Source organism: Canis lupus, chromosome 24 (genome assembly GCF_011100685.1).
Source record: "Canis lupus familiaris isolate Mischka breed German Shepherd chromosome 24, alternate assembly UU_Cfam_GSD_1.0, whole genome shotgun sequence".
Taxonomy (NCBI): Eukaryota; Metazoa; Chordata; class Mammalia; order Carnivora; family Canidae; genus Canis; species Canis lupus.
In genome coordinates, this window is record NC_049245.1 from 10,859,028 (window position 1) to 10,931,116 (window position 72,089).

General features: G+C 42.5%; 1 long non-coding RNA gene across 2 annotated transcripts; it reads right to left on the reverse strand.

Moving 5' to 3' along the window:
• Window positions 1–12,250: 12,250 nt before the first annotated feature.
• On the reverse strand, window positions 12,251–43,917 carry LOC106557670. 2 transcript variants are annotated; one of them, XR_005377357.1, is made up of 7 exons: window positions 43,802–43,917; window positions 17,054–17,342; window positions 16,191–16,278; window positions 15,901–15,951; window positions 15,397–15,565; window positions 14,787–14,962; window positions 12,251–12,866 (listed from the first exon to the last, which is right to left on the reverse strand). It is a non-coding gene; the product is annotated as an uncharacterized LOC106557670 (long non-coding RNA). The 2 variants fall into 2 exon arrangements; XR_005377356.1 differs by having other exon boundaries at window positions 16,975–17,342.
• Window positions 43,918–72,089: the final 28,172 nt, after the last annotated feature.

Genomic DNA, 72,089 nt, shown 5'->3' on the forward strand with positions numbered 1-72,089 from the left:
GGGTTGCAGAAGGAAAGTAGAAAAGTAAAATGTTTGAAAGAACATTCAGTGCATTTTCCTTGAAATGTCCAAATCCAAAAAGGCTCCACAGAGATCTGTGAAAACCTTAGCAGGAGATCTCTTGTTTTGTAGAGGAAAAGGTTCTGGAATAGTTGATATGTGGCATCATTGGGAAATAGGAAGTCATGATAGTGCTGCCTCTGTCCCAAAAAAATCAAAATTGTAACAACCCTAAAAGGTCAGACCTTGGCTTTATTTTTCAGTTGGCAGAGATAATCAAGCTGTAAGGGTAAAAAGTCAGTGATATCTGGCTGCCATCATTTACTTTCAACTGACCCAGAGAAAGACCACAGTACTGCCCGCTTACCTTGGGAATGTACCTGGATTTGGTTTTGAATGTGAAGAGTTCTCAAAAAAGGTCCTGGGTCAGAGGTCTGGGAAATGTGAACCCCATTTGTTCAAAGTTAATAGTCAAGCATTTCTCTTAGTCAATTTCCCTTTCAAATTCTGTTTCTAGGAGCAAAATTCCTAGTTAATACCGTATCATAATAATTTACCTATATTTTCCACTCACCCTCCAATTTCTAAATTCTTTGAAGGTAGCAGGTGTGTCTGACTCATTTCTTTGCCCCTAGCCTATAGCATAGCACCTGAAACCAGAGAGGGGTGAATTAACCCTTCCTGATTGTGGTTCCACTGGGTCAAGACAGTATCCACATATTAGGTTATCTCTAATGAAAGCAACTGAGAAGGAGTAAGGATAAGAAAATGGAAACTCATTAATAACCATCATCTTTTGAGTGTCTGCAACGTGCGAGCGAATTTTCATGTATCCACCCATGCAGTTTTGACCACTCAGTGAAGCAGAAGTGATACTGCCATGCTATGGCTATGGAAGCTGAGTCTTGGGGATAGAACTCATCTGGGATGATGCAGGTAGGAAATAGAAGACCTGGAATTTGTCAACAGAACTCTCGGATTCCAGGCTCTTATTCTATTTGCTCTGCTGTCCTCACCTCTTGTTCCATGAGATGTAAGTAGGGAAACCAGTAGAAAAACACTTCAGGTATGTCCTTTGGTACTTAACAGTTTGGAGTTTAAGATTTTATTTATCTGAGACAGAGAGAGCATGAGAGAGCATGAGCAGGGAAGGGGGGAAAGGTAGAGGGAGGAGGGCAGAAGGAGAAGGTGGAGGGGGACAGAGGAAGAGTAGGGGAAAGTCAGGGAAGGCAGAGGGAGAAGGAGAAGCAGAGTTTCTGCTGAGCAGAGAGCCCAACACAGAACTCCATTCCAGGATCCCAGGATCGTGACCTGAGCCAAAGGCAGGCAGACACTTAACCAACTGAGCCACCCAGGTGACCCCGGTGCTTAACAGTTTTAATGACATGCCTATAATTAACAGCAAAGTAAGTCAACAGTGTGGAGCAATTGTCCCTTCCTTAAACGGAACCTGTGTATCCGAGCCTCTCAGCCTTTATTCAACCCACATATATCAAGTACCTTTTTTGAACCAGACACCATACCAGAAACTGCAGAAACCACTACACCAAATACTCATTTCCCACTTTCAGAAATTCCCAATTATCAGAGAAATAATCATAGGCAAATGATAAGCACCGAATGCCATTTTTAAGTACAATAAAGTACAACAGAAGAGTCTGGCTTTCAGAACAACTGGGCTGCCCATATAAAACCGGAAAGTGGCACACACTATGAACCCTCCAATTTCTCAAGTAATAGTAACAGGTGGTCAGGAAGCTCTGGGCAAGCCAGCAGGAGTCATCTCAGCTCACCTGCATTCCCAGCCAGCACATTTTCTGGCTCACCCTTACAACAGTCATGCAGGCAAAGCCCTCTGAGAAGGCAGCAACTTCTGCTCTTGGTCATTTTTAATTCTCTAAATCTTTGTGCACATTTACTTCTCTTGATGGAAGATCTGATTGAATCCGGTAGCCCCATGGTGCTCACAGATGGCAAATTCCTGCAATCTATGAATCTTCAAGTATTCCCCTAGTGTCGGCCAGACACACAAAGGGGTTAAATTAGGAACAGACCACTCATTGTAAAAGCTAATTATATTTCTTCCTCAGGAACAAGAGGGGGGCAGTGGTGTGCTGGAGCCAGCTCAGGGCAGCCTGGGAGAGCCGAACTGTGAAATTTTCAGTAAATCTGTGAGCCGGTTGTTAAACACAGCCATTATAAAAAATTTAATTATATAAACTCAAAGTTAAATAAATAATAACAACAAATACAAAAATAACAAATACTTAAAGCTTATCACTGTCTAATTCTTTTACTGTCATCATGTGCTTGAGGCTATTTGCAGCCATTATATCCAAATGGTGGGAATACTTCCCAGTTCGGTGCTCCTTGACTTCAGGTTGGTAATTTGAAATTGACCATGGTGAGAGAATTTATGCCATGATATTCAGGAAACACTACAAATCAGGCCTTTTTTAACCCAGAGAGTCAGTTTTTAAACATTTACCAGCACAGCATTGGGGAAGAGGGTTTTCTCCCAGAGAACTGCCTTTGCAAGCAGTATAACTTTAACCACATGCCCAAAGCAAACACAGGCACAGACACAGCTGTGAAAAAAGGGCAGCAGGGAAGACAGATGCAGACAAGACAAGGTGAGGGTGACAATAATGCCAGTAGCATAGGGTATAACTCTATACCCTACAAAGGGCGAAGGGCAACCTTCTCAACCATGCTGCCCAGGCTGGCCTCTGGTCCCCTCTAAGAGGGAGGGACTCAGTCCCTGGAGCTTTCCCAGATTTCCAACAACGTACAACCCAGGACAGGCTGGCAGCAGCCCCTCAATACTTGCTACTTGTAAAGAAGTCCTGATGATTGCTGAGACAGAAATAAACCAGACTGTCCATGAACCAGAAATAATCCGGACACAGAATCAGGAAGAGCAAAATCTCTGTCATCTCAGGGACAGGAGAACCACTGTGAGAACTCAGAAAGGTGAGGTGGGTGCTGCTGAGCATGAGGTGAACTAGAACTTTTAGGATTCCGTGTTTTTATTCAGTTGACAATGAGGAACCACTTTAGGTTTTAGGTCTTCAAGGGAACAGTTCCTCGTGCAGCTAGATCTTTCTGCGAAGATGAAAACATTCTAACCATCCGCATGGCCCCGTACAGCAGCCACCTCATAGGCTGTCGAGTACTTGAAATTTGACCAATATAACTCAGGTCCCGAATTCTAAATTGTGCTTAATTTCAATTACTATATAAATTTACATTTACATGACCATGTGTGGCTAGTGGCTATTGTATTGGACAATGCAGCTCTAAGTGCTTTGAAGCTTGGAAACAGCATTCAGTCAGGGTGAATGCAAGTAATAAAGTTCAGATGCTAATTAACAGAACAAAGTGTAGTTTCTTGGTGTGGCTAAGCTTATTATATTCGGCTCATTCACTACACATCCATGATTATGGATTCCCAAAGGGTCCACTTTGAATACTAAATTTCTGTCAGACTTCTGAAAAATCCAGTCTCATCCACATAAGCATGCCACCTCAATCAGCATCCCAGGAAATGGCCAGGCACTGGGGCGAACTCATCTCTGCTGGCCCTTGTCTCTACTCTCGTCACCCATTCTGAGTCCATCTTGACCAAGGCAGGCGGAAAATCCCATCCTCAGACTTATCAAATCACAGAGTCCTCCAGGTACTTACTGAGTTGTGGCCTCCATCTGATCCCTGCCATATTTGCACTCACTGTGGGGCCAAGTGTTACCCTTGTCTTCACATCTCTGCGGGTTTGAACCATAAAGTACACGGCCTGTACTTTATGGCCGTGATAATGTCCTCTATCAAACTCTACAAACATAACCCCCTGGAGAACTGCAGCAGCGTGTATGGCCCCCTCACCAGACCAAACTCCTTAGGTTCTCAGGCCACCCAAATACTATTTATGTTTAGTAAGCCCATTTTCTCAAGGTCAAATTAAACTTTAAGTCATCCTTCTGAAGCCCCCTGAGATGCCTCCTTGGCCAATGTGACAGAATTGGCTCCAGAGAGAGAATCCTCTACTTATTTTGGGGGGACTTTCATGCTAATTTCCAAAATAACTCAGGCAGTTTTTGAAGCTAAATGGAGTTTTATTTCTCGCTCCCTTTTTTAAAGATTTATTTTATTTTAGAAAGAGAGAGCAAAAGGAGGGGGAAAAGAGAGGATGGGTGAAAGAATCCCAAGCAGACTCCATGCTGAGTACTGAGCCGAATGTGGGGCTCGAACTCATGACCCCAAGATCACGACCTGAGCCAAAACCAAGAGTCAGCGGCTCAACCAACAGAGCCATCCAGGGATACCAGAGCTTTATTTCTAATAAGGCATAATAGCTTGGGATCCCAGAATAACAAAGGCTATATTTATTTTTACTTTGGTTATTAAATGAGAGTTTATGATTTTGATTGGTTTGGAACTTTTTTTAAGAGCTGGTATTTTCCCGATTCTTGTTTTTTTCTCTGTAGTCACATTTACAAAGGTATAAATTACACACAATAAAATAAACCTTTTTGGCATACAATTCTATGACTATTGACAAACTCATACAATCCTGTAACTACCACCACAATCAAAATATAGAACAGTTCCATCACAACAAAAAATTCCTCCATGTCCCTTGTAGTCAATCCCTCCATCTACCCCCAAGGAACCACTGATGTGTTTTTCATCCTTATGGTTCTGCCTTTCCCAGAACGCCATATAAATGGAATCAGACAGTAGCTAGCCTTTTTGGTCTCACGTCTTTCACCTAGAATGATGCATTCAACAGTAGAATCTTCTACTTCACTTTTTCACAATCTAGCTATCAGCTATAGGGCCCTGTGACAAGTGCTGTACTAAGGTGCATCCAGAAAGCAACAGAGACACCAACATTGCCAAGAGCTCACAGAAGTCTTCTCAGATAAAGAAATATTGGACTGAGGTCAAAAAAGAAGCCAGAAGGGGGAGGGCAGGGGGAGTAGGAGGAAGGTGGTCAAGAGGTACAAATGTTCAGTATAAATAAGCACTGGGGTTATAACATACAACAGGATGATTATAGCTAACACCACTGTCAGATACGTAATTAATTTGCAAAGAGTAAATCTTAAGGGTTTTCATTACATGGAGGATTTCCCCCCTCTTCTTTTCTTTCTTTTCATTGTATCCTTATGAGAAGATGTATATTAAATGAACCTATGGAGGTAATCAGTTCACAATATACATAAATCAAACCATGATTGTACACCTTAAGCTTACAGAATGATGTATGGCAGCTATTTCTCAATAAAAACTGTGAAGAAGAAGAAGAAGAAGAAGAAGAAGAAGAAGAAGAAGAAGAAGAAGAAGAAGAAGAAGAAGAAGCATGAGGAAGAGGAGGAGGGAGGAGGAGATGGGAGGGAGGAGCAAGCTCCTCTTCTCTCCTTCTCCTCCGCCTCCTCCTCCTCCTCCTCATCCTCCTCTCTACCCTCCTCCTCCTCCTCATCCTCCTCCGCCTCTGTCTCTTCGTATTTCTTCGTGAAACATGATAAGTGGATGGCAAGCATCAACTGCTAAGGTAAGGAAAGAACCTGACAGAGGAACCAAGGCGCAAAGATGAGGAGACATGGGGAACCTGGCTGGCTTAGTTGGTTAAGTGTCTGCCTTCAACTCCAGTAATGATCTCAAGGTCCTGGGATCGAGCCCCACATAAGGCTCCCTGCTTAGTGGGGGGTCTTCTTCTCCCTCTCCCTTTGCTCACTCTCTTTCCCCTACTCATGCTCTCTCTCTCTCTCTCTCTCTAATGAATAAAAAAATTAAAAAACACAAAAACAAAAAAAAAAGATGATACATTAGAATAAGCTTCCTTCCTAAAAAGAATTGCTGCTAATTACAAAGGGCCCTATACTTTGGTCTAGACACCAAGGCGTCTACTGCCACTGCCAGAAATATGCAGCTCCAAGACTCAAGTAATATGCCTGCTTCTAACTAGCAAGGATTTCAGCTTCATCCCCACATATGTGTCTCCATTTGCTCCAACAATGATGAAGAGGTAGAGATCTTTCAAGCTGGAAATACCACTGAAAAAACACATTCTACATCAAACTTCAGCCTGGACTGAGGATGTGCAGAGGGGCAAGGGACTGGGCAGGGGTTTTGAATCCCACCTTTAAGCTTTTCTTTGACAGGAGAAAATCATTTATCACTAATGGAATTGTACATCCATTATCTCTCCCATAGGAATGTAAACAGGACAAAATTGGGGAAAAAATAATCTTCTGAGTTTTGGTCAAATGTTTCTAGATTTGGGGGCAACAGATCAACTAACTCTGGCCAACCAACTGCTTTATCTTGGACATATCTCTTGACTTTCCTATCTTCCTTTTCTTCTTTTGTGTTATCAAAAAGAAAAAGAAAAAGAAAAAGAAAGGAAGAGAATGAGGTTGGATCAGACCATTTCAGAAATTCTTTCCAAGTCTTCTATTTTATGATTTTGGAAGTTGACGTCAAAACCATTGCACTTAGGGAAACTTGCAGCACACTTAGAAATGTGGCTGGAATAAAGGCTCCATTCATGGCACCAGGATTCAGTGAACACAATGAGGCTTTTTGTTGGGGGGTGGGTGGAAGGGGAGAGAGAGAATCTGGGAGGTCTGGTGTTCACTCTCTCCACCACAGATCCCCAGTGAGTCACTAAAATTGTGGCAGTAATGGTGAGAGTAAAAGGAGAAGAGAGAACCCCCACCAACTCTAGTAATCTCCAACCTCTATGGGGTCCATCGGAAGCAGTTCTACAGGTCACTGTACCAGGCCAGATTCTTAGCCTTTGCTACAAGTCAAATTCAGACACTTCCACCCATTCCTTGTCAATTCAAATATTGTTCTAGTCTGTTTACCTGAGGACTATTGAAAACACGATTATAAATGAAGCTGGAATCAAGTGTCTAGGGCTTTGGAAGTCACAGAGCTGTTCCCTAGTGCAAGAACATTCCTCAGTTCTCCATTTTTACCATCACTCTTCTGCTGAATCCCCTCACTCTCTTATCTCTACTTTGTCTATAGCCACCCCACTGCCAGAAGCAAGTCCAGGCACACCCCTGTCCCCTGGGCCCTCACACCCAGCCCCCTCTGCATCTACGTGGGACTCTGATGCATCAGGGGACTCCAGGATGGTGGAGGCTGTGGTCCTAGCATGAGCCGCAGGTTCCTGGAATGGCAGGGCCAGAGGGGACCCCAAGGAAATTGAGTCCACAGGTATTCAAACCTTTCTACTAAGTAGAGCAAAGCTTCTTCTCAAGTAAACCTTGCAAGGAAATCCAAAATGGAAAAGTGACAAAATCTAAAGAAATGAGGCACAGAAGTGAAGGTGGGAATCTTAACACGTTAAGTCCCTCAGCCTCAATGTCTGCTCGTGCATACACACACACACGCACACACACACAGTCCGGGAAATATAATTTAAAAAATAAATCCTCGGGATCCCTGGGTGGCGAAGCAGTTTGGCGCCTGCCTTTGGCCCAGGGCGTGATCCTGGACACCCGGGATCGAATCCCATGTCGGGCTCCTGGTGCATGGAGCCTGCTTCTCCCTCTGCCTATGTCTCTGCCTCTCTCTCTCTCTCTGTGTGTGACTATCATAAAAAAAAATAAAAAAATAAAAAATAAAAAAATAATAAAAAATAAATCCTCTCCCAATCCAGAAATCCTCTCCACAAAGTCAGTAGAAAAAGAAAAGAGTTCTACTACTGGATAAGATTGAAACCAGAATGTGATACGCGTCACAGGCCATCCACTAAGAGACTCAAAGACGAAAGAAATCGCACCACCCGTTTGCGTTTGGGAAGCCACGCAGGGACAACCAGGTCACGGGCACGCTTTCAAGATTAGCAATAACGAGTCCTCAGGTGAGAGGACTGGACAGCATGATCCGTCACGCAGAGTTCATCCTAACTTTGCTTGCTAATTGGGGCGACTCTTCATGTTAGCTAATTGACTTTATCCAGAGGAACAAAATACCAACTCCCGCCTCAATGACAGGGGATAATTTTACAACTTGAAAGGAGGTGCCCACAAAGTTAGGCTCCTGCCTCCCACAGAGACTGGGGGGTAGGGGTGCTGTCCACATTTCAAGGAGATGGCCCCCAGGTCCTTAAGAAACACTCCTGAGTCATAAAACTGACAAAAGGCTTATTTGATTTCTGAAGGTAAATGTTGTGACAGGAAGAGAAGAGGAATCTCTTCCTTTATTTTCAACAGGGGGAATTAAGCCTCTTATTCTTAATTCGAATTTGTCCTTACACTGTACTTACCACGCACGCACACACAGCCCTTATTTGAATCATCCATAATCCTGAACTGAACTGTCTGACTCCTGCTGTTCTGAGACAACTCGAAGTCGTTCTGGGTGAGGACTTTATCAGCAGTGATGTCAGGGTCAAGGCCATATTGCAAACCCAGCTCATCTATCCCCTAGGCGCTCAGCAGCATTAAGAGTTAGAGCAATGACCCCCACCCTGACTACACACCGGAACAACCTGACGCTTGGGCCTCACCCCAGATCAACTAAATCTGAATCTTGGAAGATGGGCCTTCACTACCAGTATGATTTAAAGAGGAAACTGGTGCTTCTCATTTGCATCCAGGGTTGAGAAACACTTAGTTACAGACTTGATGAGACACCAGCCCTCAGTCCTGGCTTCCCATTAGAATCCCAGGAGGGCTTAAAAATCCTGATGCTCAGGGTACACCCTAGACCTAATATATAAGGATCTCTGGGGCTGGAATCAAGTATAAATTTCTTAAATCTTCCTGGGTGTGTCCAGGATGCAGCTGAAGCCCAAAACCACTAAGATGAGAGCTCCCCTCTACAGAGCAGCCAATTCAAAGCCGAGTTCTGGAGCTATGGTCTCACTGGCAAGGACCTCACCCATCATTTATATGCGGCTAGCTGTAGCACCAGTTTGAATCACATTTAGTGCAATGCATGTCATATGTTAAACAGAAATAGTGGCCAGTATTATTATGCGTACATGTAATATTTAAATAAAAATGTTAAACGGTGTTTCAACAAATTTTTGCTCTGGGTATAGTTTACTCCCTTCTGCATGACTCTGTTGGCTTTGTAAGTGTCATTTCTGTCTGTTATTCCTTCTTTTTTTAAAGATTTTATTTATTCATGAGACACACAGAGAGAGGCAGAGACACAGGCAGAGGGAGAAGCAGGCTCCATGCAGGGAGCCCGACGTGGGACTGCCATCCCGGGTCTCCAGGATCACACCCTGGGCTGAAGACGGCGCTAAACCGCTGAGCCACCCGGGCTGCCCAAAATTGTCAGTCTCAGCAGACTCAAGCTTTAGCATACATTGGAATCTCCTGGAAGGCTTATTACAACAAAGATTGCTGGACCCACCCGTAGAGTTTCTGGGTTAGCAAGCCTGGGATAAGGCCTGAGATTCTGTTTTTCTAATGAGTTCGTAGGTGATGCTCAGACTGTTGGTCTAAAGACCACACTTGAAGAACCACTGCTCTATCCCATTCCTTTCTGTCAGGCGAGCTAGAAAAGAACATTCTAGTGTCTGACCCTCGTTCCTTCTGCACATCCAATACCACCCCAGCTTGGGAAGGGTTTGGGGAAGCCTTGAGAAAATGCTTCACAAGACTCCACTTTGGGCAGTTTTCAAAAGAAAATAGTATCTATGTAAACAGACTCCGTGGTTTGGAAAGAGGTCCCGGCCCGTTCAGCACCCCATCTGAAAAAGCTCTTTGTACTCAGCACAGGGAGAGAAGGTTGTCGGTGGGCGCTGGTGTCAGACGGAGTTCTTGTTCTCCTTCTGCTATTCTTCATCTCCACCCTCATCTGTTTCTCCCACACCCTGAGCTGACTCCCTTTCTTGCCTCAGGAAACTGTTCTTCTCGAAGTAGAGAAGAATGGAGCACTTGAGAAATGTAAATTTATGGACAAGTCTGCAAGGCTGTGGTGCAGCTAGAATATGGTAAATAAATAAGAGCTGTTCCAAAAATACCAACGAATTTGAATTGGCGTTAGGAATAAGAGCTTCTCTTTTACCAGAAGTGAAGGGCAGTGGAAAAACAATAAACAACCCAGTCAAAGGAAAGTTCGCTTTAAAAAAGAAACGAAGGGAAGATGAAGGCGAATGGGGGAGACCCAAGAAAATTGGAAGACGTGGAGCAAAGAAAAAGTATGAAAAACATAAAGAGAAAGTAGTTCTGATTTAAACCAAATGTAGGTAAGATGCCCCCGTTCGTTTTAAGCACAACATCCTTGCCAAGACTTCTGACAGCTCAATACTAAGTCTTTTTATGAGGCCTCAGAACCTCAGCTCCTGCCTTTCAGGAACCAATTGAGGGTTCATCATAAAGTTGCTGGATTGAGCAAATAAAAACACAGGGTATCCAGTTAAATGTGAATTTCAGGTATTTCAAATATCATATAGTGCATACTAACACTAAAAAGGGTTTCATTGTTTATCTGAAATTAGAATTTAACCAGGTGTCCTGTATTTTATCTGGCAACCTATATCATCACCCCACTCTGAATCTACCTTTTCTATATAAACTCAGGCCCTGAGCTCTGCCCTTATTCCTTATTTTCCATAAGAGGAGCCAACCACGTGGAGTCTTTACTACAGTTCTGGGAAGACAGAAGTCTCTAATATCACAGAAGCACATATAATTTAACATTCAGTGTGGGGACTAGTTCTCCTCCGAAGCCCCTCAGCCATTTCACAGTTGAGGTTCTGCTTGCATTGGCCTCTTCCTCTGCCTTAACTCATTTCTTACTCCTCTGGCACCCAAACTCCAGTTCTCCTCCCATCCCGAGGATCTCTAAGATCCTCAAGGATCTCCGTCCCTTGACTCTTCTCCAGATCTCACTTTGCACCCCTCAAATGGTATATCACAGTATCATCTAGGAGCTTTAAAAATATACAGATGCCTGGACTTATGCCTAAAGATTCTAATTTCATTGTTTAGGGTGGGACTGGGCATTGGTATCTTTAAAGGCCCCCATGGGGGCACCTGGGTGGCTCAGTCAGTTAAGCATCTGCCTTCAGCTCAGATCATGATTCCAGGGTCCTGGGATCCAGTACTGCTCGGGCTCCCTACTCAGTGGGAAGTCTGCTTCTCCCTCTCCTTCTGTCCCTCCCCTCCCTTCATGCTCTCTTTCTCTCTCACTCTCTCTTCCCCAAATAAATAAATAAAATCTTTTTAAAAATAATTAAAATAAAGGCCCCTGTGGAATTCTCATGTATAGCCACAGTTCTGTAGGGACCTAGGGTAGGCTGCCCCAAGATGGGCCACTTTGGCATAAAGATTACTTCTAATTAAAAGTAATCCATACCCAGCAGGAAAAGCTGTTTGTCTCCCCCTCAGCTGCCTAAATTTACCTTGAAAAGGAGAGCCTGTACCTGGAAGAAAGCTATCAACAGAGTCTCAAAAACAAAAAACAAAACACAAAACAAAACAAAACACAAAAAACAGAGTGTCCCCTTTACCTAAGACATTTATCTGCATAATAAGGCAACCTTGTTTTTCAAAACGTCTCCTCTCACCTCTCTGCTAATGGCCTTCCTCCCCTTTGTATCCACAGACTCCTTCCCCTCTGCTTAGCTCACATAAGCTTCATGTGCCTCATTGCCTTTGAAATTTCCATGTCTGTGTGGATTCCCTGCATGTACACCTATTAAATATTTCTCCTGTTAATCTGCCTCTGCAAATCTGTCGATTTGCTTCTAAGTCCAGCTAGAAGGACCATAGAGCAGAGGAAGATCTTCCTTTTTGACAGTTGAGAAATACTCATTTAGATCAGTGCTTCTCAAAGATTAATTTGCACAAGAATCAAGGAGGATCACTTCAAAAAGTAGGTTCTGGTTCTGGACACTGGGAGTTCAGGCTGGAGGTTTTGTGTTTTCAATAAGCCTCCAGGCGAGGCTAATAGTGCTGGGGAGAGGACATTTTCAGCAACAAAATCCTAGAATCAAGTGCCAGGTGTTAAGACCTTCCTTTGAAGTGATGGGCCATCATTGACATAACGGAGCAGATTCAGTGTGGCAGAAGGCCAGCTACCCAGGATAGATGGTTGGATATTCATAAAAGCATGAAGACAGAATAGTGTTTTCTTGACCTCTTTAGTTTCCTCAGCGTTTAGGACTTGTACTTAGCTAAAATATTGAGATTGAAGCACTTTGTTAATAAAATAAGACCCACTATCTCTTTATTTGTTCCAGAGCACTTTATTATAGCTATGGCTTGATTGCTTCATTTCCTTTGCAAATCAGGAAAGGGAGTTATGTGTCCCCATTTGATGGATATAAACACTGAGGCCCCAAAATGGTAATAGATCTGGGGTCTTTATTAAAGTAGTCTACGAATAAATGTTTTACAATACTAATGTTTCTAATAAGTCCAGATATAGGCTCTAATTTAGAACATTATTAATTAGGAACCAGTGCTTCTCAAATGCTAATGTGCATACAAATCCTTGGAGTCTTGATAAAATGCAGACTGATTCCTCAGGTTTGGGTACAGACAAGCTCCTGGGTGATGTGGTGACGTCTCTCCACGGACCACACTTCAGGCGTCAAGGAACTCAATCTCATCTCTGTGGATTCCGCTTGCTCAGCTCTGGCATTCTTCTCATCATTTTCATGTGTTACTAAGCACTTAGCAAATGTAGTGAGTGTCAGATGGGCTGACAGTTCATTTATCTCCGTTAAAAAATTGAAAACAGTGCTTTGGAAAAACATGGGTTCTTTACCTATCGTACCCTAAGTCCTAGATTATAAAAAACAAATGTAAGTAATGAGTAGTCTTGACATTTCAGCTTTCATTATTTCATCTCACATGCTTATCTTGGGACCTTATCGGCAACACCTGTATGCAAAGGAAAAGATTTACAAAATCAATATTGAGTCATATCTTTTATTATCTTCACTACCATGTGGAAAACTCACAATACTTTGCAAAAATAACCTATTCATGTTTTGTTGGCGATGGTAGTGTGGTGGGGTTTTTCTGTTATTGTTACTTCTATTCACTCTCACTTTTATAATGAATACTTCTTGGTGTGTGTCTGAAATAAATAACTACCTCTCCAAAGATGAATCCCAAGCTAAGAATGCAAGCAATTTATGATGTCAAAAATGAGAGCAGTGTTTGTTTGGAAAGATCACCCACTTAACAGTGTCCTTAAAATCATCCTCTTAGAGTTCCCCAGAGGGCTGATAGAAGAGTTTTCAAAGGTCTTCAAAACTCTCTTTTTGCTCTTGGTTTGAGGGACAAGGAGAAAAGAAGGAGAAACATCACCCCTTCTACACACAGACACACATACTCAAAGTCACTTGCACTCACCATTGCCTGAACATGATCCTATTCTTTGTTTTCAGAAAGTTACCACATTTTTCAGTAATAACAAAGAGAATAATGGCACTCCCTTTACCCTCACACAAACCATCACTTAAGTTTTTGCGATAGATTTATTGCATTGGTATCTCCAGTTCTCCACTCTTCTCTATGGCTTTGGTAGTGACCTCCCATGCTGACTCTGGACTTGGCTGAATGCTTGTTTTCACCAATTGGAGAGTAGCAAATTTGATCCAAGTAGAAGCTTGTACGAGCATGTTATCTGCCTCCCCTCTTGCTTCTCTGAGGACCTGTGCTAGCTAACCTGTTGGAGGCTTAGGAGAGATACATGGAAGAGAGTGGCATTGTCTAAGTTTAGGCAGACCTACCCCAGCCATTCTCCAGCTTACAACAAATGCATGAGAGAGGCCATTGAGGTCAGTTGGACCCAGCCTGTGACAACAGAATAGCCTGGCCAACTCCTAGACTCAGGAGAAGTAAGGCACGGTTGTTGTTGCTGTTTTTAAACCACTGTTTTTGGGTGACTTGTTCCTAAATGTGAAATGTGAAATGTTTGGCATCATCCTTGGAGAATGGCAGAGTCATATTCTTTTGGAGTTGGGAAAGTCTTCAGACCCCTTCCGATCAAGGATTTATAAACTTAAATACCAATAGACATAAGGAAGGACATTTTAAAAGTAAAGCTATCCAAAAAATAAATAAATAAAATTAATTAAAAAGTGAGGCTATCCACCCATAAGACAACAAAGTAGTCTTTGACAGACACATCGAAAGCATACAATATGATCTAAAAGTATTCATATAACAAAAGTCTTTAAAATGCCGTGTGATCCAAATAAAACCCCTCAGTTAACTAAATACAGCCCATGGGGCCCCAGCATCTGAAGTCTGATTTCTAGTTTGGTCTCTAAATGAAGTGATGTAATAGTGTTGGCTGGGTTCCTACATGTGGTTGAAGATCAATCCAGGACTTATTCCAGGCCTCTTACCAGCATATCTATGAGGTAGTTATTTTATTTTATTTTATTTTATTTTATTTTATTTTATTTTATTTTATTTTTTATTTTATTTTATTTTATTATTATTTTTCTTTTCTTTTCTTTCTTTTTTTGAGGTAGTGATTTTATTACCATTTTACTGCTGAAGTCGATGAGGCTCACAGTTTCAGTAACTACTCCAAGGTCACATTGCTAGTTAGTAGACCATCTAGGATTCAAACTCGGCCCTGTCTCTGCTTGTAGGTTCCTAATGTCCTAGACCAGAGGTCAGCAAGCTATGGCCCAAAGGCCAAATCCAACCCAGCCACCTGTTTTTGCAAATAAAGTTTTATTGGAACACAGACCCACTCATTTTTCTATGGCTGCTTTGACACCACAATGGCAGAGTTGAATAATTGTGACAGAGGCCAACAAAGCTGAAAATATTTACTACCTGGCCTTTTGAGGAAAAAGTTTGCCAAATCCCCAGCCTGAAGGCTTCCTTCTCCTGCTAGAACCACAAGGTCTCCAGGAGAGGCAGAGTCTCCTGTGTGTCATTGGTGGAACCTCTCATTCAGGCTCACCACAACTCCAGGTACGTGACCCGCTCAAGGTCTGAAGCTGACAAAGCTGGAAAGATGAGAAGATGTAAAAGAGCATTTTGACCTAACATTAGCCTAGAGTTCCGTAATACTAAAGTTTGTAGCGTAAAGAAGCCCATTCCCTAGCAGCCAACTAGCAGCAGCCCAGAGAGCACCTGCCAGTTCCTGGGCTCCCAGCCTTTCCTTTTTGCCTTTCATTCAAACGTGGGAAGAAACCATCAGCAGGGCTCCTAAAAGTTTTCAGAGTCTTTAATCAAACAAAAGATGAGAAAAACCTGTCAGTTCTCCCAAATAGCTAAGCTCCATCTTTTATTAGAAAAGGAGACAAAATATTGTGATTTGAGCTTCTGTGGGAGCAAAGGGAAGGGAAACCGCTTTTAAATAAAATGGTGAACATTTTATTTAAATGTGCGACAGCCCTGTTCTGCAATGAGACAGAGCAAAGTCACGTGCACTGCTCACCGAGACAGAAACAGGGGTAGCCTTTAGTTCTATTTTCATCTGTGCCCTGGAGAAGCTGGAAGACTGTTTACCAGTCCATCTCTACCCAAGCTGGCAAATTCCCATAAACATGCGGTTTCCATTTTTTCATTTGAGGGCAGACATCAATCAGGGTAGAAAAAAATTCACTCTGGAAAAAAAGAAAAATTGGTCCAAATCCTGTGAGCCAATCTCCTCTTTTCTCTTCCCATTTTTTATTCCCTCTGGATCCCACACTGCCTGAGGCTTGGTCAAGCCAGGAGTCTAACATTTGACTGGCTCGAGAATTAGCTGGGTAGCAGTCGAAAGCTCTGTTTTCCTAAACCCCATCCCATACCCGCTGACTCAGAGCTTGCAAAGGATGAAATGTGAGGCTTTGTATTTTGCAAACGTCCTTCAGGCTGTCCTACGCCCTGGCCTGGCTATAGAATCTGTCTTCTCAAAATGATTCCCTCAAGCCCATGAATGACTTTAATGCAAACCCACCTGCTCTTGTCTCCTCTAAATAGAAACTGATGCAATGAGAGGCAGGTTCTCCTATGAACAAATAAATAGAAACGATATGAGGTTCTATCTAATGTAAATATTCAATTGTCATTATTCATGACTTGTTAACTGTTAGACTTTAGAAAATCATTTAATCTCGCTGGGTTTTATCCCTCAGCTGTTAATTGGCTTAGGTGGCTCAAAAATTCTCTGACTATATATCTCTCTTATACCCCCAGTCAGGGAATAAGCTCTGGACTATTTATTTTCATTTATATTCAAGCTCTTACCCAAAATACTCTCCTTGAAGATGGATGAGCCATCTCCACTACTCTCCTCTCTATGGCTCAACTGGTGCCTCATGTGGGCAGAAGAAAACTAAAAGAGGAGAGAGAGAGGAGAGCATGTAGAAGGTAGAAGAATTTTCATTTCCAATTCAGATGATTTCCTCATGGTCCTCTGTCCCTATGGGTCAGTCACTCAGTTATTTTGTTAGACATTGCATAGGTACAAGGCACATAAAAGGCATTCAGAAAAGACTTGTGGGTGACATTTGTTTGACTACAACTTTTGAGCAACTTCGTTCGAGTATGTCCGAGAATAACCAAAGACCCAAAATGGTCTCTACTGAGGATGAACTTAGTATGTTAGACAAGGAAAGCTAGGAGGAGAAGCTCATCAGGCCTCCCCTAATGAGTAGTGAGAGCCAAATAGAAGGCAAGAGGGAGACAGTCTTTTCTAAATTAGGAAGGCTCCACATGGTACTTTGCAGTTATTACAAAGGGGACTGAGAAGTTGCCATTGGGATTGACCATGATCACAGTATGATGTCATCTGCATGAGGCCATCTGCTTCTCCAGTTTAATACTGGTGTACAGTTCTCAACCGAGTCCAGTATGGCTGTTGGAGGCTCAAGCTGGCTTCAGGTTACATGGGAGCCATGCTTTTCTGTGAATTGGCAAAGTTCAAACAGAAATTTCCTTTACTACAAAACAGAAGTAAATATGATCATACTATATTTATTGCTTTATAACCTGCCTTTTGTATCACATAATACACTAGAACATCTCTTACCAAAATATATAACCTTTAACAGCATTTGTAATGACTACAAAGTATTCCATTATATGAATGTGCTATCACAGTCATGTACCCTATTGCTGATCTCCTGGCTGGAGGGCCTGAGAACTAGGAATCCAGGTGGTGAGTGGTGGGCACGAGGCCTCCAAAGCCCGAGGTCCAGGCTACAGCTAGTGTGGGATCATCTCCTTGCTCTGCAGAAAGGCACTGATGATGTCAGCCACGTTCTGAGGTTGGTTCAGGTGCACGTAGTGGTTGCCTGGGACTTCTATGTACTGGAACTGCTGCGGAGGGCAGGGAATGCTTAATCAGGTGCAGCCCAGGTAAGAGGGCTCTGCTGTGCTGGGGCCTTCCCAGGGCTGCTGCCTCACAGAAAAAAAAAAAAAAAAAAAAGGTTTCTTCCATTTCTCTGATATTACAGACAGAGCTTCAGTGCAGAGTCTGAGAACCAAATAATGCACAGACCCTCATTTATTTTCTTTAAGTACATTTCTAGAATACAACCACTAACCCAAAAATAATAGGCATCTTTAAAACTGTATTTACTGCCAAAATTGTCCCCTAGAACTGGATCATTGTTTGATACTTCTACCACCAAAGGCATGTGCTACATCATTCATGTGTAAGATCACAGGCAAGGATAAGCAGAGAATTGAAGACTGACTAGGCTTGGGGTCCCTGCTCCTTCTCTAATGGGGAATGGCTGGCCACTGGGCAGCCTGATTCTGTTTAAGGTATAGTTGGATACTGTCACAGTTACGGCCCCTCCAGAAGCTGACCCTGAGACAAAGATTCATTTACAAATGGGTTATTTGGAAGGTGACAACAGGAAACACTAATTAAAGGGTCTAGGGAGAAAGAAGGAAGAAGTCAGACAGGGTAGGAAAGGTATGAATAAAAAGTGTGATATCAAGCAAGTTACCACTATGAGAAGCTGAAGATTGATCTTGCTGGATAACTCTGCAAACATCTAGAAGATGCTCCCCAGAGCTGCCTTCCTGAAGAGCAAGGGAGCTGCAGTATCTATACAGCAACTCCCCCTAGACATGAGTTGAAGGCTGCTCTGGGAGGATTTGATTCTCCAGCACTCACAGCCTGTTGGCATTGCCAAGCAAATGATGCAGAGCCAGTAAACTCTGAAAAGGTAAGAGCCATAAGGGCTGCAGCAACATTATGGGTGATGTATGCATGGTGGGACCAAGTGAGTCAATGATACACTGCTCTGCAATTTCTAGGCAGACCCTCCTGTCACATTCTAGCCCTTATACAACATGGCAAAGCTTTACAAAGCTACCCTGAGCATCCAGGTTATGGTGCAGCCCTAGTGAATGAGAATGCATCATGACATCTATTGAAGTATAAATCACATGAAGTAAAATGCGACTTATTTGAAATTTTTTATTCCAACTGTGATGAAGTAACAAAAACAAGATATGCCCAACAACTAAAAACTCTCCCAACAACTGAAAAAACTATCGACAAAACAGGGGCACTAAAATTGACAGTCAATAGAACATGTAACTCTTTTTATGGGGGTTGTGAGTTCAAACCCCATGTTGGGCATAGAGATTACTTTAAAAACCTGGACAAGATACATGAAACAATGGTTTTCAAAGACTAGACAGAAAGCAGGGCAAGACAGTGGTTCATAAGAGAGAAGAAAGAAACAACATGAATCTGTGATTGTCACAGGTTACCAACTGGGGAGAGTTTTCAGGTTTTAGCACAGAGAGGAGGAACCCTCACAGAGTCAAGGGGGGTGGGAATAGTCAAGGAAGCTAGAGTTTGCAGGGCTGTATACCAGAAAATAGATAGAAGCACAGTGAGAGAGAGAACAGGGGAGGGAGCTTCAGAGTTCTGCATGGGGTTCCCATCAAGTCCTTAGCTGAATACTGATAAGACTCAGCATGGGAGGAAACTACTCAAGGCCAGGGAAAGAACCACTGTAAAAGAGCAGGTGAAAATTACTCAGAGCTTATTCAGAATTAAAAATAATCACCATTTCCAACAGCAGAATGGAGAAACCTCATGATACACATTTGGTTGAGTACTGATTACTCATTTGTTTGCATATGCTTATTTGAGATCTGGTTGAGTACCCAGAAAGACATTGCCTCTGCAGCGTGACCAAATTAGCCACAGAGTTAAGCCTCTGGTCCTGTCTAACAAAGCTTAAAAGCAAGTCTCAAATGAATCAAATAATTTCTAAGTATAAAACTCATATATATTTAAAAGAATTAAAAAAAGATCCAGTACTCAGCAATGTAAACATTACAATGTCTGATATCCAGTCAAAAATTACCAGATATGCAAAGAGATAGGAAAATACAAAGAAGAAAAATCAATCATAGAAATAGAGAAATGACACAAATGATAGAATATACAAGGAAAATACATGCTTTGTATTCAAGAATGTAGAGAAAAGAATGAGCATAAGGAAAGACACAGAGGTAATAGAAGACTCACATTAGCTTCCAGAGATGAAAAACATAATGCAATACAATGTTTGCAACAACACAAAATACAGTAGAAGAAAAGATAAGTAAACTTGAAGACTTAGTAGTAAAAATTATTCAAATGAAACCCAAAGTGAAAACACACTCATTTTATGTGCATATTTTGATGCTTTTTGGCAAACGTATACACCTGTGTAACCACTACTATAGTCAAGATATAAAACACTTCCATCATCCCCAAAACTTCCCACATGTCCCTTTGCAATCACCAACCTCACCCAACAATTTCTGGTTCTAGGTAATTACTAATTTGCTTTCTGCCAGTATTGTATTAGGTTTGTCTTTTCTTATGGTTTATATAAATGAAATCATACAATAAGTACTCTGAGTTCAATTCCTTTTAAGTGTACCCCTTGTTATTCTTTTATTCAACTGTATGGATGTGCTATTACTAGTTTATCCATTCACCAGTTGATGAACATTCTGGTTGTTGCCAGTTTTGAGTAATTTTGAATAAAGCTTCATATTCGGGTCTTGTGTCAAAGTTTCAGATTTTTTTTTTTTTTTTTTTTTTTTGTAAATACCTAGGAATGCAATGGTTGGGTCATATGGTAGGTATATATTTATAAGAAAACTGTTAAGCTCTTTTCCAAAATGAGTATTCCATTTTATATTCTTACCAGGATGTATGAAGAGTTTCAATCATTTCACACCATTGCCAGCACTTGGTATTGTCACCCTTTCTTTCTTAGTTTCTCTCTCTCTCTTTCTTTCTTTCCTATTTTTGAAATTTGAAACATTCTAATTATTATGTAGTATTATCTCATGGGTTTAATTTGCACTTTTGTGATAATTAACAATGTTAAACACATTTTCATGTGCTTATTGGCCATTCATACATATTCTTTTGTAAGGTATCTATTCAAATCTTCTACCCATTTAAAAATTACATATGGCGTATATGAGTTCTTTATATACTCTAGATATAAGTCTTTTGTTAGATATGTTTAGCAAATATTTTCCCTCAGTTTATGGCTTGTTTTTCCTTCTCTTTATGGTGTATTTCAAAGATCAGACATTTTACTTTGTTTTATTTTTAACATTTACACTTACTCTCAAAAGATTCTTGTTACCTAGATGAGTGTGATATCATTTTAACATTTTAGAGATAAGGAGCCCCAACAGGTTCATTGCTGGGTTCAAAGTCACACAGCTGGTCAATCAAAGACAATGTCAATATGAAACCTTGAGTTTCCTGATTCTAAATCTATACAGAATTTGAGTGTGCTCACTCAGGAGCAATTCAGGGGTTTACCCTCTTGAATGACATCTAAGAGAAATCTGCTTTATGCAGTGACCTCCTAGCAGGTGGAGGATTTCAAGGCTCTAGTATTAATTTATATTCCAGCTATGGCTGTGTCTTCCCACCCACGAAGGGAGATGTGGAGAAAGAGCAGGAGCTCCTTCAAGCTAAAAGCTACTTATTAAACCTGACAGATGATGGAGGAGCAGGATCACCTGCCCTCTCATCACCTCTGACCTCCCTTCAACTTCCATTCCCTTCTTGGACTTTAAAAAAATTGCTTTTTAATAATATCCATAATTCATGAAAAGAAATGATAAAATCAAAACATATTACCACTGGCTTATAAACGCTAGCACTATTAATTATTAACAGCCCAAGAAGGAAGCCAGGAATGATCCCAAAGGTGAGAGAGATAAAGGCACTAGTGGAAAAAAAATGTTGCATATTAAATGGAAAATTAATTTCTTTTCTCAAAGAGCAAGCAGAAGTTTAGCTAAAACAGGGGCCTTGGCAATCGTCTAATGAAAAGCCCTCATGCCACAGATGGAAAAAACCTGAAGCCCAAAGCATGGCTTGCCTTGAATTAGAATACGGCAGCAAAACGTGCTTCTTTCTATTGTTATCCTGTCCTCTAGCTCTGCCTCTTTCAATGCCACCCTTGACATTAGGGAGGACAAGTGTTTTCCAAAATAAAGGGACTTGTTTGCAAAGCCCAAGAATCAGTCCTTATTTTAATGTTCCAAAGCTCATTGCCACCTCTTCAATGCAAATAGAATCATCCCCTCCCCAGCTAGAGATGCCAAGTGCAGACCTTGCACGTGCAGGTAGAGCGATCTAAGTGATTTACCTCAAGAACATCAATGTCAACAGGCTCTCCTAGCCCCTGGAATTTCTCTACAGAGATATAATCCTTAGGGGCGTAAAGGTTGCTCTGTCTTCAGAAAATCCCAACTAGAATGTAAACACTGCAGGAACTTGGGACAATTACCTCTCCGAGGTTCACTTTCTCCATCAGCAAAATGGGGCTCGTGATATGACCTACCTCATCAGGTTGTTCTGAGAATTGAGCGAGATGATGCACTGAAGATGTGAACACAGGTAGAGGGTTAGGTAAGGATGGCAAGGAACCAGATGAGAGACTGAAGGGGGGGCAGCTCCGGTGGCCCAGCAGTTTAGCCCTGCCTTCAGCCCAGGGCTGGATCCAGGAGTCCCACGTCAGGCTCCCTGCATGGATCCTGCTTCTCCCTCTGCCTATCTGTCTTTCTCTCTGTCTCTAATAAATATAAATAAAATCTTTAAAAAGAGAGAGAGAGAGAGAGACTGAAGGGAAGGAGACACACCCAAGAATCTGGGGGAGGGCAGGAGGTACACAACTAAACCAAAAGTTGCTACAACCTCCTATACAGTTTTGCTCAGGACCATGATCTGGGAGGGCAGGGGAGGGGGAGTGAATAAAACCTGGGTTAAAAAACAATCCTTCCCTGATAGGAATTCTCCCCTTCCACTCCAGGTGAGGACAGATCCCACTTCTGAGGTGGAGCTGAGCTCTGCTACTACAAGGAAAATTGTTGAAATCAAGTGGGGAGCTCTCTGCTACCTGGAGGACACTAGTACTCTCCTCTCGGGAACCTCTGGCTCACAAATCATGCAATTTATTCTCTTATTTTAACAAAAGGACTTACTTTGATGATGTTTCTATCATTTTTTTCCCATTGGCATTTGAATTCCACCAAAGTTTTAGCAAAGAACAGGTTATTCACCCCAAGGCATGTGTTTTTATATGAGAGTGGAGAAAAATAGAAATTTCAGAGAAGTTCAACACAAGTGGCTCTTCTAGTTAGCATGGGATAAGTCTTTTGGAGAAAACACTGCTCTCCTCAGTGGTTAATGTTTTCCATCAGCTTCTTCCCTCTGCATCAGGCACTACCTCCTCCTATGTGCCTCCTCACCCAAATCCTGTTCTACGGGGACCACAAGGTGCCAAAATTCTTCTATTCAGTTGTGTTTCAAATGTATAAAGAATTGAGAATGTTGTTGGCCTGTAACCCAGATAGCATATACCTCTCCTTTTTTCCACATTTCCAACCCAAAAGCAAGATTAACCCAGGAGTTTCCAATAGAATCTTAGCGCTAAGAGGCAGAAGATTGAAATGTCAGGACTTTCTGACAGCTTTAAATCAGGCTTTCACAGCCGTGCTATGATACTCTCCTCTAGTTTCATTTTTAAAAGTCAAATGTATTAGATTTTTCTCTCTTCATTGACTCTATTTTGATTTTGAAAAGTACACAGATAAGTAATAGCACTTCTTTTCTTATTCCTTTAATGTATAGTTTATATTTGAAGAAGAGAAGGCAATTGCAGCTAAAAACCAATAAATAGACACAATTGCCTGTTTGGGACTAGATCCCCCTCTTTACTAAACCCCTGCTTTGCCTCAGTTTCTGTGGGAGGTCTGACATCAGTGGGAAGGATGCTTACACTCTGGGAGGGTTATGTGCTGAGCTTTGGATCTCAGTGATTTCTCCAGTAATTCCAAGATGGATTGTGCCTTCTATTTTTGGATTCACACTGGGAAGCCAATTAAATTAAAAGGCTATTCATTTCACTATATTTGTCCCCAGGCTGCTCAAATAGAAATGCAAACGAATTCTATTGAGTGAGTTTTGGGCCTCAAAAAGAATGCCTTCTCACATGTGTACTTCAGAGTCCAATCTGCATGAAGGGGGAGAAATACATACCCCAACCCATGTGGCTACTTGGAGGCTTCCTTTGCAAACTCAGTTTGAGGTTATATTAAATGAAAGCATGGTCAGCGCATCATGGCCATTCACAGGTCCTTAGTGCAGTTGACAGAAATAGGTCTGTGTTTACTGAAATGATCACAACTGGGAGGAAAGGAGAAAAAAAGTCTCCTCTCCAGCTTACTTAGAAGAGTGAAAAAATGATAGAGTCTAAACATGGCAAATACTGCTTCTTTGGTGTCATTTCCATTCACAACGGAGCCCTAGCCTTTCAGAGAAGACCCCATGCCAGCAGCCTCTAAGCCCCAACCTCCAGTTTCAAATCCTACAAAATAGGACAGTATGCTGTCCTAATAGCTCAAACCAAAGTCCTGACTTATGATGAATGGCCAGGGATAACCAGATCAGAGGTTTCAAGTGCAGTTGACTTAACCCATAGAAGCTCACTCTGAGGGGGTAAAGTCATGGGTAGGGATCAACCAGATGGGATCATTAAGCCTTCTTGAGAAAGGATCAGTGGGGAGTGGACACTGAGACCACATGTCTATTACACACCCACGTGAGTAGAAAGGGTTTCGCAAAATGAGCTAACTGGTGGCTTGTCGAAGAACTAGAAGCAACTAGAATTTGCAATTTTTTTTCCTTAAAACACATGTGGCATGTGGGATGTGGAAGGATTGTCCTCCAACAGTCCTTGTACAAAAGTGATTTCAATTTTGAATAGATGAGCTTCCTTAAAAGGAACAGGACTTTCTCACTAGCCTATAGTCTATAAAATAACACCCTGCAACCTGCCATTTGTAGATCATTTCAGGGCCTGGCCAGCCCAAATTGAAACTTGCCCACCAACAATGGCAGATGAAATGTTAGGTTTCCTCTAATGGCAGGGCTACCAGAGCCTCAGTGATGTGAGAGGATGCGGGTTATGATGGCTGTCGTGGCTTTCATTATGGCTTATTGAGACCTGTCTGGCAGGATGTAATAAGCAGAACAAAATTTGAGACAACAAAAATGTTTCAATGTTTATGAAACTCCAAAACTATTTCCCAGAAAAAGAAGGCATTTGGAGCAAATTGAAAATCACTTGACTTCATCTTCATTTTCATGGAAAAAAAAAAAAAAAGAAGTCCCCATTCTGAGGAACATTCACCTCTGTCTTTGAAATTCCTATGTACTTAAAAATGCCTGGAGAGAAAGAAGGGAGAAATGGAGAGAAGTGGGAAAGAAGTGGGGGGGGCGGGGAGAGGTAGAAAAGGAATGTGAAGAGCTTGGAATGTGAAGAGCCATTTGACCATCTAAGTACCTGCCTCTCAAATTTCAAAACACACTCTTTTATTTTCTTTTTCTCATAAAATGAAGCAAATACAAACCTGGGGCCTAATCTTTCATCAGGGAAAATGTCCTCTGAAAAGTCTGTTGGTTTTTTTGGTGAGTGTCCCAAATCAGTTAATATAATCAAAATGAATGGGCAGTTTTTGATTCTATTGTATTCCTACTATCCCCTAAAAATAGGCAAAGCCATCAAAAAAATGCCAGCAAATATGTACTGAATGTTCATAGCAGGTCTATTCATAGTAGCCCAAAACTGGAGACAACCCAAGCAATCGTCGGGAATTGAATGGATAAATAAATTGTGGCATATTCATACAATGGAAAACTAGCAGTGAGAATAAACAAACTACAACTAGATGCAGCAATAGGAGAAAATCTCACAAGCATAGGGTTTAACAAAAGAAACCAGATGCAATGGAATACTTATTATATGATTCCATTGACATTAACATTCAAAAGCAGGCAACTAATTTATGATGATGAAAGCCAGATTACTAGTTACCATTGGAAAAAGGGAACATGTGGGAACCCCTGGAGTGTTTGTCATGTTTTCTTTCCTGATTTGAATGATGGATACACCTCGTGAAAATTCATCGAGCTTGCACTTGCCTATATTTTACTGCCATAAAAAGTTTACTTAAAAGCAAATATGATATGAGCAAACTTTGGGGAGTGATGGAAGTGCACTATATTTGAATTGTGATGGTGATTATGTGACCATATATATTTATTAAAACTCACCAAACTGTAGACTTAAAGTTGGTGAATTTTATTATATGTAAACTATACCTAATGAAGCCAATTTTTAAAAGATTAAAGAGTTCAAGGGAAAAAAAAATTTACTCTCTGCACACAAAAGTGGCTTGAGAACAAATTCAGAATAAAAGTAACTGCATGCATTTATTCCTGTGCTTTATTTTGCAGGAAAAACAAATAAATCAATAGCTCAAATGCTTCAATGTGTGTGAATTATATTAGAATATAAGTCCTCAAAGGCAGAGATCCTGTTTATATATGAATCTCAGTACTAGCCAATTGGAAAATTGAGCCCAGGGATTTTCATTGCGAGTCTAATTCATAATCCTCTAAATGTCTCCCAGTGTCACTAATGTGCTTGTATCAGCACATTATCGTGGCTATGCACAATAATGCTGCCAAACAACCACAAAACTTCATTTATTGCTCAGGCATCTGGAGTCAGCTGGGGGATGCCTGGGCAGCTCTGCTTATCTTCCATAGCTTGCTTCCATGCCTGGGCTTTGGCTAGCTACTAGTAGGTTGATATAAGTTGTCCTCAACTGGAATGACTGTGGCAACTTAAAGTTATGATCTTCCAAGATGGTGACCAGTGATTTTTACCTTCCACTATATCCTTGCCCTGTGCAATCACCTCCCACATAAAATAGGGCTGTCCTGTGTAACTAATAGGATACTCCAAAGATGACAGTCATTCTAAGGTTTGCTTCCTGAAGACATTATAGATTCTGCTTTATTATTCCTTTGGACCACTCAGCTAAGTAGAAGCCGCACCATGATGTGAAGACACATAGTCAGCCCTATGGAGAGATTCACATGGTGAGGAACCTTCAAGGCCTCAACATCCAGCACCAACTTGCCACACACATGCATGAACCATGTTAGATATGGACTCATCAGTCCCAGCCAAGCCTTCTAATAACCATAACCTTTGAGCCAGAACCCTGAGCCAGAACCAACCAGCTGAGCCACTCCTGAATTCCTAAACCATAGAAACTCCGAAAGAAAATAAATGCTTATTGTCTTGAGTTGCTAAGTTTTGGGATAATTTGATATGCAGTCATAGATAACTAATATACTTGACTCAATATCATGTAGCTCCGATCATTCAGTAGGGTACCCTGGATTCATCATGATGACAGCAGAGATGTAAGAGAGCAAGTGAAGACTTGCAAGCATTTTTCAAATCTCTGTTTGCATCATCATGTCTCCAAAGATCTCTTTGGACAAATTAAGTCTAATGACTCAGCTCAGAGTGGTAGGGCAGGGCAGGTTAGCTCACCTACCAAAGGAAGGCACTACAAATTTATATGACAAAGAGCATGGTTGGTGGTTTTATATTTTTTTAAAGATTTTATTTATTTGAGAGAGAGGGTGAGGGAGAAAGAGAGGAAGAGAGAGAAGCAGACTCCCCACTGAGCAGGAAGCAGGAGGCAGGGCTCCACCCCAGGACCCTGGGATCATGACCTGAGCTGAAGGCAGACCCTTAACCAACTGAGCCACGAGGTGCTTCTGACATTTAAAAGATGTCCCCCAGTTTTTTGGCATTGACCTATTCAAACTGAAGGGCCTATTTCCCCCTTCCCTTAATGTGGACCGGGCTTTGACTCACTTCTAAATGAATAAAATGTGGTAGAAGTGTGATGGTGTGTGATTGCCCCAACTGGGTCATAAAAAGGACAGCTTCAAAAAAAAAATAAAAAATAAATAAATAAATAAAAAAAAAAAAAAAAAAGGACAGCTTCTTCCTGGTTCTCTCTCCATCTCTTTCTCTCTCCCTCTCTTTCTCTCTCCTTACCACTCCCTATTTCCTTTCGTGGATTTCTTGTTCTGGCAAAAGTCAACTACTTATAATGAAGACTGTCAAGATCTGTAGACAAGTCTACAAGGAAAAGAACTACCAACCACCAGAACCAACTTGCCACCATGTTGGCAGTGGATCTTCCAGTCCCAGTCAAGTTTTCAGATGACTGCTGCCCAAGCCCATATCTCAAATGCAAAACTAAGCTACTCCTGAATATTTCTGACCCCAGGAACCGTGATAGATAATACACTTTTATTGCTGTTGTAAGCCACTAAGTTATGGTATAATTCATTATGCAGAAATCAATAACTAACACAAGGAAAGATTAAGAATTAGAGCTTTTATTTTTAACCATAGTTCAGGATTCTGGGTGCAAACAACAGGATCCACTCTAGCTAGTTTAAATAGAAAGGAAACATATTAACGGGTACTAAAAAATCTGCAGGAGGGCCAGAGTATCAGGTCTAGAGGCTATAAAGGAAACAACAATGCTCAAAGCACAGGATATCTCTGCTTCAGTCAGGATTCCATTCCTGCTGAAACTGGATTAAGATATTTCAGCTTGCAACATTAAAGTTGGTAGCTAAGTGCCAGAATCTTCACCATTAATATTCTAGAAAGCTGGATGCCTTCATGCCTCCCTTTACCCAAAAATGGAACCTGTGAAGTGCCAGCTTATTCTTTCTGCTCTCTTCTAATCAGAGGTCTGATACAGGTGCAATACTTACTGTGTATCTGCAAGGGTAGATGGGAAGAAAATAGTTGTGGGCTCCATTCTTGGGGAGGTGTGAGTTATAAGATAGGAAATACCCCAGTGATAGGAAGGGAGTCCAAAAGGTGCTGAGTAGCTAGAAAAATTGACAAATGCTCACTTCTTGTGCCATATAAAATCATCATTATATTACTAAAATATAGACAATTAGAGAAATTACTGACATGTCTTTCTACTTCCTAGAACCCAAATTGGTAAAAGAATTTCAACTCTAGTACTATTCCCAAGCAATTTTAATGACTACCTATGGCTATGTACGAAGAGGAATTCTAGGCTCAAGTGGTAAGAAATCTTAGATCAAGTTGTAATGATGCCATGTGTACTACATATTTGGGTTAAATAATAGGTACCTACAAAAAGAAATGCCCAACCTCTGTATTTTCTCTGCTTTCCTTCAAGGGGGGGTCTGAAAATACTCCATGACCTTTTACAATTGTTTAGATTAAACCTGTTCCCATTGACCAAACCCTTTTTAGTCATCTATCTGAAATAGCATGCAAGCCAATGTCCTCATTGTATCCCTCAAGTATTTGGTAGAACCCAGACATGTAAAACAGCTCTTCTAGTTAAATATGGCCTCTTGTCCTGTCTCCTCCTCAACCTTTTACACTTTTGTCATCCCCTGAGGGATCCCTCAAGAACTGCAAATTCCACTAGATGCAGCTGGAATATCTCTGACCTATACAATTGGTAAAACCAACTGTTTATCTCCAGGGCTCCTTCATTCATGCTCATTTTCTCTTTCCTATCATTCAAATTCAGCCAAACAGTAAGAATAAATTGTGGATCAAAAGTCCCTACACTTTAACCATTCCATTTCCCTGCCTGGATGGTGTGATTTTTTTCACCATGAGTCATTAATGTTAATAGCAGTAGAACTTAGCATGATTTGCTGTCTTTAGTCACTTCACAGAGGCCAACTTCAGGACTGACAATGACAAGTCTACATTAAATTGCTTCATCTTCATCCTGTGCTAACAGCAAGAGACCTCCCCCTATCTGAAGATTGAACATCACACCTATGATGTTGTGGTTTCAGTGGGGCAGATCCCCCCTTGCCTCCATTTTCATTAACCACTGTTTCTCCGAGTGCCCTCAGCAGTCATGCCATAAGCAACGCTTCTTTCATGTTAGTATGCACACAAATCACCTGGGCATCTGCTTAAAATGCAGATTCTATTTTGGCAGGAGGGGCCAAGATCTTACATTCCCATCAAGCTCCGAAGTGATGCTGAAGCTTTTGGTCCTTGCTACACCTTACCTAGCAATGTTCTTCTCTTTTTTCTTTTTAATAATAAATGTATTTTTTATTGGTGTTCAATTTGCCAACATACAGAATAACACCCAGTGCTCATCCCGTCAAGTGCCCCCCTCAGTGCCCATCACCCATTCACCCCCACCCCCCGCCCTCCTCCCCTTCCATAACCCCTAGTTCGTTTCCCAGGGTTAGGAGTCTTCATGTTCTGTCTCCCTTTCTGATATTTCCCACACATTTCTTCTCCCTTCCCTTCTATTCCCTTTCACTATTATTTATATTCCCCAAATGAATGAGAACATATAATGTTTGTCCTTCTCCGCTTGACTCATTTCACTCAGCATAACGCAATGTTCTTCTTAACCCAGTTTCACCCTCAATGGGAAGTTTTTTCCTAGAACTCTACTTGTGTACCATTTCTTCTTACCGCTATCCTTTGGATCACATTTCTTCACCATCAATCCCCTAGATATTGGTGTTCATTCCTGCTCTACCCTTAATCACACTAGTTTTATTCATTCAATGAACCAGTAATCATTAAGCACCTACCATGAGCTAGACACCATGCTGTGCACTAAGGATACATCCATAAACAAGATTAGCCCTGCTCACATGGAACTTACAATCTAAAGAGAAAAACATTAACAAATAACTACTTAATAACTACTTGTAATTGCAAGGAGTGCTAGGAATGGAAATTACAGGATGCTCTGAGAGCAAATAATGAAGGAAAATCTAATCAAGTCTCTTGGGCCCTTGGGGTTTCCACTTGGCATGACTTCCTCTGGTATGATATAAACTCAGTCTTGTGTATGGTGAGGCAGAGCATTATAAATTTCCTTCATAGCCCTTTACCTTCCTCTTGACCATGGTCACTAGTGTGCACTTGGTATTCCATGGCCACACTCACCTTTGACAGAGAGATGAGCATGGCATGGAGCTTATGGTTGGCATGTGTGTCTTGGACTTCCATAACTCCAAATTAATATTGGATGGCCTCATGTAATTCTTGCCCCCTCGTCTCCCCTTGACAATGGTGCTGGCCATCTGCAATGGCAAGCTGTTCCCTCCAAATTCTAGTCAATACTTCCCCTTGCTCAAAAATGACAGCAAATATAATACCTAATTTCTTCCTCTCATGACCTTTGTTGATCTACTACCTAGAACTATGACTCGGTTACTGCCAGCAAATTACACTGATTAACACCAAGGCTTTTAATATGTGTTCATTAAGGATGACAAGGTCCAAATCTACTTGCCATATGAGAGACTCTGGACTCCTTAGGCTCAGAAAGCTTATCTAGCTGCAATACTTATCCTTTCCAGTCTCATGGGGTATCAGGCAAGAAAAAAAATAAAAAGTATGGATATTGCAGAACTGTTATAATCTATGTAAGATAAGGCTTTCCATGGTTTCAGTTGTAAAATTCATTCCTATATGGTTTCATATTCAAAGAAATATGATCCATCAGCCAGACTGGATCTACAATGGAAGTTCACTCCCCACAGAGAGCCTGCTTCTCCCTTTCCCTGTGTCTCTGCCTCACTCTCTGTGTCTCTCATGAATAAATAAATAAAACCTTTTTTAAAAATAATAAGATAAAATAAAATAAAAATAAAATAAAATAAAATAATAAAATAAAATAAAAGTGGACTAAAGTAACTGCCTGAATATCTTCTCTCTCCTGCCTCTCTTAAAGCTCTGCTAACTCCCCATCCAACCAGACCCACTGAGCATTGACCCTTCATCGCCAGCCTTTCCGTTGTGGTATTTATTCTCCTAGAGTCTTATGACAATAGTCTCTCTCTCTCTCCCTCTCTCTCTCTCCCTCTCTCTCTCTCTCTCTCTCCCTCTCTCCACTGTCAGCCCAGCATGATCTGGCTATGTCAGCCCTGTCAGCTCTGTTGCTTTGCCCAATGGCCTGATTCAGTACAGGATCTTGAGGCAGATCTAGAATTCTTCCCCTTGGAATCTCCCACCCAGGAGGAAGAGAGGGCAGATGTACATTCTCTCATATTGTCTGTGCTTGGTTTTGTCACTGCCACTTCATTAACCCAAGGAATTAATTTCTATTACTTCAAGGAAAAGGATCAGGGCAGTTATTATTAACATTCTAGTCTTTGCTGATTAAGAAAATAGAAAATGGAAAAAAAAAGAAAATAGAAAATGGCAAAAAGCTAGTGTGAAATCAGTAAACTTTATATTTAACTGACTAGCATCTGCATTCAATTAAAAAATGTCTGTATATATATATACAGTCTGTATGCAAATCTTTATACATACACACATACATGCACATGTACTAGATGCCTCCCTTCTCCAGTCCTGCCAAGAAAATAAGGCCTCCCATGTCCCTTCACCATAATCCTTTCTCCACAACCCACATGCTGGAATCCACAGATACCTGTCACGTAATTAACTTAGATAATACTTATCACATATGACCCATTTTTAAACTTTACCTAAACATATTGCTTTTCAGGAAATGTCCAAAGTGTCTGATGTTAGGAGCAAATACAAGTCATTGTAGTCCTAAGTATGTCGTATTTTTAGGACTCTTGGAGAGATAGATTCTAATCAAGTGTCTTTGACACATATCTGACTTTTTGGCACTATATAAAGCCACATAAATCCTTACACTGGGAGTGAGCTCTGAGCCAATACTTGTGAATGCTAATTGTATACAACATTAATGGAGAATGTGGATGACACTGGCTTCCTAACCTGCTGCTTTGTTTCATAATCTCTGGCTTACCAGCTGGGGCTTTGATGGGGCATTTTACAGCACAGCCTTTGCTACCCTTGTGAAACATTTTAATCACGTAAAATGTGCTGTAGGATTGTAAGTAATATGGAGCCTGCTCTTGGCATCTGTGCCATAATCATCTCTTCTCATCACTTCACTGCCTGTTTAGGAGTCTTTGGAAGGCTTCCTTTCATATGAATAGGGGTGTGGAGTTTAATCAGTCATGCCTGGCAAAGACACCCTCATTTCCAATTCCAGTTCCAATTCCAGTTTAACAACTCACCAAAGGTTGTGTCGGGAAGTTCTCTTAACTTCCTTGTTCTTTTATTGAATTGGCATTTCCTCTCAGTCTCCAGAGCAGTCATTTCCCTCTTTCAGGAATGGGATACTCTGGAAGGCCTGTTGTAAATGTTCAAAACAACTTACCCACACACCAATCAAAACTCAAGCCAAAGTCACATGGCAACCACTTAACCTGCTCTGAGTTCTTCCAAGCAGAATCTTGGCACCAAAAAAATAGTCCTAATTCCTATCTTGGTGAGATATTAGGAATATGTCTGAGCCAAATATTGGAATCAATGACACAATTCTTGTCCCTTCCCAGTTCCATGGTGCCTATTGACAAAATAAATTATCTAGTGCCTCCCTAAGTTTCCACACTGCCTTTGACCCCAATTCAAGACACAATGTAGACTTTCCCCCACAGCTTAGAGTCTATTACTAGCTGGTTTCACCTAACTTTCTGATAAATGGAAGAGTAATTTATAGCACAAGAGTGAACGAAGGCATTAGTATGGAGAGAAACCACCAGGGTCCACTCTAAGCATCAACTTATGCAAAAAATATAAAATGGGCTCTCTCAAAGGTAATGGGCCAGTATTACTGGGTTCAGGGATTAGTTCAGCCTGACCTGCTCCTACCCCAGAAGAGCTGGCCTCTGATGGCCTTTGTGGGGTGTTCTTCTGAGGTCAGGCAAAAATTGGCTGCACACCTTGCAGGAAGGAAAACTGCTAATGGGAATGGTATCACTAGTGTGACCAGGGTACTCTTATTTCAAGAGTAAACCATTTCTTCTGTATATGGGTGCATTTTGGCAAATGCATAAATAGGCAAATGTCAACCAATAGGGGCCAGAGGGGAAGGATTTCCACTCCTTCCCTTGTTCAAGCCTAAACATGCTGGTGTTCTTTCAGGTTCTCAAACACTCTAATACTAAATGTCATGGCACAACACCCTTGGTCTCCAGATCTGCTGCACATCCCAATCATCTGGGAGCTTTCAAGAATCCCAGTGTCCAACTCTCAGCCCATCCCAATTATATCCAAATGGCTAAGGGACGGATCCAGGCATCAGTAGTTTTTAAAGATCCCCTAAATGCTCCCATGTGCAGTAATTTGGGAACTACCAGCAGAGTGGTTATGAGCACAGACCCAGGAGACAGATCTGGGTTTGAATCCTTGTTCCACAACTTACCAGCTATGTGAGTTAAAGCTAGTGAGCTACTTAAACTGTGTTTCCATGTTGTCATTTATAAAATGTAGTATTTTACAAATAAGATTAGCATAACCTCACAGGGTTTCTATAAGGATTAAATGATCTATTATTTGTAAAATGCTTAAGTCAATTCCTCATATATACTAAGAGCTATACAAGTCTGTCAAAAAGAATAACACACGTGAGCTCATTTCTACCTCAGGGCCTTTGCTCTTGGTTTTCTGTCTGGAGTTCACCATTCCTGACCTTCATGGCCAAAACTAGGCCCATCTGCCTTGGTTATAATCTTAGTGCCCTTTTTTATTCTCATGTACACACTTAGGTATGTATTTATTGAATATATTTTGGTTGTCTCCCCCACTAGAATATAAACTCAGCAAGAGCAGGATCTGCCCAATCTCTAGAAGAATGCCTGAGGAAATGGGTCCATGAAGGAATGTGGACACAAGATTGGGTCTAACTCACTGGTAATGTGAAGAGCAGACATTAAAGGAAAGATGTCCAGGTCTTTTGACAGAGACCCTTCCAGAGGCTCCAAAATGCCCATGGTTCAAATACAATCTTTGGGTTTGTTGTGGGTGAGACTCCACAGCTGGAAAGAGGTACACACATTAACATCTGCAATTAAACCTTGTGCAATAAGAACCTTGCCTGTAAACAAGCAAAGTGGCCTCTCCCTGAAAATCTAGAGCTGATGAAATTGCACTCCAGATAATTACCTCATTTGAATTCTCTCATTTCATTTCAGTAAATAGTTCATATCTATTTTATTTAGTCTAAAGCTTGTCTATTTTCATTTTATAAATTGCTCCCCTCCAACCAGGGTCCCCAGTAATCACTCACTCTGTGGGTATGAGAGATTAACCTCTGAGAATTTTAAACAGAATGAAATACATGAGGATCATATCAAAGGTAGGGAAGATATTTATATCTTCTAGAGATAGCATGGTGCAGATTAGCAATAAGACTTCATGGATACAGAGGCCGTCTCGATGTATCTCATTAGGATTCAGCATTTCGGTTTAGGCTAATCATCCTACAGATGTGTTCCATTTCATGGAAGATGAGACATCCTAACCTGGAACCCTAAGCCATCCTGAGGTCAATGTGGATTACAGAGTCACTTCCTTGTATGGATGCATGTGCAAATGCAGTGTGAATCCCCACAGATTCATGTTCCTATCCCTGCGTGTTTCAGATCCTAGCTGCAAAGTCGCTTCCTGGGAAGGCTAAGAACTGAAGTCAGCTAAAGGTCCACTGGGTATAACAAAGGCTCCAGAGTGTCTGAGTCTCTGAGAGGTCATGGAAATTACTAAAATATGATTTACAGTAATGTTTGGGGGAAAATGTGTAATTTAATTTGAACTTTTCTCTCCATTTCATCAGCACAAGAAGCAGCATGGCCCATACGGACTTCCCAAGGTCAGTTGTCTGCCTTCTCAAGGGTTCATGGCAGTCTTGACTGGACTAATCAGAAGAAACTTCACAGAGGGTCCCCAGGCCACAGTATAGGCCCTGGTCTCCTATACCTCCTTCACCTGTGGTACCTGGAACAGTGATCCTTCCTCACCTTCAAGTTCAAGAACCTCCAGACCCTCACATATCAAAGCAAGGCTCTGGGAAGTTCACAGGTTGACTCCACCTAAGGCAAGCTCCTAGTGAACAACATTCCTCAGGGAACCAAACCAAAATGTACTCTAGGTAGATGGCTGATAATTTGTCAGAGCATCACAGTTTGAAGTTTTCTGTTAACCTGCATTTTGTTCTAGATTGCCTAGCAGATGTCAGCCAGGCAATATCATCCTTACCTTCATTATTGCCCACTGGGGTCCATGGTTTGGTCCCCACATTTGACTCCTGGTCAGGGATCAGATCAACATCATTCAGCTGCTTTCTACTTCATGTACATTGTAAGGAATTTGCTACATTTCCAGAATATGTATGCTCTGCTCACTAGGCTAAACTATTTCCTTCTGATCCCCTCCCCTCCCCCCCACAGCTGTTATGTGGTCCCATTTGAGTCTCAGACATCTAGAGGAGTGCTTCCTAAATGTTAATATGCTCACAGATCACCTATACATGTTTTAAAATGCAGATTCTGATTCAGGAGGTCTGAGACAGTGCCTGAGACTCTGCATTTTCAAAAGGCACCGAGAGTACAACACTACTGACCCAGAACGACACATTCTAGAGAAGCAACTATCTAGAGCTTCTTTATTGTCTCTCCTCAAATACATCAAAATCTAATCATTGAAAGTGACTTTGGATCATGAAGGTTGAAATGAGAGGGGAGGCTTGGTGTGTTTCCATCCTCAGGAGTATTTGCCATTTTAGAAAACTAAGAATACTTTGCCAAAGGAATGGCAGGTGTTATTGTGGAATTCTGAAGCTGTGATGGTTTTTTTGTTTGTTTGTTTTTATTTTTATTTTTTAAAGATTTTATTTATTTATTGAGACACACAGAGAGAGAGAGAGGCAGAGACACAAGGCAGAGGGAGAAGCAGGCTCCATGCAGGGAACCTGACGTGGGACTCGATCCCGGATCTCCAGGATCACACCCTGGGCTGCAGGCAGCACTAAACCACTGTGCCACCGGGGGTTGCCCTGTTTGTTTGTTTTTAAAGATTTTATTTATTTATTCATGAGAGACACAGAGAAAGGCAGAGACATAGGCAGAGGGAAAAGCAGACTCCCTGTGGGGAACCGATGCAGGACTCAATCCCAGCACCCTAGGATCACACCCTGAGCCAAAGGCAGACACTCAACCACTGAGCCACCCAGGCATCCCAACTAGGGTGGTTTCAGTTAAGCCTGGAACATCCTTCTCAAATCATCAGAAATCCTGATTATTGCCTGTATCCTGAGGCCCCATTTGTAATGAGCAGTGCCTAGTAATGAGGCCAGTGGCAACTGCATGGAAACAGATGCAAAGGGGAAGTAAAGGCCCTGACATGACAGGACACAAGGTCTCTCTTCCTTCACACAATAATCTACCTGGATCTTTGCCTGTGGTTTCTTCTGCATCATGCAGGACCACAGAACAGAAAGATAGCCATGGTCACCTCTTCTGCAGCCTCAGCTGACCATAAATTCTGCTTTAAGCCCTGTTCCCTGTCCAGACATCACCAGCAAAAAATGTAGCAGGGGACAGGAAATGGTTAAAACCAACTCATGGCTTTATTATCCAGAGCAGCTGATGGAGGAAAATCATAAGTGAAACTCTCCCAATTGCTATTCCCCTACCTTGTTCTTTTTAGGATTCTTTTATTTATAGCTAGGAAAAAAAATACCTACAGCTGTGTTTCTCAGTTGCAGGTCACTTCAGGCAGCATTTCCACCCACTGGGTCCCTGCTTGCTGAGCACACCCCTGGGAGGAACCACCTGACCCCCTTTTCCACAGCCCTGTGACATCCCAGCATTTTCTAGCCTGATAACCTATTAGCCAGTGACCTTCCACATGGGTTATCAGCCAGTGACCTTCCACATGGGCCCTCTCTCTGACTTGTCTAGGATCCATAGATTAATTTCTTTATTCTATTGCATTATCAGATGAATGGATCTGAAAGACAAATAGCTCCCCTCTAAGTCCTTTTTGGAGTTATGACAGACCTTGTGTGGTGATTAGGTTAGCAGAGTGCTTAGTGGCCAGAGCTCCAAACACATTCAGATGCGAATCCTACTATGCCAGTTCCTTAACTTCTGTTTCCTCATCTGTATGGTGTGGATGATAATAGCACCAAACCCACTGGTACAAGGATTAAATAAATGCATGCCAAGTATTTACTCCCATGTTTGAGCAGACAAGGTATTCAACACATGGTAGCAATTACTACAAGGGTGGTGATGAGGAGGGATAAACTGGAACCATAGAATTAAAGCAGGAAGAGACATCACCTGGGCCAGGGCATTGCACGCTTTATGGAGCCTGAGAATCACCTCGGAGCACAGATTGCTGTGCTCCACCCCAAGATGACTAGACTCGGTAGGTCAGTGGGTCCGGGGAGAGCCCATACATTTGCATATCTAGCAAGCCCCCAGGTGATGCTTTTAGTACCAAGTAGCTAGACTAACGCTTTTTCTGACACAAAATGTAGTCCCACGTCTCCAATTCCTGTAAGATCTCTTGGAAGCTCTGTTGGGCAACTCCTACAATGGTAGAAGAAAGGAAATGAATCCTTGTGGGTGATCAGTAATAAATCATGAGCTTTAAATATATTACTTTATCCTCACAATAACTTATGGAGTTACTTACGGTTCTGTTTTGTTTCATTTGTTTTTTAAGATGATGAAGCTAAGGCTAAAATGCCTTAGACACTTTCACAGAAAAAAATCGAAGATCCGGAATTTGAACCCAATTCCTAAGTTCTTGTGTTAGTGACATTCAGTTGTATCTGCCAACCTCTACCTCACACTGCACTTCATTGATGGGCAGCTCTTAAAAGTTAGACTATCTTTTCGTTTTCACACTGAGCTACAGCCTGCCTCTGTCGATTCACTGGTCCTAGTCATGGTTTCTGGGTCTTCAGTAGAATTGAAAAGGACTTATTCTTCATATTATTTGGGTAGAGAAAGGACAATCATTACCTTTAGTGCTCACTTAATCATGATTAAGTGTGTAGGTCCTAACAAAGGGTTTCTATGTTCAAATCCTGACTGTCTTATTCCTTATCTGGGTGACTCTGGTCAAGGTTCTAATGGATCTGTGCTGTCATTTTCTTAAATCTATAACATGGAATACTATTATTACCTTCATCAGAATAGTGAGTGAAGAAAACAGTTTAATGCATGTACAGAGTGACACGGCAATTTTAGCCTTTATTATTTCAATCCATAAAGACTTTGTAAAGTCTTCATAAAGTCCTTTGTGACCGAGGCCTTAAAAATTGGAGAGGTCAGATGTTTGTTGTTTTCTTTTTTTCCCCTCTTCATGATATGACTACAGTACATTTAGCAGTGTCTTTGAAGTCTTCGCTGCTGATTAGAGGTTCTGGATAAAAAGAATATCAAGGGCAGCTGTGCATTTCATCAACAAGAAACCTGAGGTAAACCAATAAAGTTGCTATGTAGTTACTCTGTTTTTTGCAGAAGTGATTCTGCTTCTTGTATTTTAAGGTCGAAAAATGGAGTTTTCATGGTGTTAAAGAGGACCACCCATGCACATCCCAGCCAGAGCCTTCCAGACCTCCAGGAAAGCCAAAGGATGGGAAGATAGATAGAAATATTTAATCATCAAAGACAGGGGGATTTTTTAGTGCTTGGCAAAAATCATTCTATAAGTTAAAGAAATAATACAAATGATGAGGCAAAGGAACATGGGTATTATTTATGCCTCATGTCCTAGACTGATTGATTAAAAAAAAAAAAAATCCTGAATTCCCCTCCCTTCCTTGAATGTTTGCCCTTGACAATATGACTTTTCAGTCCTTCCCACCAAAAGGTGGAGTCTGTTTCCTCAATTCTTGACTCTGGGCTTGGCCATAGGACTTGTTTTGGCCATAAGGATGCAGCAGAAGGGATGCTATAGGAGTACCAAACCTGGGCCCAAGAGGCTCAGCGCTCTTATTAGAACTTTGCCATCACATCATGAATAAGCCCAGGCTAGCCTGCTGGAGAATGAGACACATGGTCCAGTCATCCTCATTGTCCCAGACAAGTGAGTGAGGCCACCCAAGACCAGCCAGCCACATCCCTACTATCGAGTGATTACAGACTCATGAGCAAGCTCAGTCCAGATCAGTCAGGTCTGGTCCAGAGCAGCAGAACTACCCAGCTGATCCAGGAGCTCATGAGACTCATGAGAAATAGAGTTTCCTGTTTCATCCCTCTGGGCTTTGAGCTGTTTTTTTTTCCACACCAAAAGCTAATTCATACACCCACTATAGAGTTGGCAGGAAATAAAACTGCAACAACCACCATATTAAAAGCAAGAATAATACTACTTGTATAGTTTGAACTACAGAAAATTGTTAGAATTCAACCATTTTTAACTTACAAAAATGGCAATATCATGTGAGCCAACCTAATATTATTATGTACTTCTCAATATCAAGCACTATTTTATATGAATTATCTTGTTTAATCTCTACAATTCCATGAAGTAGATACTACTATCTTGATTTTACCAATGAGGACATAGAGAGAGATTTGTCAGAAGAATGAATAAAAGAGAAGGCAACATTTCTCAAGGTCACACGACCAATACCTAGAGGGAGAGGAATTTGAGAGTGGACTGGACTGATTCTTCTGCCTACATACTTTCTACAACAGAAAGCAGGTGTTGGGATCCCCGGGTGGCGCAGCGGTTTGGCGCCTGCCTTTGGCCCAGGGCGCGATCCTGGAGATCCCGGGATCGAATCCCACATCGGGCTCCCGGTGCATGGAGCCTGCTTCTCTCCTCTGCCTGTGTCTCTGCCTCTCTCTCTCTCTCACTGTGTGCCTATCATAAATAAAAAAATAAATAAAAAAAAAAGAAAGCAGGTGTTAATCACATTTATCAACCATTTCACTGGGCATCAGCTGTCTTAAAACCTTTACGTGCCTTATCCCATTTAGACATCACATATAGCTTTGCAAAGCTGGTATGATTTATGTGTGGGGAAGCCAAGGCACTCCAGCACTCACTAATTTAACCAAGATAATACAGAAAGTAAATGGCCAGGCCAGAATTTAAATCCAGGCGATGCTCCAGAAACTGTGGTCAACTATACTTGGCACCTTCCAAGGAACTGATTAAGGAGAATTGGAAGGAGAGGATGGTGTTTCTCAGAAGCAGAACACTAGTAAAGGTTTTGCATCTCTGAAGTTAAGCCTGTAGTACCTCAGCTTCATTATAGTAAAAATCCCATTTTATAAATGCTATTCTTTCTAAGCGAGCATGAGTGGTCTTTTCACATCTATTGCCAAATTATTACACAGCAACTTTTGGGAAATCAGATTCATCTTTTCCTGGAGGCCTGCAAGGGGACTGTTCTCACAGGCCCTTGGAGAAGCCCCCCAGTTCACCACAAGGGTGAAGGGTGGTGCAGTTCACCATCCCTGCAGCCTGAGTTTTCCACTATCAGCATCACACCTCTGAATTAAGGCACCATTGCCAGAAAGGCCTTGCAAAAATGCAGATATATTACCTGTAAAGGTTAATACGAATTAATTTGCATTGTGCAAATTTAAGTTAAGGACAAATATAGGGACCAATAGAGACCAGCCACATGAAGGAAATGATGGGGCAAGCCTGGTATCATGTAAACGGGGATGGTGAGGACTGTAGCAAATCGAGGAGTCCATGTACCCTCTAAATGGAGACACTGGTACTAACATCAAGGCAATTTTTGCCATTGACAATGACAGATATTTTTAGTTCACACACAAAAAAAGACAAAACATCTAGATATTTTGGCGTAATTTCCCTTTAAACTATCATGAGGGAAAACTGATTCATGGGCTGAAATAGGTCTGCAGGAGGCTAGTTTGGGACACTGTGCTTAGACCAATATATCATTTCCTTAAGGAAGAACTATTCCAAATGTTGTCCCTGCACCAGCGACATCAACATCACCTGGGAACTGGTTGAAAATGCAAGCTCTCTGGCCTCATCCCAGATACCTAAATGAAATCTCTCGGAGTATGACCCAGGTATCTGGGTTTAATGAGCCTTTCAGGTGATTCTTTTCTAAATCAGGGTATGAATGGTCCAGAAGCAGAAGTACTAGATGTGCAAGTATGTGCAAGGAGTCAAGGACGGGGTCTGGAGCTGATTGGAGGGGAAGGTATCTGGCCCTCTGGGTCAGGAAGAGGAAAAGGAAAGGGAAAGGTATGACAAGACAAGAGAAGGCATTCTGGGAGCTCTGCAAACATGACTGTCACCTATGGAGAGACTCTTGGTTGCTCCTCCTCCAAGGCCAGGATATCAGGCTCTCTGAGGCTGGTACCTCCTCCTCTCTCAACTCCCGGAAAAGTGACACTGTGTTCCCATATCTGCAGAGCAGTGTCAGTGCTAAATCTGTTCTGAAGCATGTCTCTGAAGTTGTCACCATTCTCAACTAATTAGTCAAAGGCTTCCATCTGCCTAGTGGCTCACCACACTTCTCATATTAATTTTTTATGCAAATGGAGTGATTTTAGGGAGGAATGATGTTGAGCAGAATGATAGGTACCTCACTGGAGCCAGAATAAGATATATCCTTAAGGTGCAATAAGCAAAATCTCCAGAAAGGTCATGTTGAACCAAGCTTATGTATTTGGGCTCTTCTGATGCTCAAAAATAACTTCAATTAAAGTCATGGGAAATGTCTGAAAAAATATATAGTTACCTAACTTCCCTACTGTAATCTTAACTGTTTAAGAAGCTGGCCACCAAGCCAATCATTCAATTCACAGTTCAATTAATTTCTCCTTCTTTCTTTTATTCTCCTTCATTTTTTTTTTTTTTTTGCTTAGCCATGTAATCTTATTTTATTCTTTCCTTCTTTATATTATTTTCTGCCTTCTTTTTAAAGAAGCTGACTTATCTTTCAAGAACAAATTCCATTGTAGCAGTGACCTCAAGGACGATAAAACAGTAGATTAAAACCCAATAGTAGCTTGAAATGCTGGGGATGATTTGAAAGAAAGGGTCAATTGTCTAGTATTAATTCAGTAATAACTGGAGAGACATTATTCTTATTGCCTCCTTCCAGGCAGAACTATCTGATGTCTCTGAAGTTCAATGCCATTGTAAAGGGAAGTAAAATAAAAACTGGATACAGGCCAATTCTGACTCCAATATTGACGGATGTTTTGGGGGATAGAAATTAGACTCTGGGTTCAGATCATTTCCTTGCCCCTGTATCAGATAGTTATTGGTGCATACAAGGCATGCCAATACTTAATGGCTTAAAACAACAATCACTTATTTAGCTGAGAATTCTGTGGGCCTACCCCACAGTTCTGTTGATTTGGCTGGGAACCACCATATGACTCCATCAAGTGGTCAGCTGGACGGTTTCTAAGGGCTTAGTGGTCTAAGACAGCTCAGTTTCTGTGGACTGCTAGCTTTTGAGGCATGATAGACACTGTTGGTGCCCTGCCCAAATTCCCTAGGATCCCTTCTGCTGATTCCTTGTGCCTGTTCCCGACTGGGCAGTGCTTTGCTGCTAAGGAGTGGCCCCTATGACCCCTCTCAGAGGGTGTCCTTGGGTAACTGCAGCTTCCTCACCAGCACAGACAGCTGGGAGTTGCTGAGAGTTATATCCTCTTGATGGCCTCCAGCCCAGGATGAAAACCCAGCTCCCTTACTCAGTGGAGATAAACTCTGAGGCCTAACTGCTGTTCTAGAACACCCCAAAGGATCAGGCAGAGGCAGGGAATTTGCCTGAATGCATGTTTGCTCACCCTCTTCCCTACCCTTCTTGACCCTCAACCCTCTCCTGGGAGCACTTTCTTAGGAGAACATTGGCTTGTCTCAGGGTCTGTTTCCAGAGATCCCAACCTAAGAAATCTGGTCTAATCCAACTGTCTTTGAGCAGAGAGGTCCTGCTGGTCTGCAGGATTTGTATGTGGTTTCTTCAGGAACATCTACCTGAAGACAGAGTTTCCTAGCCAAAGAGAGTTTAAAATAAAAACCACCTCAAACAGCCCAGCGTTTTATGTCGGTGAAGAGACAAACATGCAAAGAAGTGAAGGCACACAGTCTGGGAGGACAGAACAAATTCAGGGGTCCTTGGACCTGAGTCACATTCACTGGGGACTGAATTCCCCCAAGAGGCAGGTCACTGAGAGGGAAGAGAACTGTGCAGAGGGATTGGGGGGGCTTACGGAGATGGGGTGCTGCCTGGTTCAGCAATCCTTTAGTAAAGCCATTAGATTTTTAAAACTAAAAAGAGAGAGAGAGAGAAAGAAGGAAGGAAAGAGCCATGGGGTCTGCATCCTGGGAAACCGGGGCTTCAGAACTGGCCGTGGCCTTGTGACCCTCTCTCCCACACCTCCTCCCCTCCGTCTCTGCCTCCCCCAAGCTGCACGCTGGCTTCCTCTGCCTCCTCCGCCTCCTTTTTTCTTTCTCTTTACCTGCCTTCTCCCCTTCCTCCTCCCCCCACCCTTCCCCCCACCTTCTTCCTCTCCCCCCTTGCCCTGCCTCCCCCCTCCTCCTCTTCCTCCCCCTTCTCTCCCTCTCTCTCCAGCTCACCGCAAGTACCGCTAGCTTCTCCACAATCCCTTTCTCTCTGAAGAACTTCCCTTCTACTGATTTCTGTTTTCACAAGTGAGGACTTGTGAGCCAGGTGAGCGGGCCCAGCCCAGGAGCCTGCACTGGCAGCACTGTAGGAGTGGGGGGGGGGGGGGGGGTTAGGGCCCCTCCCTCCCTCCCTACGCCGCAGGGCCTGATTTATGGAATGCGACATCGATGTGAAAATATTGTCAAGCTTCTGGAGCTAGGAAGATATTCAGATCACTCCGCTCACGTACATCATATTTATGAAAGGAAAAGGAAGTGGGTGGATTATAAATGAGAAGAACCTGGAAGAAAAAAACGCTCTCCTTTCCAAAGTCAGTCTTTCACCAACTTCTTTCCAAAAGGCTGAGCCCATTGGTAAGTACCTTACGTCTGTCATGTGTGACAGTTTCTGGCTCCTTTTGCAAAAGAGGCAGCCTTCGGGACTTCCCCACGGGCCCTCCAGATCTGCCACACCCAGGCTTCTGCCTGGCCCCCCACCTCGGGCAACCACCAAGCCCAGCACAGGAACTGAGACAGCTAGGGGCAGTCAGAGAAATCACTAGTCTCTCCATCTCTGTGTAGACACGGAAGCTGGAGCCCGTAAAGGCAAGGGCTACACAGAGGTTCCAAGAACCAAACTGGGGCTGGCCCTGGTCTGCGAGTCAAGATCCCGGGCCTGGGTCCGAGCCCCACTAAGCGTTTCCTTTCGACCTCAGGCCAGCCACTGTGCCCTTGAGGCCTCAGTGTGGCTGACTTTTTTAAATGGCCACAATTATTCCTGCTTCCTCATATCCACACTCTTTGCGTGTGACTCCCCTGTGTCTCCCAGCAAGAGGAGGAGTCTGTCCCTGGCCCCTTACCCTGGGCTGGCCATGTGATTGGCTTTGGCCAACAGAAGGGAGCAGAAGTTCTGAGACTAAGCCTCAGGGGTCTTGCACACGATGGCTCCCTTTCTTGGAAGCCTGCCCCACCAGCATGTGCAAAATCCCGGGCTAGCCTTTGAGAGGATCAGAGACCCCCATGGAGCTGAGGCCAGCCTACACCAGCCAGTTCTCGGCTGCGCTGGAGCTGTCCACAACTCCACAAATCTAGCCCTGGGAGACAATAAAATCTGTCCAGCTATGGCCATCTCAAATCTGTGACCAAGGGTATCATGAAATAAATAAACGATTGTTATTTTATGCAGCAGAAATTAACTGACATACTCGGTTTCTTCATCTGCACAAATGCACATAAAGGTTAGAACATAAAGATCTCTTTTTTGGGATCCCTGGGTGGCGCAGCGGTTTGGCACCTGCCTTTGGCCCAGGGCGCGATCCTGGAGATCCAGGATCGAATCCCACATTGGGCTCCCGGTGCATGGAGCCTGCTTCTCCCTCTGCCTGTGTCTCTGCCTCTCTCTCTCTCTCTCTCTGTGTGACTATCATAAAATAAAAAAAATTTTTTTAAAAAATCTCTTTTTTTAGGTGCTTTTTGAAATACCAAATGTATAAAAGTTTGAGGCCTAGAGCTAAGCTGTCCATTAGGGTGGCCACTAGCCACATGTGGCTATTTAAACTTAAACAATTAGTTGAAATGAAATAAAAGTAAATAGTTCTTTAGTTGCACTAGCCACATTTCAAATGCTTGACAGTCACGTGTGAGTAGTGGCCACTGTGCAGGACAGCGTAGGTACAGAACATTGCCCTAATCACAGAAGAATGTAAAAAATGGTGCCATCCTGGAGCCTCCATGGTAGCAAGCGTCCGAGCTGAACATACAAGGAAAGACAGACCCTTCTGACCCACCGCATCTATACTCACTCCCCCAACACTTGCTGTTCCACAACAAATACCCTTCACACACCCTCTGAAAATTTCATATCTATGTTTTGAGTCTTCCGTTTTACCTAAAATATCTAAACCTCAGTGGTTGGCGTCTGCCTTTGGCCCAGGACATGATTCTGGAGTCCTGGGTTCAAGTCCCACACTGGGCTCCTTGCAGGGAGCCTCCTTCTCCCTCTGCCTGTGTTTCTGCCTCTCTCTCTGTGTCTCTCATGAATAATAAATAAAATCTTAAAAAAGAAGAAGAAGAAGAAGAAGAAGAAGAAGAAGAAGAAGAAGAAGAAGAAGAAGAAGAAGAAGAAGAAGAAGTCGTCCTTGGATTGACTGCAAGCAATTCCAGTATTGTAGTAAGAGAAGGGGAGTGGGGCTCTTAACAAGGTAGAAAAGTCTTTAGACAGATGCCAAGCTTTTCCTCCTTTAGGGGATTGCCCTAGTTTTTATTTTAAGCATTTTTTTCCATGTTGATAGGGTTGATAGCTGACTTTATCTGCATTCAATCCTTAAAGAAGATTGACGATTGATTTTTTTTTTTTCCCCTCTGTGTGTATGTGGGAGGTTTCCTCCCAATTCTCTTTCTACTTTTTTCCCTCTCCAATGCCCAGGGCTTCCTCTGACTTCAAAGAACTAGAAAAGACTCAGAGGAAAATGGGTATCTGACCTAATTAAGCATATAGATTAAGATTTTCTCTCGTGGTTGATAAAAAATTCCCTTTTCTTCGCCAGCCTCATTCTGATTTCCTGGAAAACCACCCTCCTGCTGCCCTTCAATGAAGTACTGTCCCTATAAGAAGCCAGAGGCAGGGCAGGCAGGTGGGACCCGTGAGACAGCAGAGGCAAGAGGGGGCCATTAGTAGAGATGTTTGGGGACTGGGCTGCCTGGGTTGGAATCCCAGTTCAGCCACCTCCTACCTCTAGTGGATCCTTGGTCTAATTACTTAATCTTCCTGAGCCTCAGGTTACAGGGTTGTAAAATGAGGATGGCAACTGTTATTACCTGGGAAGGGTTTGATGACTGAATACAAGAGAGGCCCTGAGAACAGTGCCTGGCACGGAGCAAGAGCTCAGAGTAACCAAAGTTGACGTGCCAGTGTCCTGTCCAGGTTCTCAGAGACCCAGGCTGCTGGTGCTGTGTCCACCCACTAGCTCCTGTTTGCTTTGCCGCGGACAGCTTGCACCTGAGACCTTCTTTTTTTTTTTTTTTAATTTATTTTTTATTGGTGTTCAATTTACTAACATACAGAATAACCCCCAGTGCCCATCACCCATTCACTCCCACCCCCCCGCCCTCCTCCCCTTCCATAACCCCTAGTTCGTTTCCCAGAGTTAGCAGTCTTTACGTTCTGTCTCCCTTTCTGATATTTCCCACACATTTCTTCTCCCTTCCCTTATATTCCCTTTCACTATTATTTATATTCCCCAAATGAATGAGAACATATAATGTTTGTCCTTCTCCGACCTGAGACCTTCTTCAGAGGCCTGCCCCTGGGCTACTGGGGCCACCTTACCTGCAACAGCAGGGAGCCTGCCTGCCCGGCGTTATCCCAAGAAGACAGGTACACGGGAGCCACAGGTACAAGGGAGCCACAGTGAGAGAGCCCTTTCCCTCGCCTTCAGGCAGACAGATGATGAGTCATAATTCACACTCAGGAGCTGCCCTCAGGATCAGGTTGAGCCTGGGGCTTTGCCTTGCTTGGCTTCTTCCGCTTTTCTGTCTGGCTTTCCCTACTCCTAGGTTCCTCCTGAGAGCACTTCCCCAGTAAATCACTCACACAGAAATCCTTTCAGGCTCTGCTTCTAGAGAATCAGACCTAATATAGTAACTATTCTTCTTCTTCTTCTTTGCTGAGGGAGCAGAAAGCAAGCTGAGGAGAAAGCACAAGCTGACACCCTCCCACCACCCCCCACCCCTGCCCTGAGATATGTGTGACATTCCTCAGGAACTCCTGGCTGCCCTAAAACTAAGGGAAGGGAAAAGCAAATGGTTAACTAATAGACATCACAGTCCTGCAAGACAGTCTCCATCAGTTCACCAACGTCTTCGTGATTGACCAGGAAAAAGCATTCTTATCAATAGCCTAACTTTCAGAGACCCCCAACTCAGTTTCTTGGAGCCCTAATATCACCGTCCCCTCCATAGTAATGTGCGAAACAAAGGTAGAAGGGAATGTAAATAAAATAAAATTTCCTTATAACCTGTGGCCCATTGACAAATACTTCAGGCAGGCAGAGCACAACATTCCTCCAAGAAACTCCCAACTGTCATCATGTTAATGTTTTGCTAGAGGGAAAAACAACTTTAGCTGGACAATAACAAGGCCTCTGGTATCCTTTTGCACACCTCCCTTTGTCCTTACCTCCCCCAACTCCCAAGTATATAATCAGTCACCCCTCACCATCCCAGTGCAGCTCTTTCTGCCCACGGGTCCTGTCCCCATGCTTTAATAAAACCACCTTTTTGTACCAAAAAAACATCTCACGAATTCTTTCTTGCCTCTCAGCTCTGGACCTCACCCCACTAAACTTCACCTACATTCCAAAACTACATTACCAGGATGCATACATTTTAGTATGGTCCACTCTGAGGAAGGACAGACCCTGGGAAATGACACCCCGCACCCCGCCCCTCTGCCCCACATCCTGAGTAGCAATGGCTCTTAATCTTAAACCTACTTCAGAATCCCTGGAGGGCTTGTTAAAACACAAACTGCCGGACCTCACTCCCAGGGGTTCTGATCCAGTAGGTCTGGGGTGAGACTCATGAATTGGCACACCTATCAAATGCCTAGGTGAGGCTGCCACTGCTGTTTTGCAGACCCAACTGGAGAAGCTAGCGTGGGCCTACAAGATGCCTGGCTCCATGGGGATGGGCACAGATGGAAGGGGCCAGAGAGGGGCTGTCTCCGAAGTGCAGGGAACAAAGTAGGGCCTGGCTCTCTGGCTCTTGAGTGATAATGTTCTTGGCCATGAAAGAACATCCTTAGTCATCCAGGGACTTACGCAAAAGGCAGAGTCTACAGGATGGCAAAAGCTTGGCATATCAATTTGCTATTGCTGCCGTAACAAATTACCACAAACTTAGCAGCTGAATACAACACAAATTTATATTACAGTTCTAGAGGTTCCAAGTCTGAAATGGGTCTTATAGGGCTGAAGTCAAAGGCTGTGTCCTTCCCAGAGGCTCTAGGGGGAGAATCCACTCCTTGCCTTTTTCTGATTCTACAAGCTGCCCTTATTCCTTGGTCTGTGGCCATATCAATCCAACCTCTGTGTCTATCATCCCATGTTCTCTGAGTCCGACCCTGCTGCCTCCTCCTGCCTCACTTTTTCTTCTTCAAACTCTGGCCAGCCCCCATGTGAACAATCCTAGGCTAGCCTGCTGGAAGATGGAACATATGGAGTAGAGATGAGCTATCCCATCCGACGTCATCCAGGACCAGTTAGCCTCCAGATGACATTCCAGATGTCTGCAAATGCTTGTGGGAGCCCAGCCAGACTTTTGAGAAATAATAAATGTCTGTTGTGTTAAGGCAGTACATTTTGAGGTGGCTTGTCAGACTCAGTGGATCATAGACACCCAGCCTGAAAGGAAGAGAGGGTGTTTGGTGGCCTGGTTACTTTCAACCAGGTCCAGTCTGCAAGTATCCCTCACGTGGCCATCACGCAATACATTAAAAAATCAGAAGAAGTTTCACTTTAAATTTCAGACTGCTGACTTATTTTGAAATATTAGAAGAGCAGACTGGAAGGGAGCATGAGGAGGCCTTCTGAAATGCTGAGAACGTTCCATTTCTTGATCTGGGTGCTGGTTGCACCGCGGATGTTTAGTTTATAAGAACGTATCAAGCTGTACACTTAGATATTAGTCTTTTCTGTAGATAATGTTATACTTTAATTAGAAGTCAAAATAAAGGGACACTTGGGTGGCTCAGTTGGTTAAGGTGTCCAAGTCTTGGTTTCAGCTCAGGTCATGATCTCAGGGTTGTGAGATTGAGCCTAGAATTGGGCTCTACACTTAGTGCAGAGTCTGCTTGAGATCCTCACACTCTCCCTCTGCCCTTACCCTGCTCATGTTCTCTCTCTCTCTCTCTTAAATAAGTAAATAGTATCTTTTTTAAAAGAAGTCAAAAGAAAGTGAAATAAGGTAAAATAGGGCTATTGTTAAGTCAAGGCCTATGACATGAACATCAGGAGGCAATGAATTTAACTCCCTGCTTTAGAAGCCTCAAAAAGTTACGTACTCCCCAATTAGCCACATTTCCCTCTTCATCCTTTGTCCTACCCTTGACTATTAGTCGCCTGTTTCCTATAGGTACCTGCCAATGTGGCCAATTATGATTAATATTACTTAATAATTATTAAATTATTATCTCTTATAAAGCATGTTGTAGGGATATGTTTTAATCAAACTATTATTATGTGTTCAGTCATCTTTAAGTTTCTGGCTTCTTCTTCTTCTTCTTCTTCTTCTTCTTCTTCTTCTTCTTCTTCCTCTTCTTCTTCTTCTTCTTTTTCCTCTTCTTCTTCTTCTTTTTTACTATTTTGACAGTAACAACTGGCCCCCTCATGCAATATGTAATTGAAAGGCACACCATGCCTAATGAAGGATCTACTTCCTGGCCTCTTTTAGGTTCAAGTGTGGCCATATGACCAGATCTGTCCAGTTGAATGTGAATGGAAGTAGGTGAGTGTCCCTTCCCTTCCAGACCTGGGTTAGGAAGCAGTTAGAGCTGATCTACAAAAACTGTAAGGCCCAAGGCATGTCAGTTGGACAGAGCCTGGTCCATGAATCAACGTATGGTAGAAAGCCATTTGCTGATTGGAACACTCAAATTGGAGTCTTAGGTGGGTAAGCAATAATATTCTATTCTGATAAGCCACTGAAATATATTTATTTCTGCTCTTAGAGTTATCCTGATTAATACACTATTTCATCCCATGGTTATTCATGCATTCAGTCATTCAATAAATATTCATAAATTCTTCTCATATGCAAGGCACTTTGCCAGCTTTCTGCCTTCAAGGATTTTATATGCTAGCTTAAAAATAAGGACAGGCTACTGACGTTTGTTTGCCTTACTGTGTGGTAGACCATGTATAAGTTACATTACAGACATTATAACATGTGATCTTCACACTTAACTACAATATGGGTGTGAGATTCCCTGACTTATAAATGAGTTACCTAAGGCTTACAAAGTCTAGGAACATAGAACTTTCTGACTTCAACACCTGTGTTTTTTCCCAAGACATTATAGCACTTCCAAAAAGGGACATAAGGTGTGCACACAAAAACTTTTAGGCAAGTGTTTGAGGATTAAATGGCACAAGAGAGCAATGCTGAAATGCTGACCATATTCAGTGATCATTAATTATTTTGATATACACACTTTCTCCTGGTGAGACTGTGCATTGATTCATCTACTCCTGTCTGCATTGTGGCTGGGTCCCATCCTTGACTTCTCTGATGGTAATACTTAGGGGGACAGAGGTCAAGTATGGTCCATGTAGCCACCGAAGTGCAATGTGGCAGAAAACAACAACAATCCTGAGTGACTGCTCTTGCTGTTGTTTTTTTAAAACTCCCTTTATTCCTCTGAAATTGTCCTAGGAAAGCTTGGCCAGATGACACTGCATTTCATGTGTGTAAAACCATAGGTGACATAAAGCAATCTTATGAGTTATCCTCATTCATTCATTCAACAAATAATAATTCAATATATTCTCTGCACCTGGTGATGTGCCCAAATTTTCTGCATATCTTAATTAATTTCAGGCACATTCTACTCAGGAATGTTCTCAGCATCCTAACTTGGCTGTAAAATCGAAGGCTTTGCATTGCCTTAGATGTAAATACCAGGGGGAAAAGAATCACATGCAGTTAACAGCACACAAGATCTTCAGATCTGACACCTTTCCCTACGATTGGACTGGAGTCTTACAGAAGTGGACAACCCACAGACTTCAAGGCTTCCTGTCTTAGTTAAAAGAGATACAAATTGCTTCCCCAGTGCATCTTCTCAGGGGAACTGCTCAGGATACAATGCTGAGACTGCATAAAACCATCTCCAAGCTGAAACTCGAGGCAGATGCCATTATTTCTTCATGTCATCTTAATAGACTTGCTTTAAGAAAACAGTGGCATGTTTGTGCCAGGGTCCTTGGTATTTTAAATTGGCTTCTGTAATGACACTTTATGACGGTAGAGTATGTCAGTCGAAAACCAAATGTTCCTTCGACATTTAGCGAGAGTTCCTTTTCTCAGTGACTTATCCTTCCCTTCTGATGCATGCCTGTACTTTTGGCCTGGCTCCAAACAAACTCTGTTTCCTCCATTCAACAGTCAACAAATATTTCTGAGCACGTGTTTTGTGCCAGGCTCTGAGCGGGGCTCTGGGGACATGGTGGTGTGTAAATGGCAGCAGTCACTGCCCCTGACTTATAAGAAGCTTGCCACTGAGACTCTGTTCTGTAAGGATACTTCTCCAGCTTTTAATTTGTCCATGACCCTCTTAGGCAATGACTCCTTGAAGACTGACCAGGTTTTATCTACCTCACTGTCCCTAGTGAGAATTATAGTGGCTGGATTGTTGGGTGAGGGCAGGTGCTCAGCTTGTGGCATTGAATGCATAATTGAATGTTTAACAGGACAGTTTTCCTGGGTATTATAAAAAGGAACAGTCTACTTTGTATTTTACACAAACTGCCTTGGTTTCGTTGCCTAGGGCCTGGAGATGAAGAATAAAAGGATTGAAATAGTCTCCCAGAAACTCTTATTTCTGTTCTATAAGGGGAAAGACATTTGTTCATTCATTCACTCATCTAACAAATATTTGTTGACTGCCTGCTATGGGCCAACACTGTTCTAGGCCTAAGATAGACAAGTCCCTGCACTAGCAGAGCTAACCCACATCTCCGTAGGAATGATAGGCTATCAGTAAATAAATCAATAAATAAACAATGTAATTTCTGACCATGGTAAGTACTGCAATGAAAAAGGTATTAAACAGGGTGTTCCAATTAACACTGCATCATAACAAACCACCCCAAAAGCAAATGGCAATAGACGAGCCAGTTGATTATGCTCATGGATTTGGTAGTTCAGGAATTTAACAGGACACAGTACAGATAGATTGTTTCTGTCACAATATCTAGGACCTCATATCTAGGACCTCATCTGAGAAGTTTCTAAGACTGGGGTGCTTGGCTGCTGCAGGCTAAAATCCTCTGAAGGCATCTCATGTGAATGTCTGGTGGCTGATGCTGGTTTTCACCTAGGACATGGGCTATGGGGCTATGAGTGCCGACTAGAGCACTGGCCCATGGCCTTTCTGTGTGATGTGGGCTTCCTCCCAGTATGGAAGACTCAGGGTAGCTGGCCTTCATTCCTGCTGGCTCAGAGCTCCAAAAGCAAGTGTTCCAGGAGACATGCCGAAAATTCTATCACCTTTAATAACTTGACCCCAGAAGTGTTGTGAGTTATGCAGTGTTATTTCTGCTATCTTCTGTTGGTTTTAGCAGAATCTTCAAGGTTGGCCCAGATTCAAGGCAGTGGCGGCAGCAGGGGGGACTTAAGCCCCATCTCAGATGAGAGGAATGTCAAAGAATTTATAGACACGTCATAAAATTGCCACACATGATAGAAAGTGACCAAGGAGTCAGAGAAGGCCAGTTTTAGGCCTAAGATATAAATGGCCAGAAAGCCATTCAGAGGACAGACAGTATGGGGAAATGCCTTCCAGACACACCAGTAGAGGAAACACAAGTGTTTTGTCCACCCCACTGAGAAGGGAGCCCACCCAGTGCATTTTACTACAACAGGGGCACCGACTCTGCTTAAATTTGAGGCTTGGTGTTCAGAAACTCGCCTTCCCACAGATAGAAACCACAGTCTCCATCACCAACTTTATTTTAGAACATCTACCTCCATCTGCCATTTATTAACTCTTCTCAGTTGGTTCAGAAGTAGGTGGAAAGGGGAGCTTTTCTTTATTGCCCTCCCTCACCTCTCCCCCCGCCACACACACACAAAAACAAAACTGCAGCAACTGGAGAATTGGTACAGCAACCTGGAAGCATGCCGAGAGTGTAATCGGTGGGTCACAGTAACAAATGGAGACACTTAGGATGTGTCTTCAACGCAGGCATGGGATTGTGAACACAGCAGACTACAGATGCTTATGTTGTTCCTGGGGCTTGGTTTTACTCTTCTGTGATTGGGCCTTAAGTGCTATGATCCAGGAGGTGGCTTTAAGCTGAAAGTGCCAGCCTCACAAGACTTCGCCCTAGCAGAGGCTGTGTCCGTAGGTGAAAAGATGTATTCTTGGAGGCAAGGCAGTGTGCAAACGTGAGTGCCTCACCAAGGATGCGGTCCTTTGCTCCAAGACACAGCCTTAATCATATGCCAAGTGTGCACAGCAAGGACCAGTCAACTGGCAGAGGCCTAAAAAGTAAATACTATCATGGACTGAGCAAGGAAAAGCCTCAACAAAGGTAGGGCTGCATGGGTGGCCTTAGGTGAATACTGAAAGTTATACATACCTTGTTCCAGAAGAACATCTAAGGGCCCCCTTGGGGAAGATACTTTGATGTCCATGGTCCAGTAGCAATCCAGTCATTGTATCAGTTATCTGTTGCTACCTAGGCAATCTGAAAACATATGCATTAAAATAGCTATTTACTTATTTTTTAAAGATTTTTTTTTTTTTTTTTTTTTTTTTTAGCGATGCCTGGGTGGCTCAGTGGTTGAGCGTCTGCCTTTGGCTCAGGGTATGATCTTGGGGTCCCAGGATTGAGTGCTACATCGAGCTCCCCACATGGAGTCTGCTTCTCCCTCTGTCGATGTGTCTGCCTCTCTCTCCCCGTGTCTCTCATGAATAAATAAATGAAATATTATTTATTTATTTATTTATTTATTTATTTATTTATTTATTTTAGATAAAATCTTTTAAAAAATTATTTATTTGACAGAGAGAGAGAACACAAGCAGGGGGAGCCACAGGCAGAGGGAGAAGGAGGAGCAGAGAAGCAGACTCCCCATTAAGCAGAGAGCCCCAGGCAGGGACTCAGTCCCAGGACCCTGGGATCATGACCTGAGATTGAAGGCAGATACTTAATGGACAGAGCCACCCAGACGCCCTGCTGTTTATTATTTTTCGCAAGTTTATGAGTGGATCTGCTGATCTGGGCTCGGTAGAGCTTATCGCAGAATGGCTTATGCATGTGTCCGCCGTCTACCAACTTGTCAGCTGGTGGCTGACTGCTCTAGGATGGCTTCAACTGGAATGACTTGCCTCTGTTCCACTTGTTTCTCAGATGCCTCCAGCAGATTAGTCTGGACTTGTCTCAGCAGTAGCAGGAATTAAGGACAAAAGTAGAAATATACACATGCTTTTCGAGTTCCAGCTTGTGTCCCATTTGCTCCTATCCCCTTGGCCAAAGCAGAGCACATGGGTGAGTGCAGAGCCAAGTAATCAAGATACTCCTGTCACTGACCTGCCCTCCAAGGCAGTAGGACTTTCTAACCACAGTGCTTTCATTTTGTTGAGTTGGGAGGCAGCCAAGGGCTTACAGTGAATAACTTATGACAACCAAGAAGAGATTAAGAACCTTCACTGGTGGGCTCCCACTCACCCTTCAACAGATTGTCTTTTAAATCAATGATGACCCGATAATTGAAGAATACCACATTGACGGAAAGACATTAAGAACTGGCCCCCGTGCCCACATATCTTTGTTCAGAGCTGGGTATTCTCTGCTCAGGCCAGAGTCATGAAATCCCCAGTGGCATGACTTAGAGGAAAGGTTTTGGAGATGACAAATCCTGGATTCTATGCCAGCTCTGACCTGACCTACTTAGTGTCTTAGTTCAAGTCCCTCATATTTAAGAAGGGAACAAGAGCACAATGGCAGGTAGTCAGTACATGATTATGTTACCCCTTATTATTATTATCTGAAAAGGCAACACAAGCATTCCTTAAGAGTAGATGGGATGAGGTGCATCTGGGTGGCTCAGTCAGTTAAATATCTGCCTTGAGCTCCAGTCACGATCCCAGGATCCTGGGACTGAGCCCCACATCTGGCTCCCTGCTCAATGGAGAGTCTGCTTCTCTGCTCTTCCCTCTCCCTCTGCCTGCCGCTCTGCCTGCTTGTGCTTTCGCTGTCTCTGTCAAATAAGTAAATAAAATATTTAAGAAAAAAATGGATGGAGTAAAAGAATGGGGTGAGGAGACCTCATTAGCAATGACAGGTATTAATGGAGCTGAATCATTGACAGTAGGAAGGACTTGATGACTACTTAAGCCAAGAGTCTTTATTGGGATGAAGAGACACTTTGAAGAAGGAGAGGAATCACATGCATTTGGTTGATGACAGCCTATGGAAGGAAAACCTGACTGGTTGATCTGAGACATATGCTGCCCGCCCCCCCCTCCTTTTTTTATGCCTCCAGAAGAGGCTCGATGGAAAAAGACCTCAGAGATTGGGTCCTTAGGCTTAAGGCAACTAAAGGGTAATGATATTCCAGGACCACTTTTTCGCTAATAGGGAAAAACTTACACTGGAAGACTAAACAGCCTGAGAAAGTAGATACACAGCTTCTGAAATTGGATAGGACTATCAGCCCAATAAACAAGTGACACAAGGATTTGAATGCAGGGATGCCACATATAAAGATGTGTATTGTGCCTGCATAAGGCTAGAGGGAGCCATTCATACCACAGACTATGTGAACAGTGATCTTTGATGTTGTGTAGTGTACAAGCTACACAGCTGTATATGGTGACCCTGCTTAGGTGGAAACTTGTAAATTATGAAGCTAATGTGGAAATTATCAGACATAGGCCTTTATGTTCTTAGGCCTTTATCTTTGAAACATTGGCAACTTTCTCTTAACTAGGCTTAACACAAACTTGATGCAACATTTGCGATAGTTCTTCTCTGAAACTAATTTTTCTTCCTGAATACTAGGGCCAATCTGAGATTTTGTATGATTTCCCATGCTCTTTGAGAGTATTCCATCCCTGTTGGATTTCCCATCACAGTGGAATGAAAATGACACCCTGCACCTTCCGACTCGGATCACATGATTTGACTGCTTTTGTTGATATTAATGCCATATTCTAAGCTTCTTGCATCTTGAGTTAAAGTCAATCAAATATGCCCCTTCTTATTCTTCACTTGAACTTGCTGAAGTCTGTATATGAAGGTGAAGAGTGCTTCTGATTTAATCAACAAGGGATCTGTCCTACGAAGTCCTTAAGTGACTTGCCTAAGGCTTCATAGCCATTCAGGAGCACAACTGAGGCTAGAAGAATTTAAAATTAATACTTCATCTAGCCAACGGTGACTACACTATACTTTATAAATCCACTTACTGGTTAAATGAATGGTAAATAGAGTAGACGTTCAATACTTGGGGAGGATTATGTCCCAAGGCCTGTCATGAATATGTAAATCAGAAATACTATTAAAGCTACAATTCTCAAAGTGGCTAAGGAGGATGTGAGTTCAATGCCCCCTAAAAATTTTTGTTGGAATCGTGAAGGATTATATTTAGTTTAAGAAAAGCATATTCAACATACCAATAGTATTTTTAACATAAGCCATAGAATGCAAAAGTCAATAAAACTGTGGCAGAAATAGAAAATAAACTGAACATTTCAAAAGACATAATTTAAAATAAAAACAGCCTGAGTAACTGTCTACTAAAACATGTAATTTTTTTCCATAAGAGACAGTAAATTATAACTGAAAATTTTAAGTGACCCATTCAGACTCCTTAATATTCCATAAATATAGGATTGAAGTTACAGATGTGAACTTCTGTTGAGTAAGATATTTCACTCTTTAATTTATAGGAAACTTTAACTTTCTAAGAACTATCTCCTACATATCTATGCATTCTTTTCATAGAAGCGCTAGCAGCTGAATTTTTGGGAGGAGGTACAATTTTAAAGGAGAAGCAAAGTATTGTTCTGTTGAATTGCAATTAAATTTCTCCAAAGAGAAAATTCCAATCACACAGGCTGGGATGACATCAGAATTTACTGGCTTATGCATCTCTAAAGTACAGGGGATTGTGGCTTGATCCAGATGTACACAGGATCTTGAGGGCTGTGGCACATTTCTTCTGCGATTCTTTTGGTTCTGTCTTCCCATGTATGCTGTCCTTGTCCTCATGCTGGCTTCCCTTGTGATAGCAAGAAAGCTGCATGCAGCTCTGGGGGCTTCCATCCACTTCTTTGTTCATATCCAGAAGAAAGACAAAGAGAGTCTTGATCTTGACATTTCACTCTGACCCTGTAGATTGGTTGTAAAAAGGGCCCCAATTCTCCACCTCAAACTCCCAGAAACCATGCCTTTGGCAATGTGAAATTGTAGTTCCTCTCATCATGAAGCGGAGTCTGTTTTTCCACTCCCTGAATGTGGGCTGGCCTCATGGCTCTTTTGCCAATAGAATAAGGTAGACAAGGTGCCAGTTCTAAGCCTGGGCCTGGAAAGAATAACACATTTTCACTCTCATTTGGAATCCTGCCTCCATTATAAGAACAAAACTTGGCACAAGTTTTGAACAAAACCCCGATGGACAATGAAAAACCACATGGAGCAGAAACAAGCTATCTCAGTTGAGCCCATCCTAGACTAATCTCCAGCCAACCTAACTCCGTACACATGAGAGAGTCCCAACCTGGATCACCAGAGCCATGTGCTGACCTGAAGGTGACTACAGACACATAGGTAAGCCCAGCTAAGATCAGAAAAACCACACAGCTGGCTTGTAGAGCTATGACAAATGCTTATTGTTTAAAGCAACTCTGAGTTTTGGAGGCAGGAGGGTGGTTGTTGCATAGCAATAGCTAAATGGTACCCAGATTTTCTAAAGTTGCATTGATTGCATTGTTTTAAGCTACATAGTCACTCCAATGACAATGCTTGGATCTAATTCAATCAAGGCCCACATTGAGCTGTAATGGGGAAGCAGAAGAGGGGACCTAAAAGATATACGAATTATTAGGAAGTGGAGAGAAGAAAGGTGGGGATGAATGCATTACGAGCCAACAAAATATCTGCTACCATCTCTGCAAAAGAATTCTCAGGTAGGTGATGATGGAATGAAATGAGGATGATGTGGTGGCCTCTGTGTTGAGCCTCTTACCTCCACAGCACATTCAGATTAAACGTCCTGCTTCAGCAAAATTGCAAATTACTAACTTCCCTGAAATGTCTTGAAAAATTCTTAAAATCACAATGTCAAATCCACCAAGTCAGTGTTTTAAGTACTAATGGTCTCTCACACTCTATATTAATAGATCAAATCCCATGCTTTTAGCTCAGCAAGCCTTTAAAGAAGAGAGCTGACAGCACTAAGTAGGGCACATTTTCCCAGGAGCATCTACTGTAGGCCCAAAACTCATACATCTCTTTCTCCAGGTGCTTTCTGCAGCAAAGGATTCCTCCTGCAACACATACAGTGCAATGGAACCATTTTGTAACTCTATTTGGAGGTAAGTTAGTACATCAAGTTTTGCTTAAACATGATTTTAAAATTTTATGTTCTAAAGTCTTTTTTGAAATGGAACTGGAAAGGGATGAAAATCATTGTAAAATTTAAAAAAAAAAAAAGGAAAAAGAAAAACCATATGCAATAGAAGTGTACTAACCAACAGGTAGAAATGTTGCAAAAGAACCATCAAATATAAAGTTAGTAATGGCAGTGGGACTTCAAAGAGCAAAGAGCTATTATTAAGGGAAAGGGAATAGTGTTTCCTTTCAATCAGGGGTAAAGATAATCATGGGTTTCTGCTAACACACAACTCATGCTCTGCATTTTCTTTCTTTCTCTTTTTCTTTTAGATTTTATTTATTTATTTGAGAGGAGTGAAAACACAAGGGGGGTGAAGAGGAGCAGAGGGAGAGGGAGAAGCATGCTCCCCACTGAGCAGAGAGCCAGACTCCTGGCTCTATCCTAGGAGCCTGAGACCTTGACCTGAGCTGAAGGCAGATGCTTAACTGACTGAGCCACCCAGGTGTCCTCCATGCTCTGCATTTTCATTTTTGAACCTCCCTTCTGCTTTTGTAAGAAAAAGAGACAAGGAATGTATGTGCTAAGAGAAGTGATCTATAGTTCTTTAAAAAAGACTTTTTTAATGACATTTTAAAAATAGTATATGTGGGGCATCTGGGTGGATTCAGTTGGTTAAGTGTCTGTCTTCAGCTCAGGTCATAATTCCAAGGTCCTGAGATAGAGCCCCATGTCAGGCTCGCTGCTCAGCAGAGAGCCTGCTTTTCCCTCTCCCACCTGTCCCCCGCTTCTATTCTTTCTCTCTCTCTTTCAAACAAATAAATAATCTTTTTTTTTTTTTTTTTAACAAACAGTATTTGTAACCAGTGTGGTTTTTATTACTAGATAGCACATCAAAGCTTAGGGGAGGCCTCTGGCAACCAATGAAAGAAGGTAACTCCAAGAAATTTTGGTGTGAAAACTGAACAAATATATTGGAGAGGGTTTAACATTAAAACTTTCATGTACACTTAAGAAACCATTTAGTAAAATTTAAGGAAAATTGAGTTTGATTAAAGAGCTGTGGAAAACAGGGACATGAGAATAAGGGGGTTGTAATCTTCAAAACATTCCTATAACTTGACATATTTAAAGCAATCTTAGCAGATTGTTGTGGTACATTAACTGTATTAATAGCCCCAGTTTATCACAACTGCCTCATCCATGCCCTCTATGCTTAGACATGTGATTCTCTTTGGCCAACGGGACAGTAGCAAATTTGACTCAAGTCCAGGCTTGAAAAATGCTTGTGTGTTTTCTCTTTCTGTCTTGGATTCCTGTCCCCCTTATATTTACAAGCCCAGGCCAGCCTGTCGCAGCCACGTGAAACTGGCTGAGTCAATGCAGTCTAGAGGGGTTTGCACCCATGAGAATACTATATCCATAGAATCTATGAGAAGACACATTCTTAAAAATCTTTAAAGTATCTGTCATCTGACTTCATTTCTGGTGCTAAATCTGTATTAGCTATCTTTGGGGGCAAAACAAATTACCCTAAAATGTAAAGGCTTAAAAAAATTAGCCTTTACTATCCTGTGCAGTTTTTGTGGGTCAGAAATCTCAGTGCAGCTAAACAGGGTAGTTCAGGTTTGGGGTCTCTAAAGAAGTTAAAGTGAAGATGTGGACTGAGACCGATATCAGCTAAAAGCTTGACTTAGGCTGGAGGATCTGCTTCCAAGATGGCATACTCACAAGGCTATTGTCAAGATACTTCAATTCCATACTACTTGGAACTCTTCATAGAATGGCTTGAGCGTCCTTACCACACGACCACTGGCTGCGCATAGCCAGAATGATCCAAAAAGGTAGCTCAGAAGCTATGTTGTATTTTATGACCTAGCAGCTAAGATCACACACCATTATCTTTGTGACAGCCTGTTGGTTTTACAGGGCAGCCTATTCAATGTGCGCGGACCCCCCACAGTGGTGTGACTACCAGGACATGGGGAGCAGTGGAGGCCATCTTGGAAGCTGACTGCCACAAATAGTTTTGCAGACTTAGATCTACAAGTCAGTGCTCCAAGAACTGTATATATATTTTACAGATCAATCTCCTACATTACCTGAATTTCCTCTTGTCCCCAGCTCGCTGCTCCCAGGGAATGCTACTTCAGTGGTTTCTCCTAATGTCCGCAGCTTCATTGGCTACCACCGCTAAATGACAGAATCTCAGCCCACTCCTTTCCCTGTATTTCTCTAGCAGTCATCAGAGTTGGAAGAGGATGGCTTTATTTGTCTCATATTTAATTTGTTGTAACTTCTACTTCTGTTACCTACAGTTGCCTCTCCTACTTCACTAGTTCATGCAGCTGTTTCTGCAGGAGCCTCTCCTGGGCACCTTTTCGCTCTGATGCTACTGCTGTTGCTCTCACTGCACCTGAAACTCCACCCCCACATGCTTGCAGATGCCGTGGTGTTGAGGAGTCTTCCGGTGGGTCATCGTCTCAGAAGTACCAGCCACTCCATGAACTTGGGTGTTCACCCCTCCAGCTGGTTAGAAGGAACTCTCCTTCTCTTCACATGTATGCATGGCATGTGTCCATGCTTGCATGTGGAAGAAGATGCACAGTCCCTTAGTCAAATGTCTTTCCCCATTGTAGGCTACATCTCCCTCCTTACCATGGTACAGAGGAGTCCTCATCAGTTGGAGCTTTCATACTAACCTAACACTTCTGGTCCCCTCTCCCAGCCCACTGCCATTACTGAGAACGAACAGTACCCTTCCTTATTCATGGTGATTTTGTTTTCCCTTTTGACCCCAATGCCACTCCTGCAATCTGACTTCAAGTGTTCCACCCTTTAGGTCTATATGTTTGAAACTTGATTGTGGTTCATAAATTCTTTTTTTTTTTAAAGATTTTATTTATTTATTCATGAGAGACACACAGAGAGAGGCAGAGACATAGGCAGAGGCAGAGGGAACCTGATGCAGGACTCCATCCTAGAACCCTGGGATCATGACCTGAGCCGAAAGACAGACTCAACTACTGAGCCACTCAGGTGTACCTTGGTTCATAAATTCTTATTCTCTTTCTAGTGCAAATAGATCTATTTGCTTGATAGATAGAACTTAATACTGAAAGTTTTTGTTGGAATATTTTATAAAATTGTTTAAAGCAACTGAATATTGGGGTGATTTTTTACATAAAAATAATTAAACTGACACGCAAACCTTCTAAGAATGAATTTATATTCCAATGTCTTACTTTACTGTCCTTCTTAGCATTGGATTATTTTGTGTGTATGGGACTTTTAGTTTACAGGCTTATTTCAAATGGGAGATCCTCCCCCAAAATACACTTTATTCTATCCTTTTGGGTATATCTCTCACTGTCTAGTGCTATTACAGTTGCCTTCCACTTGAACCTCCACTCCCACAAGTCAGAACTAGACCTCAGATGGTAGTGCAGAGCCAGTGGTGGCTTGATCTCAAGGGTGTTTCTGTGTCATCCACTTCCCTATGCCTTTACTTGCCAGGAGCTATGGTCAGAGGCAGTAGTGAGGAGGCCGTTTTCCACCTCATTTTATGACTTTGGAAGGCCACTCCCAGCCTATGCTTCATGCAGGGGTCTCCTCAGAAGAAATATCTTGTGGAGCACCTTGCCTTTCCAGAACTCACTGCCTGCTTTCAGATCTGAGGACTGTAAGCCTAGACCTGTAGTCCCATTCACTGTAAGTAAGCATGTGTGTGAGTGTGTGTGTCATTCTGTTTCCTTTTCCTGGACTTTATTCTGTATTCAACCTCAGTTTTGTTACTTCAGTTTTTCAGTTGTAATATATAATATTCTCAATGTTATTTGTTTAGAGAATTGGGTGGTGGGGGGTGAGAGGCAGTGGTGAGGAAGCACGGAAGTCTTCACTCAGTGTACCATCTTGGCCTGGATATCATGATTTATGTTTTTGACAGATCTCCCTGGCTGCTGTTTGGAAAACAGACTAGAGTGGCTAGGTTTGGATGCCATGAATATGATAGGAGGCTGTTTCAGGTGAGAGGGCTGGTGATTAGGGCTAGCAGATGACAATGAAGTTGAGGAGAAATAGATGAGAGATATATTTTCCTCTTTAAAAAAAATATTTTATTTATTTATTTGAGAGAGTAAGCAAACAAGAGAGACAGAGTGGGAGGAGGAGCAGAGGGAGAGGAGGAAGCAGACTCTCCACTTAGCAGGGAGCCTGACTCAGGGCTTGATCTGGGGAATCCAGGATTATGATCTGAGCTGAAAGCAGACACTTAATGGACTGAGCCACCCAGGTATCCCAAGAGATTTCTTTTCAATGTCAAAGCAGCAGTATTTGCTAACAGATTAGATGTGGGAAATGATGGAGAAAGAATCCAGGATGACCATATCTTAAGCATTTAGATCGGGGGTCATAACTTTACTAAGATTGGGAAGATGAACAAGTTGTTTTTGTTTGAGTGTTGTTGGGAGTCAGTGGCTATAATCAAGACTTTCATTTTGGAAATGGACATTTTCAGATGTCCACTTAGAAATCCAGTGGAGTTGTGAGATGGCAGCTGAACATACAAACCTGGAAGTCATGTCTGGGCTGGAGGCATACATTTAGAAGTCACTGTAAATCTTGACCCACATCTTAGTTCTCATCTCATCTTGACTCCCACTTAGTGGAGTGAACAATAACCACTTTATTCTGTTCATAGATATTGTGGCTCCATATTGGAAAATGAACAGTGAGGACAGAACTTCTTGTTCTCTAATGTCCGGGGCCTTAGTTGGGAGTGACGTAAATGGCTAAGACTGGAACAGCTGGGCCTGGAAGATCCACTTCCAAGGTAACTTCTCATTCTTATCTAATGCCTGGTCTCAAGGACTAACTCAACTGGGAATGTCGACCAGAATACTAACATGTGACCTCTCCAGCATGGTGGTGGTCTATTCTTTCTGTAACCATGCAGAGTTCTAGGAGTGAGCATTTCCAGTGACTGAGGTCATGGCCTTGAAAGTCACACAGCAACATTTTCACTAGTCTCTATGGACTACCCAAGTTCAAGAGCATAGACTTTGACTCTACCTTGCATTAGATGGAGTATCAAAGAATTTAGGATCATGATCATCCTTATCTTCAGTGATATCACTTATCATCACTGATTAGAAAGTAGGCTCTGTGACACAGATTTTTGTCTTCTGTTTTTGTACACTACTTTATCCCTCATACCTAGAAATATGAGTATTTATTGGATAATTGAGGGATATAAAGCCATGAAACCAGATGAAATCACTCAGGAAGAAAGTATGAGGGGAAAGATTACTGAGCCCTGGCTGTGAGAGGAAAGATTGCCAAGCCAACATTTAGGGGGCCTGATGGAGGAAAAGGCAAAGTACTCTCCCATGAATTTCATTAACTCCTTGCAAATCAGTCAAGGGACATGCTGACCTAGAACCCATGACTCAATCTGCATCAGGCAGTATCTGGGATCTGAGACCCTGGAATTCTGTTATTATGGCCTCAAGGCCACTTTCTTCATGAGGACAGACACACCACCCAATGTGTACTCAGAGGCCCCAGGTGTGGCCAAGGGGTAGCTCTTTGTTGTTGGATTAGGATGAACAAAGTTGAGTGTATGGACTGAGGACACATAAAGCCAAGGAAAGGGTGTATAGGGACCCACAAGCTAGAGTCCTCTCAATCATCAACATTCCCCAGTACAGAACTCTGAGGAGCCAAGAGTCTGAAATCTGAACCTGGCCTTCCAGATTCCTATAGAGTCATATCTGTCAAGATAGAATGCTAAAGGGGCACCTGGGTGGCTCAGTTGTTTAAGTGTCCAACTCTTGATTTTGGTTCAGATCATGATCTCAGGATTGTAAGACTGAGCCCCATGGCAGGCTCCGCACTGGGCATTGAACCTGCTTAAGATTCTCTTTCTCTTTCTCCCTCTGTCCCTTCCCTCTACTTTCTCTCTCTCTCTCTCAAAAAAAAAAAAAAAAAAAAAAAAAAAAAAAAAAAGGAAAAAAGAAAGAAAGAAAGAAAGAAAGAAAGAAAGAAAGAAAGAAAGAGCTAGAACACATTTAGTGTTTGTTAGCTTGATACATAACTTTTAATATTTAGACATACAAATATATAGTTCACCATTTGTACCTTTGCCCTGGGCCCTATAACTATTAGGGTCAGGCATGGCTAAATGGAAGGTCTAAGGTGTAGGGGATGGTACTGCTACTTCCAGAAGCTAGAGTATCTCAGACTCAACTCCTATTCACATAAACCCTTTCTGCAATTGCAATTAAAATTTGCTAAAATTAGATTATGTTGCCACCAGGGGAACTGTAAGAATGCCCTAATTAAATCATGATCTAAACTTCCAGGCTTCTCCCAGATATGATTAACAAAGATCAAGAATTTAGAATGCCTTTCCCATTTAATTAGGAATCTTATGAAGTAGGAGTCTTCATTTAAGCAACTAAGCGTAACTGTCAATCCCTGCACTTAAAAAGATGCATAATTTAAGTTCTAAAATTCAGACGTCCAGCATTTGTGAAAACCTAAGTCTATGTTTATACGCATCCAGAGGTGGGTCAATCACAGAGAACCCTTTGTCCACATGTATGTCTAAAACACAGTTTACTTTCAAGCAGGCTTTCAGCTCTAAGTTATTGGAATGGGTCCCTCTAGAATTGCAAATTTAAATATAGGGGGAAAAGCTTTTGCCTAGTACCTGCCTGACATGTATGAGCTCATTAATTCAATTCCTACCAAAATTAAAATAATTCTGGATTGTGGGACTTTTCAAACATACACAAACATAGACTGTGCAACAAAAGCCATGTATTCCTCACCCAGTTCAATGATTATCAACATTCTCTTCAATTTTTTGTTTGGTGGTAATCTACAATAGCTTCAAATCGGATCCTTTTCTTGACTGAAGGCAATGGGTTTCTTATTGGTTTGGACTCGTTTTTATTTTACTTCTTTATTTTTCTTACTTATTTTACTACCTGCATGAGATTCATCCTTCTTTGTATCATCCAGAACGATGGGATGCGCAGATAAATAAATGCATTCGTCCCATTTAGGGGTTTTCACGGCATACATGTTTGGCCACTTTTCTCCCTTGATTATTGCACAAATGTTTCCATTGTTAACCAGAAAGGAAAATGGATCTGAGAAGAAATTGGAAAGATGACATCAATTTAACACTGCCTTTTGGGGTTAGCACAAAATGACAGGACAGCAGGAAGCAGTTAAAAAGCTTCCCCTGACAAGAGAAACAAAATGATTCTGAGAGCTGCTCCCAATCAGGCATGGTATTGACAAGAGACCCGCTCTGATAATGACCTATGAAAGACTGCATTCTGGATGCATGCTGTAATTTGTTTTTCTAACCAGGACATCTTAGTGGGAGTTTGGGAAGACCACACAGCCCTTGTGTAAATGGCAGTCACATGGCAAAGCCCGACCACTGGCATATTTTATTTATTCAGACTGTGAGAAGCCACTTGTCTTTTCTTGTCCATGGGTCGGGGATCAGGTGTCTGGTGACATTCACCTCTTTGTTCCCACCCATCTTCATTACCGTGACAACATGGCCCCTCTGGGCTCTTCCACCTGCTTTGTCCCTACCTATTCTCCCACATCTTAAGGAGTGGTCCTTTAGCTGTGAGAGGTGAATGCAGTTCTGGGAAAGAAAAGCTCCCTTGTCTCTTAAAAGCTTCACTGATGAATATAGGGATGGTGGGCAGGAAATGGGATGGATTGTTCAAATTTCAAAGCTATAGCTGGAGTCAGTGAGCAGCAGAGGAATGAGACCATTGAGGTGAGAAAGGTTGGAAAGGAAGGAGGAATGCACGCAGGCCAAGAGGACCTCTGCCTCCTTGTGTGGGGCATACTTCACCCAGCCTGAGAACTGGGCATAGAAGAGCAAGCAGTAAGGAAACTTCAACACCATCCTCTGGACTCCAGATATGTCTGAAGCTGCCATGAGCCAGACTTAGACTTGGTTCTTCCTGGTTAAGGACAGAGCTTGTGTATCTTTTCATCTGTGGCAAGGCCCAAGGGCAATATTTGATGGAAAGGAGTCAGGGTTGGCCTGGTTTCTGGTCTCCTCAACTCTGAATGGCTGGTGGGTGTGGCCTGCGCTCTGGGCTCTATCTGGAGGTCCAGAAGCTGAGAAGCCTCTAAAAAAGTCATTCATGGGGTTCTCACAGAAGGCTTGGAAAACCTACAAAGGCCTCTAGGGAGATCTAACAGAGCCACATCCCCTTCCTCTGGCCACCAGTCACTCCTGGACATCACTCCCTCACTCCACCCAAAGGACTCCTTTCACTCTTCATCCAAAGACTTTGCATCTCAGAGGAAATGGGGAGGCACCAGTTGTACCTTCTCATACCTTCACCCCCCACTCTGGATCCTGCACTATCCTGTTTCTAGTCACATTTATGCTCATTTCTGAAGCTTTCTTGGAGGCCAAGATGACTTGCATATATGGAGGATCTGGTGTTATCAATCCAATAACTGTTCACCTAAAAAGGTAGGTAAGTATTTCTTTGCAGTTAACAGGGAAGAGCTTAATTCATTTCCCACTTGCCTTCTGAACTCTGAATAAATAAAACATTAAATAATTGCAATAATACCCATGGTTAACATCCACAAAACACCCCCAGAGTGTTCTTATACATCAAGTCAGTCTGTGCACTGGAATCTCACTAGAAATCGATTTAGTGGGCAGCCCTGGTGGCTTAGCGGTTTAGCGCCGCCTTCAGCCCAGGGTGTAATCCTGGAGATCCAGGATCGAGTCCCTCGTCAGGCTCCCTGCATGGAGCCTGCTTCTCCCTCTGCCTGTGTCTCTGCCTCTCTCTCTCTTTGTGTCTCTCATAAATAAACAAAATCTTAAAAAACAAAGAAACAAATGGATGTAGTTCACTCTGCTTGATTGTACTCTCTTGGGAGGTATACTTGCCCTAAATGCAGTCGAGGAGGCAGGAAAGGGAGATGAGAAGACTTTACATGAAGGGGTTTGTCCCAAGAGGCATTCAAATTCAGCCACAGTTCTGTGACTGGGGTGGATGACAGAGTCAATCTCTGGGAAGCCACCAGGTGACATGACTCCCATTCACACTGAATGTTGCCTCTAGCCCCATTTATGCCTTATAGGCATGGAATTTTTATAGGGGGTAACAACACTCTTAATGGGTGAATATGAAAATATTTAAAGTCTATTACAGTAGTTCTATTTTGGCAATTCTTCATTTAAGGTAAAAATATTGGGAGTCTAAACAAATGGAATAGCATGAGCTGCTTCTCTCTTGCTTTCTGATAAACCTATTGGCAAGTAAATCTGAAATTTGGGGAAGGAGTGGACCAATTTAGTAAATCTTTCAGCAATGAAGATTCGGACTGGTTACTAGTGGTAACCAAGTATGCTGTCTCAGTATGGAATGCGGGATCTGGGACACTCCAATCATTAAAGTTTTCTGTACTGTGAAACAAAAATAGACAAAAGTGGCCAAGGCTTTCCTTCAGGAGCACTAGTGAGGGAACCGTTCTTTAGAGAAGAAAGGAATGGAAGCAGGTTCAGGGGCATTGGTCATATTACCCCAAAGATCAGTAACAGTAAACAGCTGACTTACAAATGTGCATGTGAGGTGACAAAGCATTGTTGGAAAGGTCATATGAACCACCTGTTCCATTGATGATATGGTCACAATGTGCAGAACAAATTAAGCAAGCCCTCGGTAAACAGACCTTAGTACATAAGTGATATGCCCAACCGTCCAGCTGGTGGACTCGCCCTAAACTGTGCTACTTGCTGAACTTCCACAGATCAAACACTGTGGGTAAGTCTCAGGTCAGGAATTCTCAGAGATGAGAAATGGGATAGATGCTCCAGGTAGAAAAGCTGTTTGAGTCTTCCTGCTTACCTGAGACCTCATCCTTCGCCCTGCTCCAGCCAAACATCTCTCTCCAGTCCCTCCTGGCCACAAGCGATGGCTGAGCTCTTATATCAACCTACAACTTCTTCTTTCCTTTCTGACCCTCTGAGGGCTAACACAGACTCGCCTCATTTTCCTCTACCTGGAAGAAGCCCATGGACCATCTAAAATTTCCTGTTGCTGTTAATGATAATGAAACACACAAGGGGAATACTCCTTCCTATCCACCTCCACCATCTTTTCTTGCTTTGCTAGGGCCTGGCTTTCTGAGCTAAACTGTATAGCAACGCTAGCGGGGAAGTATATGAGAATACAAGTGATTTAAGTGACAATATTACAACGAATGAAGTGTTTACTACTCCAAATGAAGGCTCCAATTTGAGGAGTTAAACTTAGGGGGTGAGATATGATCTGATGAGAAGATGTAGTTGTGTTTGGAGGATTGGGGCCAAGAAACAACTGGTTAGCAGAACCAACCAACTACGACATGGTGAGGACATTTGCCAAGTGGATATTTGGGAAGTTTATGCTATGAGTATGAGAAAGTGTCCTCTTCGTCTCCCCTATAAAACCTTCATGTACACTAATGCTTTTGAGGCTTATAGATTCTCTGTGGGTAACTTCAAGTGGCATTGACTCTGGGTCCAGGTTAGAAAGGGCCACAAGGTCTACATATAGGCACTTCCTACACTGATGGCATAAATGGCCTAATACGATACTCTTCTTTTTATCCATAGCCTTTGCTATGTGACTTTGCAGCTCTTCTCAGTAAAGATGTTGAATCTAATTCACCACCCCTTGCTTCTGGGTGGCCTTAGGACTGCTTCTGGCCAATAGAATACAGAAGTGATGGTGCAGAAATTCTGAGCCCAAGCCTCAAGAGACCAGGCATGGTTCTTCCTGTTTGCAGTGATTTTCTTGTGCTTGGCCACTGCCATGAAATCATGGCCAGACTAGCATGCTGGTGGATGAGAGACAATCAGAGTAAAGTCAAAGGCAGCCAACACCCATATGTGAGAGAACCCAATCAAGTACGCAGAGCTGCCAAGACAACCCACAGCTGTTCTTAGGCGCCAGAGTATAAATGTATTGCTGTGTGTTCCTGAGGTTTTGTGTTTGTTATGGATTACTTGAGCAATGGAAAGCTGCCACAAATGTATGTTAAGTATGCCGTTGTGGGGATTGGGTCAAAGGTAAGAAGAACAGAACAGAGAGTGGGGGCTATAGAAGAGGCTGGGCAGGGGGCTCAGTCAGGACCAGTGGCCAAGAGTATTAGGCTGGGAGAGGAGACCCTGCTGGCTGAATGCACAGGCCAGCACATATCTGGAGGTGGAATGGTTACAGAGATGGGGCTCAGAACTGGGATCCCAAACATGGGCAGGCACCAAGATCAGTTAATAATGATGTTCAGAACTTTGGCAGGTGACATGGTCAACTGGATTAGAGTTGAGACCGGGACACTGCTGAAAAAACTGAATCTCTGGGCTCTTGAGGTACAGATGGAGGGTTGGGGGGGTATAGGAAGACTGACCAGAGCAAGGATAACGAGCAGAGGTCAAGGTCAAGAAATTAGGGAGTCAGAAGGTATGTCTTCCAATTCCCCTGGTTTATTTCATCCACTAATGCTGACCTGTGGTTTTGCTTGGGGCCATTCCAAGCTTCATGGGTTCAGGGCATAAGCACAAGGCTGATTTTTGAGAGTTTAGATTCCAGGATCCCTGGCAATGAGCAAGGTGCTGAACAAGATGTCCATGTGGGTGAGTGGAAAGGTTCCAGGAGGCTTGTCTATACCAGGAATTCCCCACCTTTCATGTGCATCAGGGTCCCCACACTCCTGTCCTGAGCTTCAGACAAAAGTGACTGGCCTCTGAATAAGAAACTCTGTGGATAGTGAGGCTCCTAAAGGCTTATTTTGCAAAACAGAGCATCCAGCCCTAAGCAAGGGATCCGGGAATTAGCTGAGGTCAGGGCCCTGGTCAAATGAGGCCCTAGCACTGGCTCAGGAGGTGAGTCTGCGGATGGGAGGACATCTGCAAGGAAGGCAATGGAAGGGAGATAAAATGCTAGCTAAGAGCAGAGCTCACAAGCTCATAGTTGTCAGTACTTCTGGCACACCTGTGTTACTTGAATAAAGACAATTAGCCATTGGATTGCCCCCCTGTGATGTTCACATCGCTCATAATAAAGGTCAAACCTGCTTTCGACATACAACAGATAATTTCAATGCTAAAACTGATTTTAATCCCTCCCAAATCTGGAGAAGGGGTGATATCCAAAATTGTCTAAGATTCTAAGCCAAGAATAAAGAGTTTATTTTTGACTCTAGAAGAACCTGCAAATGGACTCCTCTTGGAAAGTGTCTTCAAAGGGTCTCACACGTTTGTTGCTTACAGTCAGAGTAGTTTAATGAGGAATCCTACCAGAGGTGGCTAGAATCCATCCACATCATTTGTCTCTCACATGACAAAATTGAAATACTTCTAAGAAAAATTGGTTAAAATAGAAGTCCTCAATACAGCTCTTCATGGCTCTATAAACTCCTTAGCTATTGACCAGTGACTGAGAACAGCCACAAAATGATGCTTTTTAACTGTCTGCATGGACAACTGGTTAAGCATGTGTAAACTATAAGCAAGCTCGTTCTCATAAGGGCATAGAGGAGGAAAACGTGTATGTCTAATTTGTGGCCTTTGCCATGTTGTCTTACTTACATGGCATTTCCTGTTTGCCAGGTACTGTTGTATTTTAGAAACCTTCAGTTCTTTCATCATCATCATAACCCTCGGAGAAAGACACTGTTATTATTGCCATCTTTCTTGAGCAAACTGAGGTTCAGAGAGGTTAAGTGACTTACCTGGAGTCACATGTAGCTAGAGCCCTGTTATTAACCAGTACACCATGTTGACTGTTTATTCCCTTCTTCCTAAAAGAATTCTAGAATCAAGGATGGGTATCTATAAACCAATTATCTACAGAGGATGGTAGAGTGAAAA